Source organism: Salvia hispanica, chromosome 4 (assembly GCF_023119035.1).
Source record: "Salvia hispanica cultivar TCC Black 2014 chromosome 4, UniMelb_Shisp_WGS_1.0, whole genome shotgun sequence".
Taxonomy (NCBI): Eukaryota; Viridiplantae; Streptophyta; class Magnoliopsida; order Lamiales; family Lamiaceae; genus Salvia; species Salvia hispanica.
Window position 1 is genome coordinate 34,308,191 of NC_062968.1, and position 70,905 is coordinate 34,379,095.

General features: G+C 38.2%; 7 protein-coding genes, 2 long non-coding RNA genes, 1 other non-coding gene and 1 pseudogene across 12 annotated transcripts; 8 read left to right on the plus strand and 3 right to left on the minus strand.

Moving 5' to 3' along the window:
* The first annotated feature begins 5,857 nt into the window (after positions 1-5,857).
* On the plus strand, positions 5,858-7,993 carry LOC125219562 (aluminum-activated malate transporter 10). Its single transcript, XM_048121574.1, has 6 exons — positions 5,858-6,236; positions 6,315-6,455; positions 6,539-6,811; positions 6,909-7,009; positions 7,103-7,246; positions 7,346-7,993. The coding sequence occupies exons 1-6, from the start codon at positions 5,942-5,944 to the stop codon at positions 7,799-7,801; spliced, it is 1,410 nt and encodes a 469-aa protein (XP_047977531.1). The 5' UTR covers positions 5,858-5,941; the 3' UTR covers positions 7,802-7,993.
* An 89-nt stretch (positions 7,994-8,082) lies between these two features.
* Positions 8,083-10,330, minus strand: LOC125219563 (protein LEAD-SENSITIVE 1-like). The gene is made up of 2 exons (XM_048121575.1): positions 10,010-10,330; positions 8,083-8,896 (listed from the first exon to the last, which is right to left on the minus strand). The coding sequence occupies exons 1-2, from the start codon at positions 10,101-10,103 to the stop codon at positions 8,229-8,231; spliced, it is 762 nt and encodes a 253-aa protein (XP_047977532.1). The 5' UTR covers positions 10,104-10,330; the 3' UTR covers positions 8,083-8,228.
* A 3,951-nt stretch (positions 10,331-14,281) lies between these two features.
* LOC125222161 (calcium-binding protein KIC) lies at positions 14,282-14,932 on the plus strand. Its single transcript, XM_048124644.1, has one exon. The coding sequence runs from the start codon at positions 14,485-14,487 to the stop codon at positions 14,854-14,856; it is 372 nt and encodes a 123-aa protein (XP_047980601.1). The 5' UTR covers positions 14,282-14,484; the 3' UTR covers positions 14,857-14,932.
* A 229-nt stretch (positions 14,933-15,161) lies between these two features.
* LOC125222160 (serine/arginine-rich splicing factor RS31-like) lies at positions 15,162-17,638 on the minus strand. Of its 2 annotated transcripts, none has more exons than XM_048124641.1 (6): positions 17,509-17,638; positions 17,308-17,432; positions 16,186-16,298; positions 15,876-16,099; positions 15,537-15,788; positions 15,162-15,387 (listed from the first exon to the last, which is right to left on the minus strand). In XM_048124641.1, exons 2-6 carry the CDS (start codon positions 17,411-17,413, stop codon positions 15,357-15,359), a joined length of 726 nt encoding a protein of 241 aa, XP_047980598.1. In that variant the 5' UTR covers positions 17,414-17,432; positions 17,509-17,638; the 3' UTR covers positions 15,162-15,356. The 2 variants fall into 2 exon arrangements, with proteins under 2 accessions (XP_047980598.1, XP_047980599.1); XM_048124642.1 differs by lacking the exon at positions 17,509-17,638 and adding an exon at positions 16,429-16,862.
* Positions 17,639-28,274: 10,636 nt separating this feature from the next.
* Positions 28,275-32,953, plus strand: LOC125223217 (calcium-transporting ATPase, endoplasmic reticulum-type). Of its 2 annotated transcripts, none has more exons than XM_048126250.1 (8): positions 28,275-28,524; positions 28,956-30,475; positions 30,555-30,676; positions 30,879-31,157; positions 31,257-31,640; positions 31,769-31,878; positions 31,961-32,189; positions 32,264-32,953. In XM_048126250.1, exons 2-8 carry the CDS (start codon positions 28,996-28,998, stop codon positions 32,831-32,833), a joined length of 3,174 nt encoding a protein of 1,057 aa, XP_047982207.1. In that variant the 5' UTR covers positions 28,275-28,524; positions 28,956-28,995; the 3' UTR covers positions 32,834-32,953. The 2 variants fall into 2 exon arrangements, with proteins under 2 accessions (XP_047982207.1, XP_047982208.1); XM_048126251.1 differs by having other exon boundaries at positions 28,508-28,638.
* A 2,104-nt stretch (positions 32,954-35,057) lies between these two features.
* LOC125217676 (ras-related protein RABA3-like) lies at positions 35,058-35,633 on the plus strand. The gene has a single exon (XM_048119195.1). The coding sequence runs from the start codon at positions 35,188-35,190 to the stop codon at positions 35,548-35,550; it is 363 nt and encodes a 120-aa protein (XP_047975152.1). The 5' UTR covers positions 35,058-35,187; the 3' UTR covers positions 35,551-35,633.
* Positions 35,634-40,071: 4,438 nt separating this feature from the next.
* LOC125220958 (extensin-like) lies at positions 40,072-41,058 on the plus strand. Its single transcript, XM_048123084.1, has one exon. The coding sequence runs from the start codon at positions 40,072-40,074 to the stop codon at positions 41,056-41,058; it is 987 nt and encodes a 328-aa protein (XP_047979041.1).
* Positions 41,059-41,738: 680 nt separating this feature from the next.
* Positions 41,739-41,899, plus strand: LOC125185808. Its single transcript, XR_007170304.1, has one exon. It is a non-coding gene; the product is annotated as a U1 spliceosomal RNA (small nuclear RNA).
* Positions 41,900-42,837: 938 nt separating this feature from the next.
* Positions 42,838-49,552, minus strand: LOC125218715 (annotated as a pseudogene).
* Positions 43,126-45,546, plus strand: LOC125218716. Its single transcript, XR_007176008.1, has 5 exons — positions 43,126-43,545; positions 44,171-44,287; positions 44,530-44,605; positions 45,144-45,207; positions 45,339-45,546. It is a non-coding gene; the product is annotated as an uncharacterized LOC125218716 (long non-coding RNA).
* On the plus strand, positions 46,835-47,538 carry LOC125218717. Its single transcript, XR_007176009.1, has 2 exons — positions 46,835-46,872; positions 47,174-47,538. It is a non-coding gene; the product is annotated as an uncharacterized LOC125218717 (long non-coding RNA).
* Positions 49,553-70,905: the final 21,353 nt, after the last annotated feature.

Consider the following 70,905-nt stretch of genomic DNA (forward strand, 5'->3'; position numbering starts at 1 on the left):
AACATCCCTATATACCATGAAAGCAAACAATTATAAACACAAGGCATGTCCAAAAGTGACATGCTCAACTTCAAATATAGAGGATAGCTTGGGGTCAAAATCCCAACAGTGGACATGACACCATTCTACTCTCTTCCTATGTGCAAGGAATAAGGATAGACCAAATTATTTAACGTCTTGTGGGGCCGTGAGAGGAGAAATTCGGGAGGCCAAGTTGGTCCATACGAATCATTGCCTTGATCAATGCTGGTGTCGTGAGCTGATCAAAAGAGGTGTGTTGGGTTTCATTGCATCCCTGCTGGCTGCTGTGCTAGCGCGTTGGCAATCACCTTCCTTTTGGATATGAGAAACCTTGTAGCAGATCAAGTTTAGTTTATTTCACACTTCCGAGGTCGCAAGTTAGCTGCATCGTGCCTCTCCGCTGAGACCAAAGCAACGGCTTCAAGGTTCCCCATTTCAATCCAAATCCAAATCAAGCCCGAGAGACAGGGCTTGGAGCTCCGCATCCAGATGTTTGATTTGAATCCTCGCACTAAGTTTCCTTCTTCATCTCGGAGAATACCACCAACCCCTGACCCCGTCATACCCATCGGTGAGCCAGGATGGATCTGGCGGAACCCATCTAACAAGTCTAATTTGTTTGCGTTGTCTCACCCTCCACGCCAACGGGTTAATAACCTCCACTCCACTGTTCTTTCCCAAGCCGAGGTCGTAGTGAGGAGAGCTCGTCCATCTCAGCGTATCTTTGTTACTTGAGTTAATCTCAGCAATAGCATCCGTTGAGACTCCAAGAGGTTCAAGTTCGGTCTGGACCAACTCAACGTTCCAGCTCCCGTTTCTCCAAAAATCCTCATGGACTTATCCCTCCACCAGATGTCCTTCTCCGAGAGCCCAATGTATTTTTACTTCTTTTCTCTGTGGGCTTTTATTTGGTTTTACAATTGGATAGTATCCATTATAAATAAGAAAAGTCGAATGTGCGTACATGAAAGGGAACGCTATAATATTATTATACTCTTTACTTATTTTAATTCTCAGAATATACTTATTAATAGAAATTAAATCCTTTTAAATCTAAATTCTCAACTTTTGCGTGCTTTATGCGTACCTTTTAGATATTACTAATAAATGTGTACTACCACTTTAATTTCTCTTGAAAATAGAAGAAGGAAACATAAAGATAAAACAAAATTATTAAACAAGTCGACGATAAGGGAAACGTGAAATAGGATATAATTTGAAAATGGATGTAAAAGCATAATAAAACAAAACAATAGGAAAACAGTTGTACAACCACATACACATCATGAATTAGTCTCCATTCTTTTGGAAAATGGAAACCGATCAATTGTTACGTAGATTCGGTCTTCTTTCTAAATCAATATATACATTTTTTATTCCACAAGTCTCGAATTTATCCAATACTATGTCTATATTATTACATATACACATACTTTTTGCTCCGTCGTATTTACATTGTGTCTACCAAGTTTATTAGTTGAGTATCTTTTCAGATTCAAGTTTAATTGGCTTGATTTAAAATTGGTTTTAAATAGTTTAACTCGACTCAATATATCATTTTGTACATGATTACGACCAAGTAGGAAATCGACTTTTGATGGTAGAAGTAATTAATTTGTTTATACTTTAGGTAAGAATCGGCCAACACTAGCTAAGGTATGGTTTAGTCAAATTAATTTAAATTAATTAATTTCACAGGTTCAAGTGAAACATGAAATAAAATAAGAAAGCCATGCATGGAAGACTCACTTTTCATTCCAATGTGATGTTCAATGATCCTAATCCTGATAATATATCGTCACGTGGTGTGTCTAATCAATTATAATTGCATAAATCACTTTTCATCCTCTCCTTTTATCTCTCTTTCTGCAATCATGATTGATTGAACACACCACATAGTAATATGTTTGAACCACCGAATTTTTACTCAATGTTTTAATGAACAACTTGCCACACCACAAGACACATATATCAAACAATATTTCCCCGTAACCTACTTTCGATTTTTAATATCATTATCCTCGTTTCGTAAATGAATAAACACTTTTCGAACTTCAAACTAAGGATTTTACAAGAGGTGAACAATTGACATTTGGCAGAGAGTTAATGATGAAATTAGTCACTGTCATTTGTGGAGCAATGGTTATGTATATATTATTCGAGATTTTAATGAATTTGTTTAATAAACCTAGTCACAACTTAGTCGTGGATGCATGACTATGAAGTGCACGCATCATCATACAAATTGTTTACAAAAATTTCTACTTATTATTATGATTATCTTGATTTTATGTAACAAATTACGATACTCCGACCATCAGTAGTATAATTAAGTGGATTTGTGGCACAAAACATATGTTATCTTGAGATAAATCTATTCTTATATATATTGTCTTCATTAAGAAAAGCTTCAATTAAGTTTGGTTTGCATGCAAATTGGAATTCCATATCATCTTATACGACATTTAATTTGGTAGATCGTCAAGTCGACATCAATGTCCGGATATAATAACTACCAAATTCTAAGTTATAAATATTGAATTTAGTTAATCAACATTATATATGTTGGTGTTACGAAGTAGTATGGGATTAGGTTATAATATTCAAGTTAGGCCTAATTCATATTCCAATTAATCAATTCCGCCACAGATACGTTGGAAATGACGTAAGGAAAATTACCAACAGCAAATCCCTTGGTAATCCATTGGTAAATTCTGATGGAAATTGTGTTGTCAGGTAATCAGCATTTTTTTTTTAGTGTAACGCCTTATAAATTGTTTCAGATTTCATGATTTTATCGAAATTATATTCTTGCATGCATTTTGCTTTTTTCTGCCTGAGAACATACCAATATTACTATAATTTAATTTTTATTCACAATCATAATCACAACTCAATCAACATGTACTAGAAACTCAATCAACATATATTAAAAACTCAAAAACACAATCAACATTTGTTAAAAACTCAATCAGTATATGTTACAAACTCAATAATCCATTTTGCAAACTCAATCATTATATTTTACAAACTCACTCGGTATATAATATAAACTCAATTACCATATCTATATAATACAATTAGCAAAACAATTTTCTCCATGTGAAAGTATTCAATAAGGATTTCTATTAAAATTCTCATAAAAAATCATTTTTAATTTGATATAGTGTTTGAAAAAATAATTTAAATCAATAATTATATGATAGAGAAATTGGTTCCACAACTAATTTAGTTATGCTACATATTCACACCATAATTGTTACATAAATGACACAATTACATTTCTCTCTAGTTTATTTTATTAAAGTTCGTTGTTATATGTTCATCAATCAGCTGTTGGGTGTACAAATTAAATCTGTTATCCATATTTGGTAATTAACATATAAGTATAAGATAAATTTTGGATTTAAATACCATACCATGTACCCTATTAGACCAACTCCAACCGTACACCAAAACTCATTTATGGTGTAAAAATCATCTCCAACCATACACCAAACTCAAACCCATTTTTGGTGTATTCTACGGATTAACACCAAATATATGGTGTACAACACCAAATATGGTGTTACTGCAAAAATTTATGAGATATTGCAAATTAGTCCATTATTATTAATTATGTAAATTAAAACATGAAAAAAAATTACAATAACAAATGAAGATGCTCGATTTCAAAAGTATTTGACTTGATATGACGCAAAAAGAAATAAAATGCTCCTCTGGACTTGCATCAGTTGATTAGTTGTGGAAAAATACACAAATTTCGAGTTTTGAATTTTTTCAATTTTATATCCATATCGTGGTATTTTTTTTAATTGTAATATTTTTAAATATGTTTTGATTTATGCTTTAGTTTTATCATAGCAGGTGAAGTGTATATTAATTTTCAAGTTACAGTATTTTTTTAATATAAAGTATATTTAGTATAATAAGGAAATTTATTTTATTATGTAATTTAATTTAATTTTTTATTTAATACTGTGGAATTAATGTAATTTAAATAAGTATGTAGGTGTAATTGAAAAGGTATAAAAAGTAGATGGATATGGAATATATATTCTTCTGGATTTGAATTTAGTATAAATGATTGGAGTAAAATTACTTTTAGTGTTAATCTATACCCGTGTTAACCTATATCCAAAAATGAATTTGAATTTGGTGTAAATGGTTGGTGATAGGCCTTATATACATACCCTTACCCTTATATTATATAACACCTTAGCTAGTGACATCTACGTGTAAGGGGTGGTAACAACGTCATGTAGCACGATGATGTACTCTTATTATCAAAGTCACAACCACAATTAAAGTTACCTTGCCACTATGGGTATTAAAACGTAATCCAACTTAAATATATAGTAGGAGTAGCATACATATTTTGTGTATATATAGAATAGTACTCCTATATACTAGTATTATAGTGTTATTCTTTAATTCAATAGGTGTGGTCTGAATGGCACGTGATTTGTTCATTATTAATCAAATGGTAGACGATCGATGTCAATCTTATGGATTAGTCTTAAATCCTTGAGTCAGTTATCATACTCTTCAAAGTGTTTATAAATCAGCACAATAAATAGTCATTGCATCCATTGTTGGATACTATTTGTCCAATAAACGATTGTCTACTTGATTCACATTCATCATCAAATGTTTCAACCAAGAAAATCTAAAACCGAAGATTTGTCATAAGTTGGAGTAAGAAAATCGTAAAACTTTAGAAAATTGGATTGGAAATTCAACAAACTCTGAGTCACGTCGATTTTAGCGGGTCGAAAATTTTGACGGAGATTATTAAGTGAACAACGCAAATACAAATACAAAAACATATGCGCTAGTTTATAAAATTTTAAAATCTATTATACAAAATCACTACGGATCTTAAAGTTCATCTATATTTTTAAAATAATCCTAAATAAATATCCCGTTCTCAAGCTGGAACGTTGATGTTTAATGTGGTCCTGTTTTGTAAATATTATTGATTCATTTATCAAACACCGGTGAATTTTTTAAGGATATATGAAAGTTGAAGTATCATAAGCAAGACTAACATTCAATGATAGTTGAACTAGGAACGCCTTTAGCTTTTTATGCTTTTATTTTTTTAACTAGTCTTGGAAAATCACAGTAGAGCAATTAATATAAGCAACACCAATATTATGTTAATATTGGAAAGAACCTAAATGGGGAACATCAAGAAGATCATTGGATTAGAGTGTTTTGCATGACCTAAATTGCAAACATTGAAATCATAGTGCTAATCGTGTGATGCCTTTTCTGTTGATGGAGATAAGCGCTTATATTAATTAAATAAAACTAATGATTTGGTAACCAGCAAAAGTCATTTTCAGCTGTAATCAACTATAGCTTGCAGTGTAATAGAATTAGGTCATTTGTTTTCTTTATTTTTCCCTCTTTCAGAACCAACCTAAATTTAGGTCATTTCGTTCAATTAATTAACATCTGAATATCTCAATTCATAATTCACTACAGTTTACTGCAAATAATATCCACTTGACGTAATTACTGATAAAGAATTGAATATCAATCTCAAATAAAAGTTTCCTCATCCCTATCTACTCTTTATATGACTTATGACAGTATAATTTATTTATTGAAGAAATATATATTACATAATGTGATCTTCCAAAGATTATGCATAATGGTATATCCTGTTATTTATCCATGACATCAAGTCATTAAGCTAGCTAGAGACAAGGAAAATATTGAATATGAGCGTGTGGAGAGAGAAGATATTGATGATTTAGGCCATTTGCATACTCACGTTAAAGTTATTAGTGATTTAGGCCATTTCCATATAGTATATATATGGCAATAGCAATGGCAATGGCAATGCAGTGGACGAGCATCTAATCACAACACCCAACACAATCAAATAAAATCAAATCTTGATTGTAAAATGGCCGGAAGAGGAGTGGAATGGAGGATCAATGTGGCGGATGGGACGTCGAGAGAACTAGAAGCGGAGAGCAGGTTCGGGTTGCAGAGGTTCGTGTCCAAGGTGGGCGGTTTCTTTCAGAGAGCATGGAGGATAGGAGTAAACGAGCCAAAGAAATCGATACATTGTGTTAAGGTTGGTGTGGCGCTCTCTCTGGTTTCGCTATTCTATTACATGAGGCCCTTGTATGAGGGAGTTGGCGGAAATGCTATGTGGGCTGTCATGACAGTGGTCGTCGTCTTTGAGTACACCGTTGGTACGTTCTCTTCTTCATCATCATCGTATTTCATTTCAATCCCCATGCATTTATACGTATGTGTCGATATATATGCAGGGGCGACGCTTAGTAAATGTGTGAATAGAGCAACCGGGACTTTGTTGGCGGGAGCATTGGGAGTTGGTGTTCATTGGGTTGCTAGCCAAGCTGGAGAGAGGTTTGAGCCCATAATTCTTCAAACCTCAGTTTTTCTTCTAGGTAATTTTACCTCTCCAAAAACACAAGGAAATGAATAAATAAGATAGAAACATATAGTTTCTAATAGCATGAATGTGGTGCAGCTACTGCAGCGACGTTCTCGCGTTTCATTCCATCTATAAAAGCTCGATTCGACTACGGGGCCATGATCTTCATCCTGACCTTCAGCCTCATATCAGTTTCTGGCTACCGTGTGGAGAAGCTCTTTGAGATGGCTCATCACAGACTCTCCACCATTGCCATAGGCACCTCCATCTGCATCATCACAACCATTGTTTTCTTCCCTGTTTGGGCAGGAACTGAGCTGCATAACCTTATCACCAACAACATGGACAAGCTATCTGACTCCTTAGATGGTAATAATCAAATATAAAATGCAACAAATCCAAATTTGGTCAAATACTAAAAAACTAGAGGGAAGGAACTGATCAGTTTTTTCTGCTCTCAACTCAGGATGTGTGGCTGACTATTTCAGTAGTAACAGTCAAACTTCAGACAAAACATTGCAAGGCTACAAATGTGCCCTTAATTCCAAGGCTGCCGAAGAATCCTTGGTTCGAATCCTTCTCCTCCATCTCCGGTTAATAAGTTTCAAGAACAAAGAGATCAAGAGCACAATCTTACAAAATTTAGTTTTCCTTTTGCAGGCAAATTTTGCAAGATGGGAACCGGCACATGGCAAGTTCAATTTTGGACATCCATGGTTAGAGTATGTCAAGGTTGGAGCTTCACTCAGAAGCTGTGCTTACTGCATCGAGGCGCTTAATGGAAGCATGAATTCGAAGGCAAAGGTAAATCCTATTTGTGACAGCATGATTTAGTATTTGCTTGTTTCTTTAGTTTTGTCAGAACTGGAAGTTAATGTTTGGTGTTGTAACAAATCTAAACAGGTTCCTGATGTATTCAAGAAGCATTTCGGTAACTTTTGTGTGAGACTGAGCAATAAATCATCTGCTGTGTTGAAAGAACTTGCTGTTGTGATGAGCACCATGAAGAAACCAACAAAGATAGATTTCATGGTGGAGGAGATGAAGAGTGCAGTTCAAGAGCTCGAGAACGCCCTGAAATCCCTGTCGAAACAGCCCGTCCAGACGGCTGAGGCCAAGGTCGGAGAGGTTGTCACCCTGGTAGAAGTAGTTCCGTTAGTGACAGTTTCATCATTGCTGATAGAGATCGCAGCCAGAACAGAAAAACTTGCGGGGGCAGTGAATGTGGTGGCGGAGAAGGCTGAATTCGAGGCTGAAACTGCTGAGGAAGCGAAGAAAGGACAGAAGTCGAAAGGAGGGAACAAGATTGGTCAAGAAGATGAAGAAGACAAGGCGATGAAGACCCTTCAGAAGGTCTGAGTTTGTGAGAAAAGAACCAAATTATGCTTTTTCTTTAGTAAGTTGGTTTCTTATAGGAGATGACCATGTATAGCAAAGGAAAATTGCTGTGAATCACTGTGTTACACACTTTCTTCAACAAAACTTGGGTATATTTTTGTTCAGGACAGAGAGGAGAGCTAACTTTATTACTATAAAAATGTGATCTTTACATTCTGCAGTTCAAGAAAATTTATGTCAATATATTTCCCATTTCCATATTTGGCATGCGACTAAGAAACAGAGAGGGAGGGAGAGAGAGATGATCAAGACAGCCAACATAAACAACCAAATCATCAACATTCCACCACATCAAACATATTAATCAGACCAACTTCTGTTCAGTCACATTTTTCACTCATATCCGAACAACAGAACATAGGCATTAATGTTGGTATAGTTCATAGCATCACCTGATTTGTTGGTTGTTAGAGACCTCATTTTCTTGAGGTGTTTCTTCATTACTACCCCAACCAAGATTCATAGCTAGATCCTCGACAGAGACCTTGACAACGTCAGTTCTGACACCAATGTCAGTTGCATATCTACTAACGCAGTACATTCCTGCTGTCATTGTAGCCACCCCGATCGGACTTGGCATCAGCAGCTTGAGAGGGGAAGAGAGAAGAGCTGCCAATGGTGCACCAAGGACGGAAGAAGCCTGTCCGCTTCTCCCCACCCCTAGACGATCAACTATGAGGAGACCAGTCTTACAGTACAGGGCAAAATCCTCACAGTTGTTCTGGAACACGTCATAGTTCCCAAATCCATTCCTGAATAGATACATTGCTCGGTGAATGACTATCTCGGGTGGATCTGATCCTGCAGTCGTGCACGTGCCTCCACGTACTTTAGCAAGGAAAATTGATGGACTCACCCCATACTTGAAGGAATAGAGGGAGCCGTTGTTGAGGAAGCAGTCGATGCAGGAGAGGACAACCCCACTGTCTGGCTGCCTCAAACCACAGTCAGGAAAGGTCGGACATTGTGCAGTCACGCTGTATGCTTCGTCGGAGGATGTGGAAGAGGTAGAAACACGCGTGAAATGAACCACTTTGCTGCTTCCGACAAAGATACCTGCATAATAACATAGTCCATGGTAGGGAATAGATTTTTAACCGCAAAGCAAGAGAAAAATAATCACACAAGTTAATATGTTCATGTGAAAAAAACTAGAAAGGATTTAAGAAGAAACTGATCAAAACATATTTGCAGATTTACAGAGGACAATTGCTTCAACTTAAGACATGCTAGATGTTCTTAGCTTAGAAGTTAGACCACAAAGCTATTGGGATGACATACTTAAATACAAATTGAGAATGCAGTATCATAGACAGAGGAAAAAGTGTCATAGAACAGCTTATCAAGGAAATATGTGTGCTAATTCTTCTTGGTTTTTACCTTTTACCATGGATAGAGTGGTAGGTTCACTAAGACCAAGGGAATAAGTCAAGTTCACAGAGGAGATTGGTAATAGATCACCATTGAAAGACTCCATTTGGTTTATGACATACAATCCAGAGAAAGGCGTTCTTGGCCATAAAGCTGAGGAACTAAATACTGTGAATCCCAGAAAACATAATCTTCTGTTTTGCAACTCGCCTTACTTGGCCAATGTGGTTTGGACCAATATTATGCTCTCAAGGCATGCCTTTGGTTGGAATCTCATTACTACTCTTTGTAACGTGAGAAACTAGATTATCAATGAACACAAATCATATAAGTACCATTTAAATATCTCCCAAGTCCATCTTGCCTAACATGAGTTCTCTGTCACAAGATTGAGGGAACATGCCTAGTTTTCAACATCTGAAAGTTATTAAATGTGGTGCATCATCCCATCTAGAACCCAACATTGTCAATTCTTGAATGAACACACATGGAGGAACTGTATAGGAAAACACTCAACTCGATAAACTAAATAGTACAATTTCAATACGATTGACAAATATCAGATTTGTAATCCAAGATTAAAATTTCAACACTGATAATCTTCCAAATTCTTCAACTTTATAAAAATAAAGACTTGCAATGACAATGCCAAAGTAAAAAAAAGGGCAAAGCACATTCAAGAAGCCAATTATAAGGAGAAATTGAGTAAGAATCAATAACAATTGACCGCCAACATTGCTTTGCAGAATGATAATCGCACACACACAAAGAAAAAACAAAGGCATTCGATAAACTAACCATGATGAGAGTATGCAAAGACAGCTCGGTAAGTGTAGATATGATCCCCTGGTTTGATCTCATTTCGCTCCACTCTGTTTGAGAGCAAACCCATCTCTCTTTCACCTGTAAAATTTCCCCAATTTCTGCTAAACCCCTCACAATAATTGAATTATCTGCTAGGAAATGGATAAAAATCGGCGTTGCAGAAAAAAATTCTCAAATTTATGAACAATTGGGTTTTTTCATTTCTTTCGAGTAATGTAGATAGATGCTTGGAATGGGTATCCAAGGTAAGTTTCCTGTTCGCGCCATCGAAGAAATACATATGCTTTGCTTTTCACATACGTTTATTTTTCGAATGAAATTTCTCATGTTCAATTTGGCGCACAATGTTTATAGAATTCCGTATGATCTTACTTGTTGGAAGTTTTACCAACGTATAGTAAGATTTTAAATACTATTCATTAATTTATTTATTGCCAATTCAAGTCCTTGAATATATAAAATATTTTCAATCATAAAACTATTACTTCTCGTATTTCTACTAAGATATTCTAATATATATCAAAAAATGCATAATTAGCCATATATGCAACAATTTGTGGGTGTTAAGTAAATCAATCTCGACGTCCATCATTCATCTTGATAAAAAAGTCCATCCCGATTTTCTAAATAAATTCTTTCGCAATAGAATTGTTATTTATTTCCTACATTCATTCTAACTTTACAAAATGTGTTTCTTACTTTCCAATGGATCTTCCTACATTATACACAAACATTTGTTTATGAAGAATACAAAAGAAAATCATTTCAAATTGCTGATTGATTGTCAGAGATGGCTTAGAATTAATAGTTTATTGTCAAAAGGATTTTTCCATTCTATTACTCCTTCCGTCCCGGAAGGATTTTTCCATTCTATTACTCTCTCTATCCCGGATAATTCGGGCCACTTTGACCGGACACGGGTTTTAAAAATTATAATGAAAAGTGGGTTGAAAAAGTTAGTGTAATATTGGTCTACCTTTATATATTAGTTTTATAATAAAATGTTAGTTGGAATGAGTTAGTGGAATATGAGGTCTAGTACCAAAAATGGTAAAAGTAAAATGAGACAAATTATGTGGGACGGACCGAAATGGAAAACTGGGACGAATTATCATGGATGGAGTACTAAGTAATGGAACACTAGTGCCCAAATGACAAAGAATGACCTAGGTATCTATCTCATCACCCTTATTTCATTCTATCATACGAAGAATGACCTAGGTATTTCATTGTCACTGAGGCTCGTTACCATGAGTTCGATTTTGAGGATAAATGCAGGCAGAAGTCGATAAGCTCGGATAAATTTCTATTTAGAGCATCCACAATGGAGGCTAGCGGATAGGCTAGCCGATCGCGGGCGCTAGCCGACCGCTGGCCGATCCGCTAGCCTCCATTGCGGCAATTTAGGCTAGCCGATCGGCGGGCGCTGGCCGATCCCGCTAGCCGCCATAGTAGGCTCAATTTCGGCTAGTCGATTGCATAATTTTTAAAGTATTTTTTTATGCATTTTTTTTATTTATTGCATTTTTTTAATGTAATTTTTTTATGAATTTTTTTTAATTATGTAATTTTTTTTATTATGTACTTTTTTTTTATCTATGTATCTTTTTTTATTTAAATGAAATGAATGAATTTTCCCGTATATGTCTCGTAAATTTAATTCCGTAATTTATCGTAAATTTAATTTCGTAAATGTAGTTGTTTTTGAATTATTTTTATTGCGGCTAGCCTGTGACTAGCCCATTTGCTTAAAATGATGATGTAGCAGATGGAATTTTAGTACTGATGACGTGGCAGGGAGAGAGAGTGGCTAGCCTGTGGGTGACGTTAAAGCCATTGTGGAGGCTCTTAAACACGTGTGCATGAATCGTGACTGGACTATTGCGTGTGTTGGGGAGAAACGCGGCAAAAGTCCCTTTATATGTTATACACTCCAGTTTGCAGACTAGACTACATTGAATTGGTAACCATATATATGCAATCATGATCTCACCCACTTCTCCAATTCATATAATCGGTTAAGCTGTAGTTATAGTGAAAGTTGTTTTGTTTAGAGAGTAGTACACCAACACCAATCACAATGAAACTGTTTCTCCCATTTGTAAAAAGACGTGTTTGTTCCATTTGTAAAAGACGTGTATGTTGTTAGAATGTTTATGCTAATACATTAGTAAAGTTGTTTGGTCGTTTATGTGGCTTTCATTCGTATTTGTGCATTATGAATGGACAGTGCATTCAAACGGTGTGTGTAATAAAATTTCAATTTTATGTAAAACAAGACTTTGTAGTTAGATTGGAATGAAGTGTGAATTAAGAAACAGAAAGTGTATTGTTTTTTCTCTTATTCAGAAAATAAAGGAACCAAATTTACATGGATAATTTCTTCTTTTACTTTATTATGAAAAAAGTGATTGGGTGGTCTAAAATAGTAGTAGCACCTTTTTTACTTTTACTTTTCCTAACGTTAAATAAAACTAGATCTGAGCCCAATATAAATGAGTGGATATTATACTGAGGCCCATTTATGACGAGAAACTCTCTTCATATTGTGGAGGTATACGCCAAGGTCTCTTTCAATTAGCAATAGTGATAGTGTGATTAAGACGTTGATAATAATTTATTCAACCGTGAAAATCTGTGTCCATCCATACTCACGTGTCGAAAAATTATCCCATTTCATTTTTGATATTCTGATCAAGGCCGACATGTGTATAGTATATTTGCACCATATTGGAATTGGGAAATGCAAATAACTCATGCCTACTAAAAAGGTACCTTTCTTTATTATAGTAGTAGCAAATAAAATGGTTGTATCCTCGTTTTAATTTTATAACCTCGACTCGTCACCTCAAAATCCAACTTGCCATGCCAAATTTCTATTTAAGTAAAATTGGCTACAAGGTCAAAGTTTATGAATTTTAACACCTTTTAAATTGAATTCACTTCATAATTCATGATTTTGATAATAAATAATACTCCATCTGTCCTACAAGAATACGCACTTTCAAATTTTAGAACTATTTTCTCGCTAATAAACTGAGACTCATTATCCACCAACAATACTTTATTTACTTCTTCTCTCTAACTCTGTATTACTTTATCAATTTTGTATTAAAACTCGTGTCGAACCCGAAGTGCATATTCTTTGGAGACACGGAGGGAGTATCTATTTTTACGATGAAGTTTCTTTATTAAAGTTTGTATAGTTGTATTCTATATCGAGGGGTATTCACGTCAAATCAAGCCAACCTAGTTTGCCTTATTGATTGTATTATTTATTTAATTTCAATTGTATTTAGGTTTTACTCATTCAAATAATTCGACATGACATAAGAGTTGTGATGTGATGCAGTTCAATAAACCAGGCGGCTGGTAAATAATGATTTTAAATTAATAAATGATCAAGACTAATAGCTCACATATTACGCCCCATTAGAAAACCATAAACGTACATGACCCAACATTCAAAGTGTCACAATCTTAATGAAAATATCGACAGTCATTGTATTTCAGTAATGAGACTGTATAACTTATGTCTTATAGGACGTGATTGACTCAATAATTTATTACTCCGTATTTTATTACTCGGATTTACTTATCTTGGTCTATCGTCGAATACAGCCACCCAACTTTAAATAATGTTAGTTTTAAATGGAAATTGTTGTCTATTTGTGTAAGTGGAATCTTGCTTGCAACCAAGTCGAAATTCCTGGAAACTAAAAAGAATGGGAGAACACATATTGTTATTTCTCAGCCGGAAACTAATAAAGAACTGGTTTTTCAACATTCCAGAAGTCGGTGATTAGGAAAGTGTTTGAAAAACGATACATATATCCAAACATAGACATTAGTTAAATGTTCACCATTATATTCACACATTCATAAAAAAAGAAATATTTATGCACTTTGATTACTACATTCATATATAAAATAAAACATAAGAGTCGGACAATTATATAGTAGTGTATGTGACAGTGCTTAAAACTAATGAGGTAAAAACAGAAGATATAGAATTGGTCCCAAAAATAGGGAGAGGGAGGAAGCTTCTTGGAAGATACGCATACAATAGAACAAGCAAGCAATTCCCCACGAGTCACGTATCATGACACAAACAGCAACCCCACTCCAAAACGAATAAGCAGCTTCCTCGAAAAATCGCTCATTTTGGAATTGGAACTATGCTCTTATTTTTATTCAATTTAATTCAATGCCCACTCCAAAATTGTGGCATATACAGTTAGGCAGCCATCAAAACCCGAGTATAATACTAACCAAGAAATAAAATCCAAGCGTCCATTATTGAACAAGCGGTTGAGATCATTTAATGCCTACTATACAACATCACCACAACCTGCCGTTATAATTTACAACCCTTTCTCCTTATATAGAGCCATCACATATTTCTCTCCTTTCATACTTGGAAAAAGTTGACTATTTTGATATTCTCGATGGCTGCTTCCAAGGAACAAAATTCGGAGATGAAAGAGTACCAAGACTTGCTGCCGGTGATGGTGGACAAGCTGGACGGCGACACCTTTGTGGCGGAGCTCTGCGGTGGATTCCGGCTGCTTGCGGATCCGAGCAAGGGGCTGATCACGGCGGCGAGCCTGCAGAAGAATTGTGCGCTCCTGGGGTTGGAAGGGATGAGCAGAGACGACGCGGATGCGATGGTGCAGGAGGGTGATCTCGACGGAGACGGAGCGCTCAATCAGATGGAATTCTGCATTCTCATGGTCAGACTCAGCCCTGGAATGATGGAGGATGCTGAGACTTGGCTTGATAAGGCCATTCGAGGAGAGTTGCTCACATCCTCTTCTTGATTATTCTTATGAGTATATCTATATCTTTGTATTCTCCTAATTATTCATGAAATCATTTTATGGTTTGTTTCTTGAATAGTTTTTGTTTGTCTCGTTATCAAGCCAATTGGTAATGGAGAATATCATTGTACTACATCAGAAGACGGAGGAAAGTCATAATCGCACAAATCACAATAAAGAAGCAATTGTTTAAATACTTGGAATGGCAATCTCAGGATAAATGTAGAACCTTTGTACTAGTAGCACTATTTTAGGTGATAGATTAAATTCTAAAAAAGTACTATAACTGCAAAATCACAATAAAGTTCTAAAAAAGATAAACAGAAGCTTCATAGATAAAACCAAGCAAAATTACAAAAGATGCACATAAATAAGGTAAAATCCAGAGCAAGAGAACCATTCAATTCAAGATACAAAACCAGTAGCGTAGCTCCTACACTAGTGTATAAGCTTATATCCTTCATTGCCTAAAACACTGAGCTCATTTACACACTCAGCCATCAAGTTCTTGATCTTCGAACAGGCGACCTACTAAAAATAGTAAAAGAGATGAATGTGAGTATATATTCTGCAATGTACATTTACCACAGGCAGTAGATAAAAGTGAGACAATATTTTATGTGTATTTTGGTTATACATTCAAAACACATAATAGTAGTCAGACATGCATATATATCTACCTTCGGTGTCTGCCATAATCAGGGCTCCTGCGCCGGTCATGTGATGGGCCAGTGTACCTATCATAAACAGGGCTTCTGTCACGCCCATAATCAGGACTTGGACGGCTCCTTCGAATTCCTGGACTAGGTGACCTTCTGTAAGGACTGTCTCCACGTCTACCATAATTTCTTCTGGGGCTTTCGTGCATTCCACCCCTCTCGTCATCATCCCTCAGTGCATACTCAACAGAAACAACCCTATCCAGTACCTTGCTGCAAGATTGGAATAAATATACTTATTCAGCACAGAAACAAAATGGAGGAAAATTGTCTTTTATGTTATATACTGAGGCTCCTGACCTCATGTGGGTGCATTCCAAAGCTTTTGTTGCATCCTCCTGAGTCTCAAATTGCACAAATGCAAAGTTCCTTCGAATGCGGACATTGAGAAGCTTCCCATAAGGCTCGAAGTGTCTTTCTATGTCATGGACTTTGGTACGCACAGGATCAAAGTTTATCACAAAAAGGGTCTTAGTTGGCTTTTGATTTGCAGCTCTCCCATCACGATGCCTACCACGTTCACCCTGTCATGATGAACAACACAAAAGGCTGCCTTAGTAAACCAAAAGCATAACATATTATATCAAGGCTACAAACAACGTAAACATACCTTGGCCCATTCAACTGACAACCTGCGCCTGTCATGCCCAAATGTAATATTATCAAGATTGCGAATGGCGTCTTCAGCATCACGTTCATCCTCAAAGTAAACAAAAGCAAACCCTGAAGGTGAAACAACTTATATGAGAAGCATAGACAACAGATATCATTCAGGAGTACAACTGTTGCACAGAGCTGCATCACTAAGCCAGTATATTATTTCTCCTGTGGAGATTTGAAATAAGTAAAACACCTGCAAACATGCGAAGGTTCTGATGAAAGCAAAGATGAATAGTGGAGGCAAACTAAGATCATGGAGATAGTTGAGTAGTCATTGCTAAGCATGCTTCAGCAATATCACAGCATGAGATCAGTAAATGGAAGACATGGCATGATAGGACTCATTGATCGCCTTAACATTAGTGAAGGTGGGTATGGCAGGATGAACTGGTCTGACACCTAGATCCCTTAACATTATTGAAGCAAGCATGGCATGCCAAAATCATCCCCACCCTTTCCATTTGGGTGGGATAGCAATGCTAGCATTGAAGAAATGAATGAGATGATATGGAGAATGAGATGTGGAACTGTTCCCATCTGCAACTAGGAGAGCAGGTAGGAAAGTAGGCAGCCTTTGCATTAGAGGTTTTTATTGCATAGAAGAAGATGGTTCCTTTGTAGATGTTCCTGCGTCAAAACAAGGCGCTTAAATATCGAAAACTTCTCGTATATATAACTATATTTCCTGATTTTTCCATAATTCCTTTTTTCCAGAATACAACCTGCAATATTTACAAAATGGATATGCACGCCTACATGCGTAGTAAGTGAAGAGCAGAGAGGTGCTACATGTGTATAATTAATATCATCTTTGAGCACTTTGAACATACATATGGTTACTCACTGAGACCTCCATACACAAAGGCAGATGCACTCATACTCACTTCCCAAAAACATTTACAAAGAGTAAATGAATATTTAACACAAATCACAGTAAAATAAGCATACATAAATAAATTAATTACTATCAATGAATACAGAATAAGTCCAGCTTCGCTAACAAAATCCGAGAAAAAGGAAAACAAACGAAGTAGATGTTCACTAAATGAAACCGCCATGTAAAATATAGTACCAGATTTCATGTCGACGCGGTCGACTCTTCCATACTTGGAGAACAAGCGCTCCAAGTCTGATTGCCGAGTTTCGTACTCAAAGTTTCCGCAAAAAATCGGCCTCATCTTGGTCGCTTACGAGATTCTGAGTTGCAGAAGAAAACATTAAATTAATGCATCAATGAAAGCGCAACACAAAATTAAAACAAATAAAAGCTCACCTTGCAAATTCAAAGGGGAGGTAGGTTCGAGAAGCGACGTTGATTAAAGTATGAAGAAAAGGAGTGACGGAGAGTTGGAGACGAGCATCTATCATAATCATACCATACCATACATTTATTTATGTGTGGGAGTAAGAACCCTAGATTTTCAAATTGAGTTGGGTGGGGACCACTCAACTAAGGCTAGGTCCATGGGCCAGATTTATTAATGGGCTGCCTCCAAATTAGTCATATCATTGGGCCAGCAAAAACTAATTTTACGCGGTTGCTTTTTAGTCTTGAGGTAATAGGAGGGATACGGAAAATACGAAAAACTCAAATTCTATACAATAAATATAGCTTATATCAAAGTCATGGTATAGTGGAATTTTCGGTATAATATGGTAAACGTATAATTTTTTATATACTGCAAGTCTGCAATAGATCTAAAATTTCTATACGTATATATGATTTACGGAATTATGGTATATGGTACACTCTGAATATCGAATACATGTACAATACTATCATATAATGTATAACAGTATTGCGATATACTATATCCAAATTGGAGTACCAATTTTTGGTATAGCAATACCAAAAATGTGGCACGTTATTGATACGTATTAAAATTGGTCATACGGTAAATTCAATATACCAAAAATTTCAGTAACAATCAAGAGATCACAATAATTGATTGGTGTATCAACTGCTATAATTACTTATTACTTGTAGGATTGATAAACTTTGATCCGACACAAACACGCACAGAGTAATGGATTTGGGTCAAGTCTTATTAGGTTTTGGTCGAGTCGACCCAATAAGAACCCGATGATTTGTAGTTGGTTCGGATTATCTGTTAAGAAATAAAATTATTATTTTAATTATTTTTTATAAATTAAAAAATATTAGTATTAATTTAATTTTATGATTACATTTAAATTGTGACAAAGTTTTAAACATGATATAACATGTTTTAATTGTATAATATCATAGTTGGTCGCAATAATATCAGTTTAATAATGTAATATGATGATTTGGTCATTATCACGTTGTGTTAAGCTAAATTGTAGTTACTTTGTAATAATAATATTAGGGCTAACAATTTTTGACATGACGCGAATATTCAACATAAACATACACGAAATTAATGGATTAAGACCCAACAAAAATATAATGATTTTGTTGGATTAAGATTTGACCTTACTGTTATTGAGATTGGTTGATATCAGATTGATAATGACCCATCTGCATAATTTGCCGAATTACTTTTAACTAATTAAATTCAACTATCATGCCGTATTCTTTCTGGCCATTTGGTATTACAATTCTAAGATTGATATTTGATAGTATATAGTTTTTGTTCTAAAAGAAATTTTTTGTACATTTGACTACGACTGGTCATATTATAAAAAGTAACTTATCAAGCTTAGAAAAGTTTAAAAGTTTATTGAAATGGCTAATGCATAAATACCTACTCTTAGACAGGAGTGGGGGAAATAATCCCAAGAAACTTTCCTCGAACATTCGTTTTGTAATATTCCTACTAACAAAGCATATTCTATTCGTAATTTATAATACTAAAATAGTTAGTGACTTTGACATAGCAATTCAGAAAGACTCAAATCTTTTATTTATTGAAATGAAGTTTCACATTTTTCAGATAACGAAAAAGGGAGTAGTACTATATCTCTCTCTGTCTTAAAAGGAGTAAAATAGCAATGCCGCTTTCAAAAACCCTTTTAGTTAAATATCGTACTTGAACAGATTTCAGCAATTGAACAACATCAACATTTATGTATAGCAAATTGGTGTCAATTTTAAGATAAAGCCGAAAACCAAAAAGTAGTTCAAACATTTGATTTTAGATATAATCTTAGTCAATTGAAAGCTGTGAATAATGACATTATGTTTATATGACATAGCCACTAGAGCGGATTCCTCTCCAATTATTTCCTTTGTTCACAAATATTTACCAAGAGTTGACTTATGGTATACAAGTGTGTGAAAAAATAATAGTAGTCGTAAGTATATACTTCTTCATTGCATTATTTTTTTTATCACAATGATGGACAGGACGAGTTTTAACAAAATGATCGATGGAAAAATTGCTAAATAATAAAAAAAATATTGTCAAATTATGAAAATTAAATCATGAAAAATGAAGATTTCACAATTATTTCATTTGTCATTTTTTTAGCGAAATATGGGATGATATGTCAGCCGATTTTAAACACGCTACACAACATATAAACATGTATCACCCTAAATGAGTGAGTTAACAATTAACATAGCCATAGTACTTCCATGCTTTATTATTTTGTCTAAAATATTATATTTAATTTTTTATTACCACATGAATTTATTTAGAATATTAATTTAATTATAATATCAATTTAGTTTTTTTTACCATTGTGTAGTCTAATTGAACTTGATTAAAGGAGGGTGAATTGTGTATGTATGCTCTTACTGATCTCACTTATTATTACTTCGGTCCACGTTAGTTAAATCGTTTCTCTTAGAGCGTTTCCGGTGGCGCCCTTTCCACTAGGACTTCCACTAGAACTTCCCATAAAAACTTCATGCCACGTCATCACTAGCCCTTCCCATTTTACTAGGACTTCTCATTGCACTAGGACTTCCCGCAATAAAATTAAATTCACAATTAAAATTAAAATTTACAGAATTAAAATTCGACACGAATACGAACGGGGAAAAGCGAATATTTCATTAATAAAAAAAAACATACATCATTCGGAAAAAAAAATTACATAGTAGATAAAAAAAAGCAACCACATCAACGTCCACCCCTCTGCGTCCAAACCTCTTCGATGATATCCTCCTGAAGTCGAATATGGGCATCTCTTTGCCGCATGTCGGCAAATGCGCGCAACCGCTCAACCTCTCCATGAGGTACCCCCATGTTCACATTCGCGCTGGCCACGCCGTGGCTTGGACCGGCACCCGTATCATCTTCATTGGTCCACTGAGTCAGTTCGTCCCCTTCACTTTCGACAATCATGTTGTGCAAAATGATACATGCGTACATGATGTCCCCGATGTTGGGAATATACCACTGACGTGCCGGACCCTTCACCATCCCCCATCGACTCTGGAGCACACCAAATGCCCGCTCAACATCCTTGCGCGCGCTGCCTCCTGACGGTTCGCAAAGTAGGACTTTTTTGGTCTGATCGCATGCTTGGTCGTCTTCACAAAGACGAGCCAGTTTGGGTATATCCAATCCGCCAAATAATATCTCATATTGTGTTGGTTGCCGTTGGCGACGAAACTGATGGCAGGACCCACGCCATTGCACTAATCGTTGAACAGGGGCGACGACTGGAGGACGTTGAAGTCGTTGTTCGACCCGACGATTCCAAAATAAGCATGTCATATCCACAGCCGGTAGTCAGCTACAGCTTCAAGGATCATCGTGGGATGCTTGGCTTTGAAGCCGGAAGTGTGTATCCCCTTCCAGGCGACGGGGCACTTCCTCCACTCCCAATGCATACAATCTATGCTGCCCAAGCCCAACATCCCAGGAACCTGTGACATCCATGACCCAAAACATGCATCATATTTGCATATTTGTGCATTTTATTATGTTTTGCACATTTTATTATCCTTCGAATTATAGAGACATTAAATGGACATCATTTAGGGTAGCATTTTTTCTATTTTTAGTTACTGAAAAATTAATATATCTATAAATAATGGTACCTAAATTATAGGTTGTTCATATGAAATATATATATATATATATATATATGGGCATGTTAGGTGCCACCACCCCTTAAAATAACACCATACCACCATTTCTAGCCAATCATTTGTACACGTGGACGAATAATAAGCTGCCACGTGGTAAAAAAAAAAAATTCTGGAAAAGACGGGCAGCAATCTGCTGTTCTTTAAACAACAATTTTTCTTGAACAACAATATCCGACACACTATACAGCAATCTATAGATTGCTGTCTACCGTATTGAATATTGCTGTGTAGCGTTAATAATATTGTTGTATAAGCGTTGTCACGTTGTCATTTTAAGAGGAGTTGTCATTTTAACACAAACCTAAAATGATCTTAACATGACATAAACCCAAATCTTATAATATGACCTAAAACTACTTAATTATGACCTTTCGTGTTTTGGGTTAATTATTGACCATTAGATCATCTAATCCTAGGGCCAAGATTTAGGCTGCATTTCTGGATTTAAATGCATTTTTATTTTGATTATATCGCTATATATATGTATATAGGGTTTTGATCTATGAAGACAAGATTTAAATACAGAAACGCAGAACACGGTCATACGTAGAGCATTTTTAGGTCATAGTTAGTTTATTATTAGGTCATGCTAACAAAGCATGACCTAAAATGATCTTAACATGACATAAACTCAAATATTATAATATGATCTAAAACTACTTAATTATGACCTTCCGTGTTTTGGGTTAATTATTGACCCTTAGATCATCTAATCCTAGGGCCAAGATTTGGGCTGCATTTCTGGATTTAAATGCATTCTTATTTTGATCATCTACCTATATATTATGCTCATAGTAACATAAATTGAACTAATCATAAAAGTGTACGTATATGGGTGCATGTGAGCCATGTAAAAATTTACTAGTATATATATATGTGCATATAAATATGTAACGTGTGTACATGTGAGATGATAGTGTGAAAATATGATAAATGTAGGAAATAGTTAAAAGTAAAAGAAGATGAATAATGCATGGATTGAAGTTTATATTTATGTTAGGATACGCTCAATTATTTAATGAGAATTGGGTTTTATCAATTTGTACAACACTTAAAAAGATATCATATTGTACCATTTCCGATCAATTAGATAATGCAAATCTTTTGAGAAGTGGTAATAGCGTGGCACTCTATTAAGTCCCTTGTGATGACACCTCATATATAAAATTAGGCTATAAAAATTAGCCGACTTGAACTTCCAGAAAAGATATATTAATATGTATTAGTGTTAACACTTGTGCTATGCACAGGACAAAAGATTTTTCAATAATGAAAATATATTAACTTAGAATAAAGAATATAGAGTAAAAAAGTATAAAATATATTTATAGATAAGAACTAATTAAAATAGGTATTTGCAATATTATAAATAACAACAAAAAAATATTTGTACGATTGTACTTCTTTCAATCCACTCTCAATGAAACATTTCATATTTTAGCAGATGATTGTATATTATTTTAATATTTGATATGAGTGTAGCATAAAATAAAAGAAATAACAAAGGAGGACATGTGTGGATGAAATGAAATAAGACATAGTACGAATAAAGAAAAATGTTAACAAATAGTTCACCAATTTCAATTAACAAAATCAACTCAATTATAATTACGTGTACTTCTAGTAATTTAAATATAAATATATTTATAAATTATATATATTGAATATAAATATATATTTATAATTATTTTTAACATATTTAATTAAACTAATATATTATATATAAAATTGTATATTACTATACACAACAACAATTAATGTTATGCAATATTGTTCTTTGTTTTATAATGATATTAATTTAGTTTCACTTTATATCGTTATTTATTGGTGTATCATAATTACTTGGTTTAGCCACATTGAATTCAATATAAACATATTTTAAAATTTTGAGAAGTAAAAAGAATAGAAATATGAGTAAATAAAAAATAATTCAATTTATACAACACTTAAATATAATTACTTAATTCAAAAAAATAATTCAAAAAATGTAAAGTCCAATAAATTAAAATTTCAAATTAAAACTTAGCATGAATATAATAATATAGTACACCACTTAAATTAAAACTATAATCTATTAGTAATAAAAATGTACCCCTACTATAAATTGCATAATTTTGTACCATTATTTGAAATAAAAAATACTATACAATAAAATCTTATTACATATAAATATATAAAAAATGTTTCAATAATTTCAAAATAAAGATCATAGTACCTTATTATAGTACCTTATTATATGGACTTTAAAGATCATAAATGTACTACTCCATAATAATAACACTTTACAAAATAAGATGCAAAAAAACTATTATAATCAAAATATGTATTTATGTTATTTAGTTTTAAGTTATTTAATTTTATATTTGTAGATTTTACTTTTTTTTAATCTTACCTATATATTTATTAAATTAAACATAAATCCAATTTATCAATAATTTTCAAACATAATTAAATAATTTAATACAATTATTCATATTGATATATTAATATATATTAAAATATTATACATTCAATAATATATATAATAAATATATTATACAAAATAAATAATTATAATAATAATTTATTAAGATAAAATGAATCTTATATAAAATGTGTTGCTAAATAATTAATAATAACTTATAAATAAAAATTAATATGTTAAAATTAAAAAATTGAAACCATCTTCAATCTAAAGTAAAATATATCGTGTGTCCAAGATAACATTTTTTTGGGAAATTAAGATTTAAAAACATATTTAATTTAAATTTAAATTTAAATATGCCCATTTAAATTAAAATTTATTTTAAAATTAATTAATCTTTAAACGTTAACTATATACATACTCTGTACTTTTTAATTATATAGTCCAAAAGCCCAACTTTTAAGACCACTTAAATTAAGTTTATTTAAAACCTAATGAGAAATGAGTCGTCGTCTTCTTCGTCTTATTCTTCTTCCCCATTTTTCCGTTTCTGCATATCTCTCATCTCTCCGTTTTCTTCGAACAGTCTCGTCGCTCAATCGCCCTGCTTCGCTGCCCGCCTGCACATGCCGTCCGCCGGCCTCCCTTCTGAATCACCGACACTTCTTATGCACAGCCTCGCCGATCAACGCCGCTCCACCGCTCTGCCTCGCCAATTCCTCCGTCCTGCTTCGCCGCCCGCAAGAACCTGGCCTGCCGGCATCGCTGTAGTGTGCTCCAGCATTCAAGAATTGGTATTTTGTGCTCCGGAGGATTTTGGTGGGTCTGCACAGCCGCCTAACCGGCGGCGCCACCGGCAGTTGCATTTCTCTCATTCTCCTTCCTCTTTTCTTTTTTTTTTTGTTCTCACCTTTCTCGTCTCTCATTAGCTTTGGTTTGATAGCAGACTCAATAATAGTGGAGAAGCTATAATTTTAGTGGACCATTTTTTCCCCACCAATATTAGGTCCAATAATATTGCCTCTTTTTTGTCCAATGGTTACCATTTCACTAAATGACTAAAAGGATAAACAAAATAGCTTCACATTTTCCCTCTAAAAAGGGTAAAAATGTCTTTTCAATAAACTGTCCCTTTAGATTAGTATAGATTACGAAGAATAAAAAAATTTTTAAAAAAAAAAGAGAAGGGAGGGGGGTTTCTACCCAAATGAGAAGAAAAATATTCGAAAGGAGTGGAACCATGAGCTTGGCTAAATTTTCTCCATCGGATTAAGGTGTGTATAAATCACACTTTTAATTTTACATATTTTACGTGATCGATTGCTATGTGTTAAATTGAAGTGACTATATGAATTGTATGACGTGAGCTTGAAATGATTATGTGTTATTCGATATTGATGGTTTACTATGATGCATTTGGCATATGGAATGCTAACGACTAATGATAGTGTACTATGATGTGAATATGTGATTTGTGCAATGAATATGTTTATCTATAGCAATGGAGTTAATTGATGGAATATGTGGATATGAAATTGGTGCAATGGGTATGTTTGATGTATGGTATTGGAATTATTCGAATCATGAGATTAAAGAGGATATGTGACTGTCTTGCTCTGGATTTGATATACAATGGCAATGGACCTACGGGTCATATACAATGGAAAAAGACCTACGGGTCATATACAATGATAATAGACCTACGGGTCAATACAAAGAGCAAAGAAGGACCTTCGTGGAAAGGTCAAATCAAAGAGGGGCCTTCGTGGAAAGGTCAAATCAAAGAGGGGCCTTCGTGGAAAAGTCAAATCAAAGAGGGGCCTTCGTGAAAAAGTCAAATAATTAAAAGGGACCTGCAGGTCGTATACAATGGAAATCCCGGGCAGATACCAGGCTTGATTAGTCACATAGTATTAAAAAGGATCATAAAGGCATATGCATATGGACGTGAAATCGTTTATGATATTTGTTGTTTCTAGTTAAATATATATATTATAGTTAAAGAATATGCTTGACATTTTTGTGACGTGAAATTAAAGGTGAAATTTGTATACACTGAGTTGTGGCTCATATAAACCACTAATATTTTTCAGGCAAAGATATCGGTGATGTTTTGGTTGATATGAGTTTTAGAAACTCCACGTGTTATCATAGTTGGCGGCTGACGCATTATATCAATCTTCTCTTCCTCGTCATTTTGCACGTAGACCAATGTATAACATATAGAGTGGTGAGAGAGTCTCAATACAGTTCAAAATCTTTTGAAATATGTAACAGATAAATGTTGATTTCTGAGCTTATCTTATATTGGTGTTTTATGAATTTTACATATAGGTTTTTTTTGCTAAAAAAAATTTCATATTTATATAATTATAAGAATATACGACAAAAGGGTTAGTCGGGTTGTGACAGAACCTGTGCACCGACCCGTGCATATTTATCAGCCGCTGGCAGTCTTGGGGGTTCGGACGCCGAAGATAATGATCCCCGAATATCGATCTAACGCCCGCGCAAAAATCCAGCAGACACTCGACGGCTGAAGACTCGCCAATGTGGAGGTACTCATCGAACATGTCGGCCGGGCCTCCGTACGCCAGTTGCCTGATTGCGGCATTGCACTTCTGTAAGGGCGTGTGTCCGGGTTTGCCAGCCGCATCATCCTTGATCTGAAAAACTCGTATCTTTTCTCTAAAGCACCCACGATATGCATAAACAGCGGACAATGCATCCTAAAACGTCGCCGGAATAAGGCATCCCCAAAATGCAGCTGCGGAGCAAAGTAGTCCTCATACAACCGAATATGTGCAGCAATGTGGTCCCGGGGTACATGACGTCGGTAATGGATCGGCCGAGATACCGCCGCCGCCGCTGCTGCCTCTGTCGGAGCAATCGATCAATCGCCTCTTGCACAGCGAGATCCAATTCATTATCACTATCACCATCACTATCACTAGCGCATCCGCCACTACCACCCGCACGACTACTCGCCATTCTAGATATACTTGAAAATAGAGTTTAGAGAGAGAAACTTGTCAACACAAGTGGTGTGAATGAAATGAAGTTCAACGAGCCCTATTTATAGAGTTTTAAAAAATAAAAAATAAAAAATATTTAAAACTTGGACGTCCGAGTGGGACGTCCGACCGTCGCCACTACGGCAGACGTCCGCCCGCCCGTGGGGGTGACGGGCGAGCCCATCCGACGGGCGTTGGGGACGGGCGTGGGCGCCCTTCGTCGCCACTACGGCGGACGTCCGGTCGGACGTCGGCGACGTCCTACCGCGACGTCCACCATTGGAGACGCTCTTAGATATGAGATTTAGAAAAGACGTTTAATAATAAAGTGACCGATGAAATAAGTCATAAGAAGAGAAATGTAGAAGAAATAAGCATGGCGGAACCCAAGTGAAGCCAACAAGGGCTCAAATTAAAAATAATTTTTATTATAGCATTTTTCTTCTATGAAATTTCTACGTTTATCTAAATTTAAGTTTAAATTACTATGCAAAGCCTCTATAAATCATCTACATCAACCAAAACTACACTTTTAAATAAAAACTTTAAAAACCTAATCCTTATCAATATTATTTTCTCAGTCCATCCTTTGGAAATAAAAGATACTCCCTCCGTCCCAGATAATTTGATCCAATATTCCATTTCGGTCCGTCTCAGATAATGACCCTTTTCATTTTTTACCATTTTTGGTAGTGGACTCCATATTCCACTAACTCATTCTTACTTACATTTTATTATAAAACTAATATATAAAAGTATGACCCACATTCCCACTAACTTTTTCAACTCAGTTTTTATTATATTTTTTAAAACCCGTGCCCGGTCAAAGTGGGACGAATTATCGAAGACGGAGGGAGTATTAAATGTGTTATTTTATTACAAATAAAAATGATCCAACTTAAGAAAATAATTCGATATGAAATAAACTGGAGTAGTACAAGTTAAACAATTTTTTATACTCTGGAGCCTGACAAGACAACCATCTTGATAATGTGAATATAGTGTTTGTATTTGCTATCTTTATATCCCAGTGAGGGTGCGTACAAAAAATGACATGAATGACCATTGGTTATTTCGTCTAGTTAAGAATGTGAGATTGTACAAATTTCGAAATACCACTATGAGTTATGTATACCATTTTTCTCCACATGTTTAATCCTTAAAAAATTCAAATTTTTAATCTGCAAGAAGAAGGAAACTTAATGATATTTAAAACTCGAAGCTAGTACTAATATTTAAGGCAGCCCACTCTTGAATTGTTAATTAGACAACATTTCCTCCCTATTTCCCATTCTTTAAGATTTATTGACATTTACCAAGTCCAAATAGTTTAAGAGAACATTCTACTTGATTAAAAAAAATATTCGTAGCTTGAAAGCTTACTTAATTTATTTATATGGTGCAGGCCTTCTTGTTTTGCCAACTTTTCTATCTTAATTATTGTACATTAAACAAAGGAAAAAGAGAGAATCCAGTCTGTTTTGTTTGTTGGAACAGATTTGAGATTTCAATATTTCACGTCTTCATAGGCACAAAGTCAACTCAATGCAAAAACAGTGAAACTTCATTTTCTTTCCTCCCAATTAAAGAAAAAACCAGTATTCATTTATCCCGCTTTTAAATTCGAAAATATGCAAACTGAAGAAAGCAGTTTCAAAAGAAGATTAGTGCTACCACTTTTATCCCCACGCAAATCCAACCCCACTCTTTCAAAGATTTTCTCCACTTTCTCAAACAAAAGCATTTATTGACTGAAAATTCGTCCACTACTTTTCAATTGTATATTTGGGAGAAGCGATTCCTTGTTGCTTGGAGTTAAAGCCATGGACTTTTCTTCGTTTTGAGGTATTTGTGGACTTCTCTCAACTGGGGTCTTCTTGTCTCTCTCATTTCACCCTCTATTTATACTGTGATTTGAAACATCTAAGCTTTTACGTGAATTTGGATCATATTCTTGAGGTCAGGAGTGTTGAGAATTACTGTGATTTTTCATATCCTTATGTTGTTTTGGAGATTGTTGTAGTTGTGTTGATTAAGTTGGTAGGGGAATTTATTGCTTTAGTTGGTGGAAATTTAAATCGGTTAACCAAGATGAATTATTGTCTCCCTTCACATATGCGGGCCAAGTTTTGGTATAGCTGAATTAATGGCTTTTGATATTATCAAAGTGTCTCTTTCTCTTCCAAATTAAGATTACATTTTATTTGCCATTTATACCTCTACTTACTTGCTTATTTTCTGAAGCAGCTAATTGTAATTGTGTTATTCTTGTGTAGGAGTTTTGAGTGAGATATCTTCTCCATATCTTGTTTGCAAATGGAAGAAAGAATTGATGAGAAGCCATTTAAGGCATGGTCATGGTCTGTGGAGCAGTGTTTGAAGGAGTACAGAGTGAAGCTAGACAAAGGGTTGAGTACGTATGAGGCAGAGAAAAGGAGGGAGAGATCTGGATGGAATGAACTCCAGAAAGAGAAGGGGAAGCCCCTATGGAGACTTGTTTTGGAGCAATTTGATGATATGCTTGTTAAAATCCTTCTATTAGCTGCTTTCATCTCATTTGTTCTGGCTTTCTTGCAAGGAAGTGATGAGGAGGAGTCGGGGTTCGAGGCATATGTTGAGCCTTTTGTCATAGTCTTGATACTAGTCCTTAATGCAATAGTTGGTGTTTGGCAAGAAGGTAATGCAGAGAAGGCCCTTGAAGCGTTGAAGGAGATGCAATGTGAATCTGGCAAGGTGTTGAGAGATGGATATTTGGTGCCTGATTTGCCTGCACGCGAGCTAGTTCCCGGTGATATTGTGGAACTGCGTGTAGGGGATAAAGTGCCGGCTGACATGAGGGTGGCAGTGCTAAAAACCTCTACCTTAAGAGTCGAGCAGAGCTCTCTGACCGGGGAGGCAATGCCAGTGTTGAAAGGCACCAATCCTGTATTCTTGGATGATTGTGAACTGCAGTTGAAAGAGAACATGGTTTTTGCTGGAACCACCGTTGTTAATGGCAGCTGCACTTGCATAGTTGTCAGCACTGGGATGCAGACTGAGATCGGACAGATACAAGCTCAAATCCACGAGGCTTCATTGGAAGAGAGTGACACTCCTTTGAAGAAGAAGCTTGATGAGTTTGGTAATAGGCTCACTTCTGCAATTGGCATCATCTGCCTCGTTGTATGGCTTATCAACTACAAATACTTTCTGTCATGGGAGGTTGTGGATGGATGGCCTTCGAATTTCAAGTTCTCTTTCGATAAATGCACTTACTATTTCAAGATAGCCATTGCCCTCGCAGTTGCTGCAATCCCTGAAGGCCTCCCTGCTGTGATCACAACGTGCTTAGCCTTAGGCACCCGGAAAATGGCTCAAAAGAATGCTATAGTACGTAAGCTTCCTAGCGTGGAGACATTAGGATGCACATCTGTTATTTGTTCGGATAAAACGGGGACATTGACCACAAATCAGATGGCAGTAACAGAGTTCTTCACTCTGGGAGGTAAGACTACAGCTTCTAGAATTCTCCATGTCGAAGGCACAACTTATGACCCCAAGGATGGAGGGATAGTGGATTGGAACTGTTATAATATGGATGCCAATTTGCAAGCAGTGGCTGAGATTTGTGCAGTTTGTAATGATGCTGGAATATATTGTGATGGTCGTTTGTTTAGAGCAACGGGATTGCCCACAGAAGCTGCTCTTAAGGTTTTGGTTGAGAAGATGGGAGTTCCTGATAGTGAGGTAAAGGATAAGATTCGTTATTCAAAGCTCTTGTCCAATCTTTTGATTGATCGCAATGCAGTTAAATTAGGTGAGCAGATCATTTATCTTCATTACTGCTGCCCTTTTGCTCTGTATATGCCATTTCTAACATTTTCATTTCACTTCAGCATGTTGCGAGTGGTGGGCTAAAAGATCAAAAAGAGTTGCAACACTAGAGTTTGATCGCGTCCGTAAATCTATGAGCGTTGTTGTCCGCAAAACAAATGGTAGCAATCGACTTCTTGTCAAGGTAACTTCCATTCGTCTCACAGCAGCCATTTTTCAGGATGCTCGCTCACTGAGAAATAGATTACCCTCTCTGATTTTGGTTTACATATTAAATAATTCATGGCTAAGTAGATCTGTCACAATTGAAATGTTCCAAGACTATTTCCTACTGGTCTCGATGTGCACTGATTCGTTCTTTTCTTCGATGTGTACTTCTCATGTAGGGTGCCGTTGAGAGTTTGCTGGAGCGTACTTCCTATGTGCAACTTGCTGACGGTTCAACTTTCCCCATGGATGAAACCTGTAGGCAAATGTTGTTAGCAAGGCTCTTGGACATGACTTCAAAGGGTTTGAGATGCTTAGGCTTGGCATATAAAGATGATCTTGGAGAGTTCTCAGACTACTATACTGAGACTCATCCAGCACACAAGAAGTTGCTCGACCCCTCGTGCTACTCCTCCATAGAAAGTAGCCTAATTTTTGTAGGAGTAGTTGGTATAAGGGTGAGTTTTCATATCTTATCTCATCATAATATGTAATCTATTTATCAGACACGAAAGGGACTTGCATTTGTATCTTATGACAATCTATTCAAAATACAGGACCCTCCTCGAGAGGAAGTTGGTAGAGCAATCGAGGATTGCAGAGGAGCTGGAATCAAGGTCATGGTGATAACTGGAGACAACAAGTCCACAGCCGAGGCCATTTGTAAGGAAATACGGCTGTTTCCTGAAGGCGAGGATCTCCAAGGAAGAAGTTTCACCGGTAAAGAGTTCATGGCCCTTTCTTCTCAACAACAAATTGATATATTGTCAAAACCTGGGGGCAAGGTCTTTTCTCGAGCCGAACCTAGGCACAAGCAAGATATTGTGAGGTTGCTCAAAGAAATGGGAGAAATTGTTGCAATGACTGGTGATGGAGTGAATGATGCACCTGCCTTAAAACTTGCTGATATTGGAATAGCGATGGGAATCACTGGTACTGAGGTAACAGAGCTATATGTTATGCATTTCCCATTACTTCATCTAAAAACATGGTGCTTATTGTACAAAGCAACTATATAGTTGGAAATGTGATCATAGAAGTTAATCCAAGAAACGTTGCCAATTGCTAGGTAGCGAAAGAAGCATCAGATATGGTGTTAGCCGATGACAATTTCAGCACAATTGTATCAGCAGTTGCAGAAGGCCGTTCAATCTACAATAACATGAAAGCCTTCATCAGGTATGCTTTGTTTCATTGCATTACAAGACAAGGTTCAGATACGCTTCATATCTAGTACTAATGGAGTTGTGTTGATTATCAGGTATATGATCTCGTCTAATGTAGGGGAGGTTATATCCATATTCCTGGCTGCTGCTCTCGGCCTACCGGAATGTATGATACCAGTGCAGCTTCTGTGGGTGAATCTGGTCACGGATGGTCCGCCTGCAACAGCCCTCGGATTCAACCCTGCTGATGTCGATATCATGCAGAAACCACCTCGGAAGAGCAGTGAAGCTCTCATTGACTCGTGGATCCTCTTCCGCTACATGGTCTGCTTGCTCTTTTTGTGCCGCCCTTTCATTTTAGGACAAGAACTACTTTCTTACACGGTTGTCCTTGGCAGGTGATAGGGTCCTATGTCGGCATTGCAACAGTTGGAGTGTTCGTCATGTGGTACACACAGGCATCGTTTCTAGGCATAAACCTGGTCGCGGACGGGCATACTCTGGTTGAGTTATCTCAGCTGCGCAGCTGGGGGGAGTGCTCAACATGGTCAAACTTCACCGCGTCTCCCTTCACAGTGAGTGGTGGCGGGGCCATCTCATTCTCAGACCCCTGTGACTACTTCTCGGTGGGTAAGGTGAAGGCGATGACTCTGTCGCTGTCTGTGCTGGTTGCTATTGAGATGTTGAACTCTCTGAACGCACTGTCGGAAGACAATAGCCTTGTGAGAATGCCGCCGTGGACGAATCCTTGGCTGCTGGTGGCCATGTCCGCCTCTCTCGCTCTCCACTGTTTCGTTCTGTACGTCCCTTTCATGGCGAATGTGTTTGGTGTGGTTCCGTTAGGCTTGAATGAATGGCTCCTTGTCTTGCTGCTCTCGGCACCAGTCATTTTTATAGATGAACTTCTTAAGTATGTGGGAAGGAGGAGGAGGAGGAGAAGATTCACACCAAAACAAAAGCTGTTATGATCTTTATTTTATAGAAAACGGTGATCATGGTTTTATTTTTTTTGTGGATATAGAAGCCTGTTCTGTAATGCTATTGCATATGTTACTTTATTTTATTTTATTTTTTACAATTTTAGAGAATGTAATCTTTGCTTTTATATTTGTAATTTGGCATATTTCTAATTGCTCAAAGTTGACAGATAAAAACAAAATTGATTGCTGAATAATTATCATTCTTCTGAGCAAGTTTTAACTGCAATGGATAATAGTTATTTAAATGATTTCTTGATGCTACATGGATATTTCTAACTATATGAGCGGCCTCATATAGGATCATGACATTGTGGTGAATGCAGTTTCTACATATGGGGCTGATATCACCACATTCTTACTCTTGAATGCTTGTGTTGTTGCGGCAGTAAAAGAATACTACTCACTGAAAATATGAAAAACAAGAAATTGAACAACATTTGTGATAGGACAAGGGAGCTGTGCAATGGGACTCTTGACGGGGTCCACAAATAGCATTTAAATTGTCCTCTATAAAAGAATACAGCCATACAGGACTGATGTGTGTATATGTCGTTTTAATGTTTATATAGTATTGTGCTTTACACCAAATTTTGTTTAAGGTTTATGTTTTCTGTGAATATTACATTTACAAAATATTCAAGGAATTTAGGTTCTTGCTTTCAATCAAGGGCCAATATGGATACCATCATTTATACTGATTGATGATATCTTACTGCAATATAATCTGTAAGACAATAAAATGAAGAATGTGAGTATATTGTCAATCACAAATTGTGGCAGAATCATTTTAATTTTTAACCGTAAATCTTGACAGAGAATTCTGAGAAAATTCCATGATTCGGTAATTAAATTGTGAAATTGATTTGATTTATTTTGATTGTTCTTTGATATTACTAGTGAAACAGAACATATAACCTTGTCAGTTTTTTATTGACTTTTTAACATAAGAATTGTTGGCTTTTAAAATTTGAATATTCAAAATAAAGTAAAGTTGATTTGGATTGGAATCTGAATCTGAGAATTTGTAGGATGAGAGTAATGGATTTTATCCTGAATTTCGACTTGGAATAAGGCCTTTTTACTCCAATAAAACGTAACGGTAAACAACTAAATTTTGGTGATTAAATTGGTTAAAGAAATGGTTCAGCTAAATCTTAAGAGATATGGATTTATGTCATCGCACTTTGAACTGCATCACTTAATAGCTGTCAATATATCCTGCTAAGAGTGCCCCCAATATTTAAGTACTACTCCCTCCCTCCCCCTGTATTTGACACAATTTGCCATTTTGGTCCGTCCCTCATTACTTGATACACTTCACTTTTTCCATTTTTGGTAGTTGATCTCATATTCCACTAACTCATTCATACTCACATTTATTATAAAACTAATACTTTAAAAGTAGGCCCACATCCCACCAATTTTTTCAACACACTTTCCATTACATTTCTTAAAATCCGTGCCGAGTCAAACCGTGTCAAGTAAAGGGGACGGAGGGAGTAACTTTCATAACAGTTGAGTTTGCTATTAAGTCAAAATGAGTTGGACTATAACATGGTTAGAGCATCTCCAATAGCGGCTAGCCGATTCGCATCGCTAGCCGGTCGGCTAGCCGAACTATTGGAACTAGCCAGCGGCATTTCGGCGAAGAAACCGGCGAGCGCACGCCGATTTCCAGGCGCTAGCCGCCATTGTGGCGTGCCGATTGGCGAGCGATCGGGCAACGCCCATTTTTTGTTTTTTTTTTTTGAAACTTTTTGATGGGGGCTCAGACGCGGGCTCAGATACCCCCACCGATGTGGAAGTCCCGGGTGGCGACGGCGATGGCGGCGGCGACGATGAGGAGTAGAGAGCGGCGGAGCTCGTGTGTGGAAGCCCGTTCTTTTTCTTAAAAATCATGTATTTTTTTATTTTTTTTTATCTATGTACCTCTTTTTTTAAATGAAATGAATGAATTTTTCCGTATATGTCTCGTAAATTTAATTCCGTAAATGTAGTTGTTTTTAAATTATTTTTATTGCGACTAGCCTATTTGAATAAAATGATGACGTGGCAGGTAGAATTTTAGTGCTGATGACGTGGCAGAGAGAGAGAGTGGGTGGCTAGCTTAAAGTCATTGGAGATGGTCTTAGTTAGAAATAATGCAAAATTGATTAATTGAAGAGATTGAAGATTATGTGGTGAGTCTGGTGAGTGAATATAGTGAAAGTGAAAACAGTTGATTGAGCAGGCACTTACAAATTACAGCCATCAATATCACTTCATCTTCCGCCTTATTTATTCAACTTAACCGCTTTACTCCAATCGTGTGTCTCTCTCTCTATCAATTCTGAACAGGAAAAATGAATCAAGAGATGAGCGAGGAGGAGAAGATCGCGTACGTGTTCAAAGTGGTGGTGATCGGCGACTCCGCGGTGGGGAAAACGCAGCTACTGTCGAGGTTCGCGAAGAACGAGTTCTGTCTTGACTCCAAGTCCACCATCGGCGTTGAATTTCAGACTAGAACAGTCACCATCAGCTCCAAACTCATCAAGGCTCAGATCTGGGACACCGCCGGTCAGGCTTCAAGATTGAAGCCGCTCACTCTGAAGTTAGTGAACTCAAGAACCCGCCCACCTGTTCTTGCTGACCTTTTTTGGATCAACAATTTCTTCCTATTTTCATTGATGCTTGTGTTTTTTGCGGTTTTAGATGAGCTCAAATAGTTTAAAAAGTCATGTGTTTTTATGTATTTATGAATGAGGCTAAATCCATCGCTGTCCGATTGAAATTGTCATCTTAATGGCTTCATGTGGTTGTTGAACTTGAGCACGACTAAAATCAAATTTTGGGTTTAGTTTGACAAAATTTGAATACTTGGTTTGAACACAATCATGGAGTTGAACAGTTTGGCCTCTGCTGAGACAACTTGCATGTATCCTCAAATATACTGCTGTCTAATTTGTGATGTTGGTTGGATGGCCACTGCTTCCAACTAATTAATAAGATCTAAGGAATGAGACAGCTCAATAATTTATGAGACCTACAATCACCACCATTCACCAATAATAACTCACCTAATTGTAGGACCTCTCCCTCTCACAAAACACTTTTCACGACAAAATATGTGTTTTTCTGTGTAGTGTATTGGAAATAACGTTCAAACCTACTATTCCTTAACGTCGAAACCACCGTCTTCAGGCTCACTAACATCAACTCGCCCATCTCATTGTTCGCCTGCTCTCCAATATTTTGTCGACTTGCGTGAATAATAATTGCTCTCTAGATATTTGAACGAATTGAAATCGCAGAATGGAAAATAAATGTGCACGTCGCGGAGCATTCCTTTGTGTTGACGGTGAAGATCATGATCCTCTCATCCTGGAAATTGGACAATCCGTCCATAGAATTCAGCAGAGCCGATGTGGAAACGCGCCGCCTCGGATCCTCCGGTCGGCGAGCTCTGCACCAATAGGTAGATATCGTAATTGAGGAAATTGGATGAAGCTTGATTTGCCGGTGCTGGAGTTGATGCGGTTGGCGGGGGAGAAAACGACTTAGTTGTGGTGGCGGGCGGAGAGGAGATTGATGTAGTCAGAGTCGTGGAGGAGCGCGACTTCTCCACCTGAGTCGTTGAGTTGGGGGAGGTGGAGGCTATCGTAGAGATGGGCGGGGCGGAGTAATAATATGATTGAGGAGGAGGAATAGGAATAAGATGGGAGTTTCGAGGAGTACGACGCATTGTTGCAAGAAAATAAAATTTGAGGCTGCATTTTTGGGCGCTATCAGAAAAAATAAAACAATGCGATGTGATGTGATGTGTGATCAGCGATGATACTCAAAATCAGTCATAAATGTGGCGTGATTATGGATCACTGCTTATTGTATTTCATTCTAAATTAAATGACGTTTATGTTTCATCATGTTTTAATTGAACTAAATGCACATGCATTCTAATATTCACGCCACGACCAGGTCTCATGTGGGAACCACACTCGACATTTAATCAAACATTAGATAACTCATTTAGAGATGTAATTTTATCAACAAAAATGACATTTTTATTCATAGAATTTCATTTGTAGAGTTATCAACCCTACCCAAACATGGCCTTATTAATATCTTAACACGCTTAAATATGATTAATACCAATTCTAGGCTAATAACCATTTTCCTTTTGCCTAATTCAATTAGCTAAAGCCTAAAATATTTTTACAAACAGTAGCTTTGTAGCATATTAAACTCAATTTAATACCCTAGTTTTAATCAATCAATATAAGGGAAATGTGACAAAAAGCAATGATAGGCTAATAAGCAGTAGGACTAAGACCATGACCGCACAGTAAAACCACCTTCTCAAATGGCAAAATTTATTAATTTTGTTCTCTGTTCTTGAATTTGTTAGATAGTACTACTATTCCTCAAAACCGACTGCTTATCTATATGCGAGAAGGGGTATGTAATGTATCGGTAGTGTACGTGACAATAAATAAGGCTTAATAAGAATGGGAAGCAGGTAAATTGATGGAGTGCACCGCAATTTTAATCTAATTAAGTACTCCTATTTACTAGTAATTTCTTACTCACATAAAACTTATCCATTAATTGAGCTTTGCGCCCCAGCAGGTACGCTGTACGCACATAAGCATGATAGAAATTGCATAAGCATTAACAGCGACTTCTGGAAATTCTATATTGCCGAGTTGTTTATGTAGTCAAATTTTGTAAGTTGAATTGCATAATTTGTTTGATTTAAAAATGTGTGATTGATAATTTCTAACTCTACATAGCTTAATCGAAATCTGACAGATTGGATGTACAACTAATATCTATGCTATCAAACATATCCATAAGTCAGATTGTGAAAATACTACTCCATGATTGGCCCATACTATAAATGGGCTTGATTGCTTGAACGAATAACTATAACCTTCCATTTCTACTGTATACTCCCTCGCTTTTTTAAAATAGCAACTATTTTTTATTTTAGTTCATTCTTTAAAAATAGTAATTTTCAAACTTTCTATTTTAGGAAATTTTTACACCCTTATACATTAATTTATTTACCACTTATACCATTAATAAAATAGACCTCATAATCCACTAACATTAATTCCATTATTTTTTCCTCTCACTCTCTCTTGCTTTATCAATTTTTCTCTTTCTCTCTTACTTTACCAATTTTTTTTCTCTTCTATCTTACTTTACCAAATTGTGCATTAAAATCCGTATAATTTCAAATGTTTCTATTTTAAAAAACGGAGGAAATATTTCAAACAAAAATAAAGGATAGACAAAAGATCCAATTATGTGTAATTCTATATGAAGGCATCTGGTGCGTATTGAAGAGTGGCTATATCGCCGTTAACAAGTAGACGTTTAAACATATGCAAATCCCAATTTGTCAAATAAAAAAAGTTTCAACCACCAAAAAATGCAATTATCTATTTGTTTTATTCTACAACTCAAGTTGTCTGCCAAAAACATTGTTCCTAGATAAAGTTACGAAACGCTCATATATACTATAGTACTAGTATGTTTCAGAAGGAACGTAGGCAGGGAACTTTTAACTAAAATATTATTATTTTGTTCTCTTTAAGAATAAATTCTATCATATACTTTAGTCATTTACACATTTTAATCTAAAGATTGTTTATTATAGTCATCGTTAGAAAACATTTCCTGTGGGAGGGAATATATTTTTTTTTATCGAATTGAGTTGAGCAGGATTGCTAATTCTGACCATCTACTAATTAAGGTCAAGGTGGGGACATGGGATGTCTTTGACGTATGTTGAGCATCATATTTTTTTTTCTTATCATAATCAATTAGTATCAAAAATAAGAAAATCAGAATCACGGCCAGATACATGGAAAGAACAAAAATACAAAAGAGTTAAATACAAGTAACAAAAGAAAGAAATTCACGACTAGAATTTTGATCCTAGACATTAAGTTTAGAATTGCAATAATTATATAAAAATTAAGTGGTCCGAACATATTGCATGAATGTTAATCGGTAAATTCATCAGGTTTCGGGTCAACCATATTTCGTTTGCGAGCTAATTGATTTAAAATTTTATTGGATTAAAAATCTCCTGACCTAATTCTAAACTTTCAAATTTCATGTCTAATCTGGCCAAAAACTAAATACTATTAAAATTCATTTATACTATATTTTGTATTCCTAAATACTACTCCTAGTATATAAAGTATAAACATTCACAAAAATTAAGATATCAATCACATGAAAAGTATAACTGCAAAAACAATTGATTACTACTTACATAAAAATTAAAAGAATATTAATACTATTGAGTACGATTGATAAATCTTGAGTTACTTGAATGAATTTAACATAAAAAAAAGTTATGGTGAATATAAATAATAGGATTATATAATTACTCAAACAAATCTTGAGTTACTTGAATGAATATAACATAAAAAGAAGGTTATGGTGAATATAAATAATAGGAGTATATAATTATCAGAAATTTTACTTTATTTCTCTTTAGTACTCAAGTAATTGTTGAGTCAAAATTTTTCTGCCAAATGAATAATAGAAGCCGATTTGGCATTGAATTGAACTATTGAAGTATTAAATGTGAATGACACGTGTATTATTTGAAAAAATGACATTACTGCCTTAAAAATACTCGTGTGAAACTAAAAAATCACGAAGTGGTAGAATTTGAGAATAAGCCCAATGAAATCACGTGGCATTCTCCCATGTAGCTACCTGATTCCATGTAATGAATTTGGGCTGTATTAAAGAGAAGAAAGAAAGCCATAACATAAGTGGCCTACAAATATTTAAAGCAGAAACTAAAGCGCACCGAATCAACGTCTCCACAAGCAACCTCTTGCAATCAATTTGTGTGTTTCATACACTTAGATTGTGTTAATACAATCACAACTTAACATATGAACAAGATGATACCCAAAATCTGAATCCGACAAACAAAAAGAATTGCTGAATTTTGAACAGTATTTTTTGTATGCAGAGCAAGATGCATTGTGTTACAATGAAATCAACCACCCATCATCATCATATACCATCCTTAAACCTTTTCTCGCAGCTGAATCCGATTCCTTTCTTCTTTTCCAAATCGCTTCTCCATTTTACAATACCATCTTTCATTCCTCTATATATTTCTCATTTACATAACTCAAACTCATAACTACATACTACTACTCTTTTAACTTCAGATGGCCACTCAACGTCCGCCATGGTTCAGATTGCCCACTATGCGTCCACCAGCACCAGCACCAGCACCAGCAACACCAACGCCCCGCCCACCAGCCATAGTGCGGCCAGCAATCCCAATCAGGCCTCCTCCGCCGCCCCAAGAGCCAGCCCCTGCATCTCAGCCTCCCACTGCCCCGCCATCGCCCCCCGCTCCACCCATACCAGCTTCCCCTGTCCCAACCACCACCCCTTCAACCCCACCTAGGTCACCAGTTGCACCCCGGCCCTCTCCACCGAGGGCCCAAGTTGCAACATCACCACCACCACCATCCTCCCCGGTCACAAAACCAGCAACTGTCCCTACCTCGTCCCCTCAAATCAAGACTCAAACCACATCCCCACCCTCCTCCAAACCTACACCACCTCTCCCAACTGCCGAAACAGCCATTCCCAAGAAAGACACGCCCCTATCATCTCCCAAACCACTCAAACCATCACAAGAAATCAAGGCTTCATCTCACCCCCCTTCCCCCCTCCAACTGCCCCCCGCCCAGCTCAGGCCATCGCAGGAGGACCGCGAGCCCAAGATCGAGCAGAAAAGCGTCCTCGTCCAAGAAAGCTTCGAAAAGCCCACCAAACCCAACAATGCTCATACCCTCCATTCCCTCCCATCCAAAGGCAAAAGGGAGCCTCCAACCAAAGACAAGGGCGCGATCAAGAAACTCTCTGACTCCGAAGATTTGGGAATGAGAGTGATCACCATTACCGGTGAAAACAGGGGAGCCCTCATGGAGATAACCTCTTCCAACAAGAAGAAACACCCTCACGGCACCGCCTACACCCTCGCAAACGACACCACCAGTGACCACAAGGATAAGAATTCGGTGGGGCAGTCGCAGCCGCCCATGACGACGTTCTTGAACAGCAACGTTCAAGGAGTGAACAACTCCATTGTGTTCAACAGCAGCTGCCACCACAACGATCCCGGGATCCATCTAACTCTCGTTAGGAAGCTCAATGGCAGCAGAGGAAACCACAATGGTTGAACATTTTTATCATATTTTCTAGTGTTTTAATTGTGTTTGTCATGCAATGTTACAATAAGTTTGAGGAGTATCTTGTTCTTGCAAAAACAGAAAAATAAAATAAAATATGTGGGTTCTGATTATTAAGCCAGTTTATATAAAGTGGGGGGCAGCTGATATATGCTCTTCTTGTTGTGTGATTCAATAAAATGTGTCACTTTTTTTGGTATAAAACTACTATTATGATTCAGCACTTGCAATCATTTGACTAACATTCTCAATGTAGTAGTAGTTGACATTTGTGGAACAAGAGATCCACTGAAAGAGTAACTCAATAATTGGAATAAAATGAAAGTTAAATTGCCCCACTCAATATTCGTTTCTTGTCATTCAACCATGGGAATCGGTTCCATCCTGTTTGACGTATCAATTATGTTCAAATATTTCATACTACTTTTGTAAGAAGATATTACTCCACCTTTTTGATGAGTAACAACTTAGCAATAATCATTATGTTTTCTTTATTTTTGATTTTTGATTTTTGATGCTGAAATAAGTAAGGGCAATTGAGTAAGGCTGTTGGCGAAGCTCAGTTGTGTTTGCAGAAGGAAATTGTGATTCTCCGTATCCCACATCGGTTGAGAGAAGAAGAATGGAGAGAAAGTTGGGTTATAAAAGAGGGGCCATTGGGTCCAAGAAACATACTTACCTGGACGGGGTCGATGGGTGATCCATAAGGCCCATGGCCTAGGTTGGCGACCTCCATTGCACTTTGGAGGGGCGCCCGCCTAAGGTCGGCCCAAGTGGTCGAGCCTACGTCATAATTTGTGTTAGAGGGGGCCTGCGTTCGCGCGGCCCCTGCTTGTATTACTCAAATCGTTGTTTTATTTTATTGTTTGGGAGTTTATATTGTCAGCCCATAAACTACTCAATGCATTTCAACACCCACAATTGCTCTGTGCAACCCTTTTTAGGCTAACTCTTCAAACCTAATAATGCGAAGATGGGTAAATTAAAGTTTAAACCAAAGTTTTTCAAAAAATTTCTAGTCGGGTTGGAAAAGTTGTAAATTGTCATAAGTTTGTGGTTTTTTAAGATGTCCGTTCTGTACGTGAAATTGAAATTAGAATACGAAATTGAATCATACAAGAGTAACTCAATTCTAAATCCTTTTCGATGAAAATGATATACGGAATTAGGTGTACCAAGAAAGCCTAATAGTCCTAATAACAATTGGAAGAAAGCATCGAAGAGCCTACCGAAGCCAACAGAGCTCATACCCTCCGTTCCATCTCATCCAAAGGCACAATCAAGAAACTCTTTGGAATGAGAGTGATCACCAGAGGAGCTCAACCTTTTCAAACAAGAAGAAACATGGAAGATCGCTATTAATCAGTTTTAGTTCATTTTATAAAATCTGGATTTGATGTCATTATTAGATAATTTTAATTTTTAGGTCATCCTTTATTAAAATGACCTAAAGATAAACTAACAGTGACCTAAATATGCCGTTCGTATGATTTTATTTTGCATTTTTGTATTTAGATCTAGTTTTCCATAGATCAATACCCTATATACCTATTTACAAAAAAATCAATATGGCAATAACAAGTAAAATAGACTTGTTCATTTATTGTAAAAGATAGTATGAAATCGAGTCATTTGCTATGGCCGTAAATGCTTTAAACTTGAAGGAAAAGAAAAAAACAAGTACTCAATAAATTCAAGACATTCACATAGATGAAGCATGGCCACAACCCATGCATATACATGAAGATATGAAATTCAATATTTTTCTTATTTTTATAAAAGTAACAAAACGCATGGCTACATATTTATATTTTTTCAAGCTAATAGAGGGAAGTCGTAAGACAGTGCCTGGGTTGGAGTATGACCACGAGAGGTTTAGCCATTTCACAAGACAGTCTTAGCGCACTACAAAAAAAGCTTCCGTTTGCGACCAAATTTTTGGGAGCACACCACCGGTGCTTGCTAACTTTCGAGAATAGTATCGTCTGCTCACAAAATTGCGAGCATAATACCGAGCAAAAACGCAAACAAATAAAATGAGGAGTTTAGCGAGCACACATAGTGCTCGCAAATTTGTGAGCAAACGATGTACGCAATCGTGACAAACTGTGCATCTTACATATGCATGTGCTCGCAATTTAGCGAGCAAAGTCCCTGTGGTCGCAAATTTGCGAGCAGAAATAGGTGCTCTGTAAATACTTAATTCTTCTCATTCGCTTAATTCCCACACGCCCAATTGCTCTCATTTGTATTGAAAATGAATTCAGACTTAAATTCCTTCTTAAATTCCTTGAAGCTGTCGAATTCCTCCCCTGATTCAATTCTCACTGCCTCTCCCAATCTCACCGTCTCCCCCAATTCTCGTCCGCAATAGGTGTGATCCATCTCTGCTCGAGGACGCTTCATTTCCAGCTCAAGACAAAATTTCCACCGGTTTTTCCTCTCACTGACTTCGTTTTCCTCTCAATTGAGATCGAGGTGAATATCTTCATTCCTTTGTTCAATTACTCTTTCGATTATGCTAATTGATTAGAGATTTAGAGCTATTCTCCCCTCAATTTTTTGCAATGGCTTTTGAGTGTTTGATTTTGATTAGGAAATGAATATTTTTAGGAATGAAATCAGATTCAGGTGATTACTTGTATAGAATGTTGATTATAGCGTTGATTGAAGTAGTAATAAGAGAAAATGAGAGTTTTGCAGATTCAATTTTGCCCTATTTCGATTAAAAATTATGAACAGATGTATGTAGAACACATTCGTGCCATCTTCCATGTGTTTGTTAAAATGTTCAAACAGATCTTCTATGATTAGGATTCAATAATGGCCACACTTAATTAGCAGTGTTTGATTACCAGAATGTTATCTATAGAGCTTAATCAAACAATTTCTGGACAAATGCACTTATCTAAAATGTTGTTGTGTCTTGCTTCGTGATCTTGTTCTTATAAGGTTTTCGATGCTTGAAAAGATGAAAGATGGTCAATTTGTTGCTTTTTTTCTTTCTTCTCACCGATATTAGTAATTTTCCTAAATATTCTAAATCTATCTCTCCTTCTCTGCGCAAATAGATGCTAATTTGTGCCTTTTATTTCATGAACAGAGGCAGCCTTAGCAAAGTTAAATACATGTTGTTCTGGACAGTGATGAAGCTCTATTGAGCTCCTGAGGTGGCTCTAGGCTACGGAATTGAGTAATGTGTGCCTCTAAGATCCAAAAGGTACAGGGGCAAATATAGTGTTAATGATTATCTTCCGATAGGATTCGAAAGGTGGTTGTGAGTATGGTTGCTTTGAATTTTGCATAGTAAAATGGAAAAGTGACATGGGAAGAGGCACAAAAGTGACTAGGTGGTTTCTGAATTCTGATGGATTGCGTATATGCTATCTAGTTAATAATATCTAGTAGAGTGGATTCATTCTTGTTGTTTAATTTCAGGTCATTCAATGTATTATTTTGCAGGTTCAAGTCATAAAAAGAGCATTTACCAAGAGTCTCGAAGATCTATACTTAATCTATCTACTGTCACCTAAACACGGTATCTCTCATTTCTGGAATCTTATTGATTATAATGAGCATTATTCGGCATCATCTATTTGCAATGTTTGAAGCTTCTTATCTGATGATCATAGCATTGCAATACCAGTTTTGTGATGTAATTGTTTCTTGTTTGTACTACCTCCCCGTTGATATTCTGTAAACTTTCTTGCCTAAAGCACCATTTGAGATGTTCAAATGAGCACATTTTTCAGTTGTGACACTTAGGATTATTATTGTTTGATGGATTCTCTTTCAAGGAATTCTTTGATATCTCATCTATGAATGACTATGACAACATGATATTCTTTGATGTTGCTACTAAATCAGCATTCACTTGAAGGAGAATGCAAACTCTTAAGGTTGCTAATTTGTTGGAATATGAACTGTGTGTTTGGGTTAGCAAGTTATTGCCTTGTACATAACTGCATGCATATGCATTTAAAATGGATGAGTAAATATTCCTAAAGGAAAAAATGAAGAATATAGAATATATGATCGGTCTTGTAACCTAAGTTTTGTATACCTTTTTGTTATAGGGGTTGCTTTTTCATCCGCAAAGTTGCACAAACTGGCACTAATTTATTGAGAATCAAATTCAGAGTAAGTGTTAAACCAGAATCAGTATACCACCTTTCAATAAGATGATAATCTAATAAAAAATCATTACCATGAAATAGTATGACACATACGATTATTTTGAGTGTGATTATGTTTTACATTCTTGTTTTTAGGGTGAAGTGCTCAGAAAGCAAATTGGAGCAGAGTTATGACTCGACTTATTTTAACACAAGTGATACCCGCAAGTGTACGGGGCTAATGTAGCAATTAGCAAGCAAGAGTATCATATCCCACAGAGACAAATTTGTATCAACTTAACTACCACGAACAAATGTTGACTACTATCTAGAGAATCATGAAAGGTTTGGTTGTTTTCTAACACTACGAAAAACATATAATGAGCAAATAAACAAATAAAAGCAAGTAAACACGGAATGAAAAGATAATATAGAGAAAATTATAGAACTCAAGGATCCGATGCACATTTCCAAGCTCTTATCCAATCAAATTGTCTTACCTTTTGGTGTCTCTAGAATTACTAAGTCGACCACAATTATAGATTAAACCCCCTCCCGAGGTGAGAAACCTGCAGATTAGGTGCTAGGATTGAAGTCCCCTTCTAATCGTAAAACCCCTAACTCCCCAAAGCTCGATTAGGTCAAAGACCTCACTCAAAACCTCAACTCTCCCGAGTTTTATTGCATTAAGGTGTGAATTATTCTTATTTCCAGATTAATTATTTCATCTCCCGATTAATCTAATTAATCCTACACAATCAAGTGGTGATCAAGCAATTGAAAGGAATAAACCCAAGAATAATCAAATAACTACAAGAGCAAGGTAAGAACAAAATCAATTGGATAAAAACTATGAAACTAATGCATCATCACTAAGAATTCTACAAGAAATGTTTAGCTACTCATGTTCTTCACAAAAACCATATTTGAAACAAAAGATTCTATGAAATACATGGAGAAAAGATTAAGATACTCCTGTGATAATGAATGTATGGAATGACAACTTCAATCTTCCGATTGGAAGTCTTCAATCTTCTTTCTCTCTCTCCAAGTGTTCTTGGGGGGGTGTGTGAGTGTTGGAGGCGGTAGATGTTGAATCGATGTGAACCCTATGCGTTTTCCTTTTAATCTTCCATAAAAAATCGCGTTTTTGCCAAAAGAATACGCCAAAATAGCATACCCGGTCGGGTGGAATTATAAAGAGCAAAATTCACCCGGCCGGGTGGTCATTTTCGACCCCTTTCTGGCCATTTCCCGCAGAATACAGTACCCGGCCGGGTGAATTTACAGTGTAATAATTCACCTGGCCGCGTGTAAGTTTCTGGATAGCGCAGTGTTCTTGTAACGACCATAACTTCTTTTACCGAACTCCGATTGAGGCGTGCAAGATACCCACGCGAAGCTCTTTCGAAGACAAAGAGATTGATATGCATTATGGGCTGATTGGACTTCAAAATCTCCAGTAAATATTGTCTCAAAGCAAGGCTGCTGCACATCCACATATTTTGTACCTTTTTCTACACATTCTTAACAAAATGGTCAACATACCAATATAATAGAGAAGTATATATAAACATGTCCAATAATAGACAAAATATGACCAAATTTATACATAACCACCCTCTAAAACCATGTAAAATCCAAGTATATCAAGTTACCTTATATCTAGTGCAGTGCCAACACGCAACAGGTTTGCTATCTTTGTATACTTCTTGAAATGCTTGAGCACTACCACATGATTGTAGATCACTTGATTTAACCCAGTGGTTGGTCATAAAGAAATAAGGTCTTCATTGTTTGTGTCTCTACTTGATTAGAAATGGCCTTTGAATAGATTTGAAATTGGAATGTTTTGCTTGTTTGGACATGCTATTGCAAAAACAATTATATTTCTCCATTATGACAGAATTTGATGGATAAAATTACATTTACTTTCTACATTGATTTGTGTTTAAATTTAGAATACTTACTATGTTTTTGTTTGTTTAAAGGAGCAAGTTATGACAAAGGCAAATGCATTATGGGCTAACGAGGTAGAAGACCAAGATTATGATGCCATTTACGTTGAGCTTCTTAGGAAGATGAAGAAGAGAAAGCAAATTCCCGGAGCCGGTTAGGCACTGAGCATTTACTTCCCATATACTACTAGTTCGTCGTGTGTGGAGTTGGAGAAGCAAAATGCAGCAGAGTGAGATAAGCAAAATGCAGACTTGCGCGTGGAGCTAGAGAAGAAATATGCGGAGTTGCTAGACTAGTTCAAGAATCTTAGTTAACAAGTTTACGAAATGAGAAGTCAAAATATATATGGTCCTATAAAAATGTAAAACATTATTATTAATTTGATGTAAATTTTGAATTTTGTTACTTTTAAAGGTCATTTTATTATAATTTTTAATAAAAATTGTCCAGATATTGTAAAAAAAATTAATAATTAAAATAGAAAATAATAGAATTTGTTCGAAAATAATCCAAAATTTGCGAGCAACGCATAGGTGCTCGTAAATTTGCGAGCAAATTTGTGCTAGCGATGAGTCCAAAATATCAACTGAACCACACGTGCTCGCTGATTAGCGAGCAGAACTGAGTGAATTGAAGGTGCTAGCAGAAGTGCTCGCAAATGGTTTTGTGCTCGCAAAATGTAGTAGCAAATTTGCTACAAGCCTCATAGCTAGCACACATAGTGCTCGCAAAACGCCTTCTTTTTTGTAGTGGCAGTTCCGACAAGTCAACGCTTTCACCAGAAGACTCAAATCGAAATTGATGCAAAAGGGTAGCTATTCGGAGGTCTGACCCGAAGACGGAGAAGTCGGTAGTGGAATTGGGGTCGAGGAAACGGTTCCAAATTTGAGGATCAATCATGATGGCCCACATATTGACGATGGATGTGGTCCCAGCCGGAACGTGATAACCGTCAACAAAGGAGTCCCTGATGGAGAGAAGGGACCACCGCCGTTAAGTAGACTAGCTCGGTTAGATCCGATTCCTTAACCGCACCTGATCTCCCAACAACTCTATCTAGCTCATCAAAATCCATTCCATCATAACTGCTTCTGCCACTGTGTCTGACTGTTCCCCTAAATATCATTTCCTCTCATCAAATTAACCCAAACTTTACTTTATAAATAGTTTTCAAACATGAGAATCATTGCTTGCATAGAAAGCTCGTTATAAAAGTTACTTTCACTCTTTTTCTTCTTTATTCTTATAAGTAACAAATTTTCCATTAATAATTAGCAACGGGAAATGCTATAAATAATGCTAGTTTTGGCATGATAAGAAGATGGATGGGGTCTCCATCCAGGATAATAAAACGGAAGGGGCGTAATAAATTTTTTCTGAAGCTAACAAAGTGGGGAGGGGCGACGTCGGAAGCTATCGGAAGGGGCGACAATGGAAAAATCATGTCCGGGTCCATGGTAGCGGATTGCCGGAGAGGGTCGGTTGCCCCCTCCGCCACTGTCTCCATCTTACCAAGTAGGAGTAGTATAAGTTAGGTGATAAAAATTGTGTTTTCTGGATGTATCATAACAGCGAAAAAAAAGAAAGAAAAAGAAATAAGGGATGCTATAACTCTTCATTTGCTAGTAATTTAATTTGTAAATATTTACTTCACTTAAAATCATTATTTTTCTTATGACTAATAGTATTACACTCCACTTTAGTAAAAGAAAATTATCATCAATAAAATAAATATAGTTATATAAAAAGGTTTGAATGTTACATAAAACAAATATTAATTTTATTTACTTATAAAATATTCTTACGGTATTAATAAGAAATAAGGTTTGATTAATAAGTGAAAGAGACTTATGCTAAATGACATAAAAAATATTTAAAATAAAAGTGTCGGGATATTCTTACCCAAAGAACGGCGATCATGTCTGAATCCGACAGCGACAGCAAAACATCAAGGAAATCAGCGGCCGCGCCACCACCACCGTCCGCCATCCGCTGGACAAAGCGGTTCACCCTTGGCACGAGGCGGATTTGCTGCAAGTCGAGATCAGCCAAGAAAGGAAGGTGGTCGGACCAGTTGAGGAGGCCGAGAAGACTGTATCCCTCCTCTACCAAATCATACAGCTCCGCCGCCAGCCAAGAAAGGAAGGTGGTCGTATTCCCTGCCGAACACGGAACACCTAGCACATCATGTTGTTCAGGGAGGCCAGCTTCAGCACGTCCCTCACTCGACCGCCTCGGTTGGCTAGTTCTCCGATGCGCAGCGGTTGAACATGAGGTGGTAGGATCACTTTGGCCACGTCGGGATTGCAGGTGACGATGGCGCGCGTCTGCCCGAGGGAGAAGGCCATCAGGCGTTTGGCGTTTGTGGAAGCGGCGGCGATGGGCCAGGCCTGGAATTGGGGGCGATTTTTAATTTGAAATGTATGATAATAGAGCGACATATGCGAGAGGCATGATGTTAATGAGAGATAGAGATTGCCATTTCCAAGATAAAGCAAAGATGTAACATCCCGAATTTCCTAACCCTAATTTTAGAGCCCTAAAATTTATTATTGATGACGTGGAGTCGTGAATGCATTTATTGCATTAGATGTTATGGCCGAGTCGAGTCTAGGGTTCTCGTTGGAAGTTTGAAAAGTCAAACTTATTGATTTTATGATGTGGCATGTGACTTATTAAATTGTGTGATTTATGTGGTAAATTAATTGTTTAAGGGTGAGTGAGAATACTAGAGAAAATTTCCATAAATACTTGTCACCCAAATTCTTGAGATTTTCGACCCCTTGACTTTTGAAGAAGAAATTCTATTTTTCCAGATTTAATTTAATTCTTGGGATATTTATTCAAATTAAATCCAAGACCCAATTATTCCTTATTTTAATGGGAAAATCGACACCCCCTTATTTAATAGTGATTTTCGAAAATCACCATGTTGGGAAGGAAATAATATTTTGCTTATTTTGTTGATTCTTTATTTGATTTCCTTCCATACCTAGAATTTAATTATCCTACAAAATCTTTCCATACCTCAAGAGCTCTTGTCATATCCTATTTTAGTTAATATTAAAAAACTCACTTCCTTATTTAATAGGCTAAAACACGCCTAGTTCCATTCTCCAAATTGGAGGATTTTTATTTGTTATTTAATTTGCCCCGTGATATTTTATTCTACTCCATGAAAAAAATACCAAAACAAAATCTTGGCTAATTATGTAGCCTAATTTTCAAAAACTACATGCCTTGGTACCCTAGTCTATTTTTGTTAATTCTTCCTCCCTACTCCATAATATTTATTTATTTAATTGTGGAGAATAAAATCTTACCAAATATTCTAAAGATCTTTTTGGACTCTATAAATAAGGAGCCAAGACCCTAACCCTAGCTCATAATTTTCGCCCCCTCCTTATTTTCGCCCCCTCCCCCTCTCAACCCCCTCTCTCAATTTTCTTCTACTTTACTCCATTAATCTTGAATCCTTTGAGAAGAAATTGAAGTTTGATCCAAGAATTCTTGAAACCAAGTCTTTACTTACTTTCTACCGATCGTCTTTCTCAAAAAGGTATTCTTATGACTATCTTCTTCATTCTACTTGAATCCTCTTCTTTCTAACCGATTAATCGGCCTTCTTGAACCTTCATGCATCTTGGTTGAGCGAAAGTGGGATAAAAGGGATATAGAAAATATGTATGCATGAGGTGTGTGTGATGTGCGTGTGTGTCGAGTGTGTGTGTGTTGCGTGTTGGCAAAATACTCATGTGCGAGATATGTTGATGTTAGATCTAGAGTTGATATGCGAGTAAATTATATATATAGTGAACATGTTTATGTTTGGTCATATTAAGTATAGTCGTTGGGAAAAGAGAAAAAAAAACGCCGAGACATGCATGAATTAGGTTTTGAATTGTGAATTTGATTTGTATGTACCTATGTGATTTAAAAGGTGAAACCTCGGTTGCAAAGTCAGATAAAGGAAAAGAGAAACTTACTTGAAATCTAAGCAGTCGAGGTGGGCTTTATTCTTAAACTCTTTTACTTCTTGCAAAAATATTGATTGGTGTTATAAGGGTGGTTTAACTGTTATGCCATGCCTATATTTGTTTTATTGTGATATTGTGCCTGAAGACTAGTTTGTGAGTTCGCTCCATTGGGCCAAGGTTTTGGATATGTTATACGAATTCGGGTCTGAGTACGGGCCGCAAACCCTACCAGGCTGTGTACACGAGGGGATCGTGAGCCGTCCTTGCTAGTCGGCCGGTCTCGTGGGCGAAAAGTGTGGCCACACTTTCATCGCACCATGGAATGTTATGATTGTTATTTTGATGAGAAAATGGGGAGTTGTTTGATTGGCCAATCTATCTTAAATATTTTTGTGATACTCGTGAAATTCTCTTTAAACTGCTTAAAACTCGAGTTCACTTGGTAAGGGTGGCATAACTTATAAAATGTTTTGGCAACAAGCTCACTGAGTATTTCAAAATACTCAGCCCTGCATGTGTTTTCCTTATGTGCAGGTTGAATGGCGACGAGCGGTGGCGGGTGTTGACCTCATTAATTAATTAAGACGGTTGTTCTGAACACTGAGTGTAGTCGTGTCTCCATACATGGCTCCACTACTCTTGGTCTTTTCCGCTGAATTCTTGACACATTCTAGTACTCTTTGACTACTTTGAGTTTGCCCCATTTGAGTTAGAAGTTTGAGACTTGTTGTGGTTCTGTTGAGATATGTTGAACCCTTCGGCCTTTGATCTCGTTTTTATGATATTTATCCTCCATTTATTCCTCTTGATTAAGTCGTTGACGTAGGGCTTGATACTTCATTAAATGCTTACGACAGAACTCTTTTATTTAAAACCCTAGGTCTTATTCTTGGGTGCTTTTAATCCGGCATTGATAGCAGCCCCGTATTTATTGTACTCTAGAATTCTGGGCCGTTACAAAAGATCCATAGGCTATGCACGTCTGTGCTCATCATTTTTAATCAAGAGATAGTGGTAGTAATGCTTTTGATAGGCTGAACGAGGAGACATACACGCTCGTTTATATAGTGAGAACACTCAGCACACCACTAAATACTCCTTCCATTCTACTCCACTAAATATGAAACGTTTGCCATTTATTGTAGGGTTGTATGTAGTGTTATTTTATGACTATAACAAAGAAACCATTAAGTGGAGTGGAGTACATTTTTTAATACAATATAATGAAGTAAGCTAATTTGTGTTTCTCAATATATCATCAACACTTCAAAAAATGTCATTCTTCTTAATGTCACAACTAAAATTAGAAGACACAAATAGAAATGTCCTAAAAAAAACAAAAGATTAAATTATTATGTCATTATTAATTTAGAAAACACTCTCTTTTACATCGTATATTATTGTTATTTTCAAAATTTTCAACGCAAGTAATTGCATCTCTATCATTAAAATACACTACAAAAATCTCGCTATTTAGCAGCGGATTTTACTAGCGGACAAAAGTTTGATACTAACGATAGCTTAATATTCCATTCGCCCCACTATATGTGATTGAGTTCTTTTCATCACAAAAGATTTAATAAAATGATACCGAGTAAGTGGAGAGAATAAAATATAAAAGAGAATCAAGTAATAGAGATAAAGAAAGAGTAATGTATAATAAAAAGTAAAATATAAATAATTCAATATTTTATTTTTATTAAAAATAAAAATCATTCGCTTGTAGTGATACAACCAAAAGTCTTGCATAAGTGTTACTATATTTATGAGAGAAAAATAAGATATCCAATTTTATAATTACAAGAATGATGATTGCATCATAAATAAATAATTGGATAGAACAAACTCATCTATACATTTTTCAAGGCCTCAACGGCTAAATAGTAATCAAATGCACTTTATATATTCCCTTACTTTATAAATTTATATGCACTTTTTATTTTCATTCGTTTTATAAAAATATGGGCATTTTTACTTTTAGAAAGTTATCCCAAACTCATTATTCATATACACCAATTTATTTACAATTTATATCACTATAGTCCATCATTATAACTCATTAAACACTAATAAATAAATTGAAATATAGCTGAGTACAAAATCTATTCAAAAGAATGTCATTCAAATTTTAAATAATATTTAAATATTTTTCATATTATAAAATAATTAAATATAGAATAAATCAAATTACTTTCTTCATAATTGACTTTTAGAGTGGTATGTTATTAATGCGTTAATGGGTTGAATAGGAAAAAATGGCATGTGATACATTTCAAATTTTATGTAACTAAAAAGTGCAAACCAATTTTCTAGGGACTAAATGACAATGTAGTCTATTATCAAATTATTGAAGGGGTGTTAAATATTTCTTGACTTAGTCATTGAAGTTATTTTCGTTTTTAGGGCCGTGCCGCCACTGTTTTCTTTTCGAATTTATTTTATAGTGGTTGGACAGAAAAAAGCATAAAATTGTTTCTGCTACAGTATATATTGACTCTTCTTTATAAAGGAAACGATCTGTTAATCATACCTTTAAAGGTTAAAATTAGGAGAACAATCCCATTGACTGTTTGTTAATTACCAAAGTGAAAAGAATTAATTATGAGAACAAGCCCATTAACTTATTTTTATAAGATGCTATATAACAATTTGATGAATCAATCAATTCTTCGAAAACAAAAAAATAATTAAAAATTCAAGTTGAATATACGTAAATGTTAGTTTGGTGGCCACATAAGCTGACACACACACTTTAGCTCGGGTGCATTGGTGCACAGGATACTCTGCTGCAGCTGATTCAAGCCAGGGGAGTTTTAGTTGTAACTAATTGGCTATTGAGAGAGACATAAATATCAACTCAAAAGTGTTGAAGTCAGAGAGTCTTCATTCGATTTCAAAGAGAGAAAGAGGGGAAATCAAAACAGAGAGCTAGACATCTTGTGATTAGATTGTAGCTGGGTTTAGTTTTGATTCTTGTAATTCAGCTTTGTAATCGGTGTGTGAGTGTGTGTGAAATACAATCCAGATCCAAATCTTTCCCGTGGACGTAGGTTTATACCGAACCACGTAAAATCCCTGTGTGTGCTGTTTGTTCTTGAATTCGTCGGAGCATCAACTCGCGGTGGTATCCCAACAACTGGCGCCGTCTGTGGGAATGGCGATGGCGCGATTTGACGCTGAAAAGTTCGATGGCAAATCGGATTTTGGTCTGTGGCGAATTAAGATGGAATCCTTGTTGATTCATCAAGGATTGGATGAGGCACTTGAGGCGCAGGAGGGCGATGACAAGGCGACGGGGAAGCATCAAGAAATTCTGAGAAAGGCACGCAGCGCCATATTCCTGAGCCTCGACGATAAAGTCTTGAGAGAAGTGGCGCACGAGAAGACTGCGAGTGCAGTTTGGAAGAAACTTGAGGATCTTTATATGGTAAAATCCTTAGCTAACCGATTGTATCTGAAACAACAGCTCTACAGCTATAGATTTGTTGAAAGCAAGTCCCTCACCGATCAACTTGATCAGTTTGCAAAATTTGTGGATGATCTTGAGAATGTGGAAGTCAAACTCGAAGACGAAGACAAAGCGATCGTGCTATTGAATGCTCTTCCTTCATCTTACGAGCAGTTGAAGGATGCTCTCCTATACGGGAGAGATAAGCCTATCACCCTGCTTGAAGTGCAAACTGTCCTCAAAACCAAGGAATTCCAGAGGCAATGCACATCTCAATCCAGCAGCACAACAGAGGTCTTGAATGTCAAAAAGTATAAAGGAAAGGGAAAGAACAAGCCAGGTTTCTACAAAGAGCAGCAAGAAAGTGAAAAGGGCCAAAAGAAGGAGACAAGGAGCTGCCACTACTGCAAGAAGCCTGGGCATATCAAGAAGAATTGCTTTTCTTGGAAAAGGAAGCAAGCTGCTGAAGGAGCTAGCACAGGCACCAATGTTTTGGTCCAAGATGAAGGTAATATGCATATTCTCAACATTCTTGAAGGATCTATTAGTGAAAGTTGGATTGTAGACTCTGGCTGTAGTTTCCATATATGCTCACACTATGAATGGTTCGAGGAGTTTAAAGCATCATCTGGCTCAGTAGTTCTCGGGAATAATCAGGGTTGTGCAATAAGAGGGATAGGAAGCATAAGGCTAAAGTTAGCATCTGGTTCTGTCATTTTACTTACTGATGTAAGGTTTATCCCTGAGATAAAGAGAAATTTGGTGTCTCTGGGAGTATTGCAGAAGAAAGGATTAAGTTTCAGAGGTGAAAGTGATCACATGGAGATTCTTCAAGGCGCAAAAATAGTCATGACTGCAGTTAGAAAGGGGACTCTATATTATTTGGATGCAGATGTAATCACTGGGAAAAATTGCAGTGTTTCAAAAGCAGATGGAGATTTTGAGTTGTGGCATTCGAGGTTGGGGCATCTGGGACAGAAAGCTATGAAACATTTGGTCAAGGAAGGAGTGATCAAAGCTGATGAGTCAGTAGATTTGAAGAGCTGTAAAAAATGTATCATGGGAAAAAGTAAGAAGTTACCATTTCCAAAAGGCAGACACACTTCAAGGAAGGTACTGGAATATGCGCATAGTGATATCTGGGGACTAGCTCAGCCAGCTACACTCAATGGTGGTAGGTATTTCATCACTATCATTGATGACTGGTCTAGAAAGCTGTGGGTGAAAATCTTGAAAGAGAAGTCAGAAGCCTTTGCATACTTTAAGGATTGGCACCTCATGGTGGAAAGAGAAAAGGGGACAACATTGAAGTGCCTAAGAACAGACAATGGTCTGGAATACCTCTCATCAGAGTTTGATAACTACTGCAAAAACAAAGGGATTCAGAGGCACAAGACAGCACCAAGAAACCCTCAACAAAATGGAACAGCAGAAAGAATGAACAGAACCATAATGGAGAGGGTTAGATGTATGCTGATAGCTTCGGGAGTGGATAAGGAATTCTGGGGCGAAGCTGTGACTACTGCTGCATATCTCATTAACAGAAGCCCATCTTCTGCAATTGATTTCAATATTCCAGAAGTCAGGTGGAGTGGTGTCGTTCCTGATTATGGGCGCTTGAAACCTTTTGGGTGCATAGCATATGCCCACATCAAACAAGGGAAGCTTGAACCAAGAGCAAAGAGGTGTATTTTGCTGGGCTATCAAGATGGTTCCAAAGCCTATAGATTGTGGTGTACTGATCAGGGGAGTGAGAAGCTTTTGATCAGTAGAGATGTTGTTTTTGATGAGAAATTGATGCCTTATATCAAAGCTAATGCTACATATGTTGAGGTGGAGTCACCAAGAGATGATCAGGATCCACAAGTCAGAAAAGGAACTGGACCAGACACACATGAAGAGGCTTCCCCACAGCCTGCTGTCACAACATCAACACCTGTTGTTGAAGCTACTGGAAAACCGAAGAGGGTGAGAAAATTGCCTCAGAAGTTCAGTGATTATGAGATGGCTTACTTTGCATTTTGTGTTGCTGAGAATATTGAGTTTGATGAGCCTGCAAGTTATGAAGAAGCAATGAAGAGCAGCCAATGGGAAAAGTGGTTGGATGCAATGAGGGAAGAGATTGATTCTTTATTGAAAAATGGGACATGGATACTTGTGGATAGGCCAAGTTCTCAAAAAGCTGTTGGATGTAAGTGGATATTCAAAAAGAAAGTGGAAGTATCAGAGGAAAACAGAATAAGGTTTAAGGCTAGACTTGTTGCAAAGGGCTATTCACAAAAGGAAGGAGTTGATTTCAATGAGGTATTTTCTCCCGTGGTTAAACACACCTCAATAAGAATCTTGCTATCTGTTATTACTCAGAGAAACTGGGAACTACATCAACTAGGTGTCAAGACGGCTTTTCTCCATGGAGATTTAGAAGAAACAATCTACATGGAGCAGCCTGCTGGTTTTAAAATCCCTGGCCAAGAAGATAAGGTCTGCTTGTTAAGAAAGAGTTTGTATGGATTAAAACAGAGCAGCCGTCAGTGGTATAAGACTTTTGATGCGCACTTGTTAAATATTGGTTTTCAAAAGTCTGCATACGACAGTTGTGTTTACATCAAGGCAGAAGATGGCAAGGCTGTCGCATACTTGGTCTTGTATGTAGATGATATGCTAGTGGGAGCCAAGAATCTTGCACAAATCAATCTGATAAAGAGGGAGCTACAAAAGCAGTTTGAAATGAAGGATTTAGGAGAGGCTCGAAGGATACTAGGAATGGACATGAAGGATACTAGGAATGGACATTCACAGAGACAGAGGGAAAGGTGAACTATGGTTGATGCAAACTGATTATTTGTCAAAGTTGGTCCAGAAGTTTTATATGCAGCATTCTAAGAGTGTCTCAATTCCTTTGGGACAACATTTCAAGCTATCAACTGAGCAAGCACCCAAAACAGATGAAGAAAGATCTGAGATGCAAGATATCCCTTATGCTAACATAATAGGGAGTATTATGTATTGCATGATATGCACCAGACCAGACTTGGCGCATGGGATGAGTGTAACCAGCAGATATATGAAGGATTTCGGTAGAGAACATTGGTCAGCACTCAAATGGCTTTTGAGATACATCAGTGGTAGCAAGGAGATTGGGATACTGTTCAGACAGCAAAAGGAGGAGTCAGAAAATCCTTTGCTTGGATATTGTGATTCGGATTATGCCACAAATTTGGTTACGAGGAAATCTCAATCAGGTTATATTTTTAAGTTGAATGGCAGTGCTATAAGCTGGAAATCTACTCTTCAATCGGTTGTTGCTCTTTCCACTACGGAAGCAGAATACATAGCGCTCACCGAAGCAATAAAGGAAGGGAAATGGCTAAAAGGAATACTTGGCGATTTTGGGATCAAGCATGACAAAGTAAGAGTAATGTGTGACAGCAGCAGCGCCATCAGCTTGGCAAGACATCAATATTTCCATGAAAGGAGTAAGCATATCGATGTTCGACTGCATTTTATCCGAGATGAGATAGCAAGTGGTGAAGTTGAGGTATTGAAAGTCGGGACGGAAGATAATGCAGCTGATGCGCTTACTAAAACACTTTCAGTTTCAAAGCTGAAGCATTGCTTAGAGCTGGTTAGTGTCTTACCTCAGTAAGGTGGAGTTTTGAAGAAGGAAAGAGAGGATCTAGATTGTGATTTTGGTGGCCAAGGTGGAGATTGTTAGTTTGGTGGCCACATAAGCTGACACACACACACTTTAGCTCGGGTGCATTGGTGCACATGATACTCTGCTGCAGCTGATTCAAGCCAGGGGAGTTTTAGTTGTAACTAATTGGCTATTGAGAGAGACATAAATATCAACTCAAAAGTGTTGAAGTCAGAGAGTCTTCATTCGATTTCAAAGAGAGAAAGAGGGGAAATCAAAACAGAGAGCTAGACATCTTGTGATTAGATTGTAGCTGGGTTTAGTTTTGATTCTTGTAATTCAGCTTTGTAATTGGTGTGTGAGTGTTTGTGAAATACAATCCAGATCCAAATCTTTCCCGTGGACGTAGGTTTATACCGAACCACGTAAAATCCCTGTGTGTGCTGTTTGTTCTTGAATTCGTCGGAGCATCAACTCGCGGTGGTATCCCAACAGTAAATGACATATAATTAACGTGGCATCTTATACATTGTCACGGATGACGTAACTTATCAAGTTAATTAATTGTGAAATACTCTTAACTGTATTTTGTGAAGTGTTTAGAGAACTTGCGTGGATGGAAGTCAATGGAAGAAATATATATTGACGAAGAATAATCCATTTGGTAATGTATAATCTATAAACTTGTTCTTAGTTTATTATCCGAAGTTTTAGAGTAAATTTTTGTTGGGTTACAAATTCATGGACGAATGAAGGAAGTTGGTAAGTGTATATAATTCATGTTTAATCTCAATTAGTTTGAGGCCTTTCGGGAGTGACCCAAAAACAAATCCATGTGGGCTTGACCCAAAGCGGACAATGGTGCATGACTGTATGAGTATGCTTTTTAAATATTTATGGAGTATTGTTGAGTTTTGGGAGGTGTTCTATCCCAAGGCTCTCATCTTGCCATTTCCGCCCGACACTGACTCGGCTCAAGTTTCCCTGGACATTATCCCGGCGATGAGTGAGGAAGCGATAGCCAATATGGCGGTTGGAAGGTGTTTTATCCCAAGGCTCCCTAGGCTCTATGTTGGCTGGAGGTCTCTCTACTGAGACTCCAACAACGGTGCTGGCTGAGCGACGTGACCGCCCAGATGATTTCTCATCATCAATTTAGAAGCCATTCCCCCGACACTGACTCGGCTCAAGTTTCCAACAACATTGCTGGCTGAGCAACGTGACCGCCCAAACGATTTCTTATCGTCGGATCCGGAGCCATTTCCGCCCGACACTAACTAGATTCAAGTTTCCTTGGACATTATCCCGGCACTGAGTAAGGAAGCGATAGCCAGTATGACAGTGTCCTTTGTTACATCTGTTGAAGGGATTGAAGGTCATATTAGGATTTTCTGGGTGTATGACTGTATGAGTGTGTTTTTTAATATTTCTGGAGTATTGTTGAGTTTTGGAAGGTGTTCTATCCCAAGGCTCCTGAAGACACGGTTTGTGGTGCTGTGTGCATAGAAAAGAATAACAAGTTTCCTAGGTCCAGCAAATCCGCTAGATCACGAGGTCTAGGAACTCACTGGTCGTTGGAAAATCTCGGTCGTCGGACACACAAAGCACTTCTTCAAAAACCCTTAACCACTTATACTAGAACTTAGCACAGGGAAGTAGGGATCGATCCCACAGAGATGGATGCGTAATGAACATGCTCAAGGATTTGGAAATTATTTTTGAGGTTGGCTGCTGCCACGCATTTTTTTTTGGGTTGAGGAAAAAATAACTAGACTTGGTATTGAAATCTGCTACGCTAACAGCTAGATCTAGGCGAAATAGAAAACATGCACGCAAACTAGAACCGAGACAATCGCTAGATCTAAGAAACTATTCTAAATTACCTAGATCTGGGAAATAAACTGACGGTGGAGACCATGACTGAAAAAGCAAGTACGGACGAAAAGCTGAGAAAACAACTAACTAAAGTACAAACTAACAGCGACATCATCTTCTTCAAATCAAATTTCACAAAAACTCAGAAGAAACATGTATGAAACGTAATCGAAAACAGAGCAGATTGGATTTTCACGATTAAACAAAAAAAAACAATTAAAAACTAAACAGATCTACGGCTGCTAGACGAAGCAAAACAGAAAGTAAACAGAAAACTCAGAATCCATGCACAACTCGACTTCCCCTGTTCAGATCCAACCTCGGATGCTAAATCCACTCCGGATCCAAGCATCCGACACACAACTCCAGCCAAAAAAAACATTCCATAATTTCAGATTCAACAAGCAACCTCCGATCAACAACAACACCGCAGATCTACAGCCAAATTCCCTAGATCAAGCACCAAAGTGACAAAAAAAATAGAGATCAACATGCAACTTGCCGAAATAAAAACTTCAAACAACAGGATTAACGTAGATCAACACGAGATAACACAAATATAACAAAAACTTAGAAATGCATAGATAATCAGTAGCATCAATAACCAAATCGACTTCCAAAAGTGAAGTTCGAACGAAAAAAAGCGCAAAAGAACCGAAAGTAAATTGATTGTCTCTTCGCCCTCACGCGGACGGTATTACGACGGACTTCCTCTGAAGATTGGACCCCTTAAAACCTAAACTACCTCAGAACTCCCATTACCCAAGTGTGTGTGTTGTGTGTGAGCTAAGAGCGAAAAGATTGTATATGTTGTGTGTTGCATGCTCCTCTATTTATAGGTGTTGAAGTGGGCCCAGCGAGGTATAAATAGACTTTGTTGCCCTCAGCCATTGACTCCCTTCTTCTAGCCTTCTTTCCCTTAAATTCTGCTCACTTCTCCTTCATTCCTTCGGACTCTTTAGACTCGATAAGTCGTATTCTAAGCCTTGGTTACTGGTCAGTATGTCGTGAAATGCATGTATTATCTGCAAAACAGTTGCTCAAGTGTGCAGGATTAAAGGATCCAAGTCAGTAGGAGACGATTCAGGTGACGCAAGTGAAAAGGGCGCTAGAAGGGTGCAATACTGACCAGGATGCATGCCAGAGAAAAGGCTCGAGATGGAGAAGAAGGATAGCTGGGATGATCATTAACAAGGGCATAAAAGTCAAAACTTGAAGGAAGTCTACCCTAAAAGCAAGGGCAAGCCTCCCTATAAAAGAAGCCACTTGGAGAGAGAGAAGGAGTTCGCCTTTAGAGTTGGTTCCTTAGAGTTCGAGAAAATCCAACCACCACACTTAGTTAGAATTCTCTCTAGAAGATCAGTTCCTTCAGCATTGTCCAACCTCTCGTTCCTCGCCACAGCTATGGTCACTTGACGTCCAAAGAATCTGCCGGAGAAGTCATCGATCCACCGTTCCAGCCAGTTGCCGTAGTAGTATAGCAGTATCATCGCCCGAAGTGGCCAAACAATCGTTATTTTGCTTTCTAGTTTAATCTTTACTTGTTTTCGTCGTTGGTTTTATTGCAAACACTCATCGTTGTTGCCTTTTGAAGTACTTTGTGAAGTTCCAACGCTTAAATTATGAAGTTTCTATTTCGTATGTCGCTTTGGTTCGAGTTTGCTTCATTCTGCCTAGGAAAATTAGATCTAGTTGTTGCTTTTAATTTCTAAGTGTTTTCTTACCTGGAGTTGTCGATCTGAAGTTGTAGTTATGTTTTAGTCAAATTTTCGTGCATGAGTTTCTGTTCTGCGCTGTGATCACCGCCTTGCATGTTAGTCAGTAGAAGTAAAATTGCAGTTTCACCGTTTATTTTAAGTTTGAGCATTTTAATCAATGGATCTTGAGTTTGAGGTTATGAATCTGAAGTTTAGTTATGGTGTTTGTGTTCATCTGATTTTTGTTAATGCTTGGTGAAGAAGAAAACGTCAAAATCAACTTTAGTTTGGACCACTTTACTTTTAAGTTACTTTTGCTTTTGTTCCCTACTTTTCAGTTGTACTGTCCAGACCTGTCAGAGAGCCACCCAGCCACCAGATATGCCTTGTAGTCTAATTTTCCTCTTTTAGTAACTGTCTACTTTTCATATGCCTCTGAGACACCTTGTCCCCTATTTCCACGAACACCACCACATGCCTGTTATTTTCACACCCACTAGTCAGTAGAGTACCTCCTTTATTTCTTGCCTAGGTAAAATCTCAACCCAAGCGTGGTAGCTAACCAAAAACACCCAGGAAAGTCACCGCAGTTATCCAAACGTGTCCATCCTTGTGGGATTCGACCCTTACCTCCACTATACTAATCAGTAGAAGTGGGTTGAGGAAAATTGTTTGAAGCCAGGTCCCGGTTGTCGTACCAACGACTCAGCTGGGTCGGGAATCTCTTCCTGATCAGTTGGATACACTCCAAATTACATACGAAAACCGACTCATAGACCACAAGAGACCCTTCAAAATGGCGCCGTTGCCGGGGATGGATGGCGTTCATACCTGTTATTGTGTGTGATCTTTTTGGTGTACATACTGTTTATAATTTTCCTTTTCTTTTTGTTTTCAGTTTATGAGAAGTGGCTCGGCTCCTGGCCAGTGGAGACCAAGGATACTTCCCCGAGGAACAATACTCGTTACCACTCGTTCTGGCCTGTCGACAGCACTGTCCGACCTAGGCACGAGCAGCGACGAGGAGAAAGAAGATCTAGAGTACCAACTCCCGGAGCTCCCACCCCAACCAGTAAGAACACTAGTGAGAATGGCTGACCAAGGTGAGGACGATCCCGAGCTCGCAACACTTACCGCACACGCCGACGGAGATCCCCCACAAGCCATAGTGGTCACCCCAGGCCAGACCGCCTGTGATGTGAAACCCCACGTGATTGCAATCCTACCGACGTACTGTGGGAAGAGTTACGAGGGACCATACGAATTCTTAAATGAGTTCTGCAAAATCTGTAAGGCGCAGAGGCGGCCAGCAGGAGCAAGCGAGGACGACTACAGACTGAAGGCCCTACCTTTTGTCCTAAAGGGAGAGGCCAACACTTGGTTCATGCGCCTGCCAGCCGACTCTATCAATACATGGGCCGATTTCAAGTCAGTTTTCCTAGCCGAGTTTTTCCCGTCTTCAAAGACAAGTGCATTGAAGAGGAAAATATCGTGCATAAGGCAAGAATATGATGAAACCCTGAGCGAGTACTGGGAGAAGTACATGAGTCTTCTGGAGTCATGCCCCAACCATCGCATGAAGGAGATAGAGGTGCACCACACTTTCTATGAGGGGATGAACAAGGAAACCAAGGATCTGGCGAATTCATCATCTGGAGGCGATTTCACCCAGTTGAGAGTCAGTGAAGCCAAAAAGGTGTTACGCAAGCTGTTAAATGCGAAGAAGACGTACGACAACGCAAGGGATGGGTACAGCAGAGAAAGGGTAGCAAGTGCTTCGGCTACTGACCAGGAGGAGCGGATGGATTTGAAGATGGAGGAATTAAAGAAGGAATTGCTGACTGCAATCAAGCAGAACACTCCACCACCTTCTCCGACTGGAGGCAAAGAGGCCCCAGAACTACCATATGATCAGCCGGACAACTCGCTGGATGTGGAGCAAGCAAATGCCGCAGGATACTACAATTCCAACGGCAATTGGATTCCGGGAAGGCAGAGGGATGCACCGTGGAGGGACCACCAAAATTTCCGATGGGGAGATGGAAATCAGAATCAGAACCAAAATCAGGCTCCAAATCAACCCAACCCCCACCCGAACCAAAATTCCAACCGTGGCCCAACAAACCCTGACTACCAGTCTAACTGGGTAGGAAGAAATCAGCATCCTCAGAACCAAAACCCTCAAAACCAGAACCCGAACCCTGCCTATGTGCCACCCCATCAGCGAAACAACCAGAACCAAAACCAGAACCAATTTAACCCAGGGCCTCAACATAACACCCACAACCAAAACCAAAATCAGTACCAGCACAACCACGACCAGTACAACCCTCCTGCCCAGTATAACCAGTACCCACAGAACCAAAACCAACAAAATTTCTCGGGCTACCAGTCAAACCCACCACCCCAGTATAACCAGCACCAGGGCTCGAACCAATTCCATCACCCAAACAGGTCGAGGAGGTCTATGGAGGACATGATGGGAGAGATGCTTGCCTCGCAGCAAAGCATTAAAAGCGACTTGCAGTCCAGTAATGAAACAATGCAAGGAATGCAAAGTGCCCAGAAGGAGCATAGGGCAAATATGGATATGATGAACAGGCAGTTGGCCCAGCTCGCTAACTCGGTGGGCGAAATGAAAGGGAACTCAGGGAAACTCCCATCTACAGTCCATGTACCTGAAAAGGCAAATGTGAGTAAGATTACACTGCGGTCCGGAACAGCCTATAATGGACCTCAACTCAAGAACCCTATTGGGGAATCTAGTAAGGAAAGGGTGCTGAGCGACACCATCTCAGCGGAAGAACTCAAGAGGCCTCTGCCTCAGATGGAGGATCCGTTTTTTCTAAACGAGAAGCCTACTGCGGAAGGAAAGGAGGGAGAAACACAACCTGGAAATGAGCAACCGGAAGGAGCAATGCCCACATCGGAACCTCAAACCCAGGAGGAACCAAGGGAAAGTCCACAAGGACTAACTGGAGAGGCTAAAGGAGAAAAACCGTTTCCATATCGGTTTGTGACGAAGAGGAAGAAGGAAAACCCTGTGGATTTCATGTCGATCTTTGGAAAGCTGGATGTCACCATACCATTCCTCCAAGCCGTGAGACTGCCCCCTCTGGGGAAGTTTATAAAGGAGTTTATAGCCGGAAAGGCCCAGGAGGATGGAAAAATCATGGTGGAAGGAATAGCGTCAGCCATTGTACAGGAGAAACTACCACCCAAGAGAGCCGACCCAGGTATGTTTACTTTACCCATAACAATTGGAGATGTGAAAATCGAGCATGCAATGTGTGATTTAGGAGCATCTATCAATGTTATGCCGTTATCCATTTATAATCGGTTAAAGGGGGTAAAATTGTCAAATACTAGGGTGTTGATCCAACTGGCTGATAGGTCATGTATAAATCCTGAGGGTGTGTTAGAAAATGTGTTGGTCAGGATACAAAACTTTACTTATCCCGCTGATTTTTATGTCATAAAAATGAGTGAACCAGAAGCTAGGGAGTCTAGCGGGATATTGTTAGGAAGACCATTTTTAAGAACGGCTAAGACAATTGTGGATATGGCTGAGGGGACAATCTGCATTGACTTTAATGGTGAGAAATTTGTCTTTGACATCAATGAAGCCATGAAAAAACCAATAGATTCTGAAAATCTATGTTATGTTGATGTAATTGACCCCTTAGTCCAAGAATTTCTTGAGACCGAATTATTGCAGGAAAAGCTCCAAGCCTTGGATGTGTATGCCCAGGCTGATGTGGAAGCAGCTGCATGGTGTGATCTGATCAGTAGCCGAGGGTTGACTGACGAGGAGATCGAAGAAGCAATTACGGAATTTTGTCAGAAGTCGGAACTAGCGGGATCCGTAGGGGCCGTGCTACCGGCCAGTATGGAGGAAAAATCAGATGCTGAACAAGAGCAAGAGGAGGATTCAAAGAAGAACCCTCTACCTATAGACACACTACCCCCGCAAGTGGAGTTGAAAAAGTTGCCAGCGAACCTTAAGTATGCCTACCTCGGGGAGGAAGACTCGTTCCCTGTAATCATCAATAGCGGGCTGACTGAAGAGCAAGAGGCAAGACTACTAACTGTGCTGAGCAAAAACAAGAAGGCTATTGGATGGAGCCTTACGGACCTGGTAGGTATAAGCCCGGACGTCTGCATGCACCACATTAGGCTGGAGGATGGAGCCAAGGCACATAGAGATTCTCAAAGAAAGGTGAACCCAAACATGCGGGAAGAGATACTGAAGGAAATCTTGAAGTTACTCTCACTGGGCATTATATACTCGGTACCAGATAGTGAATGGGTCAGCCCAATCCATATGGTCCCCAAGAAATCAGGGATCCAGGTGGTTAAGAATGAGAGGAATGAGCTAGTGCCCACCAGACTAGTTACTGGGTGGCGAATGTGTATAGATTACCGAAAGCTGAACACTGCAACCAGGAAGGACCATTTCCCCCTGCCATTCATCGATCAAATGCTGGAGCGACTGGCTGGGAGGAAGTACTTCTGCTTTTTGGATGGCTACAGTGGATACTTTCAAATCTACGTGAACCCGGAGGACCAGGATAAGACCACGTTCACCTGCCCGTTTGGAACCTATGCGTATAGGCGTATGCCATTTGGCCTATGCAACGCCCCCGGTACTTTCCAACGGTGCATGATGAGCATATTCTCGGATTTGATTGAAGATTGTATAGAGATCTTTATGGATGATTTCACTGTCTATGGAGACTCTTTCGACTCGTGCTTGCAACATTTGGATGTGGTACTAGAAAGGTGCCAAGCAAAGAGTCTGGTTTTAAATTTTGAGAAATGCCACTTTATGGTTACAGAAGGAATTGTCTTAGGACACGTGGTGTCAGAAAAGGGGATCCAGGTGGATCAAGCTAAAGTGGATGTCATATCCAAACTACCCTTCCCTACTGATCAGAAAGGAATAAGAGGTTTTCTTGGCCATGCTGGATTTTATCGAAGATTTATCAAGGATTTCGCCAAGATTGCCCAACCCCTTACCAGACTTCTCCAGAACGAGGTGGAGTTCGTTTTCGACGAGCATTGCAAGGCTGCTTTCAACCTCCTTAAGGAAAAATTGATTTCTGCACCGATTATTCAGGCTCCTAACTGGGATCACCCCTTCGAGGTGATGTGCGATGCTAGTGACTATGCAGTGGGGGCCGTACTGGGTCAGAAGATCGATGGGAAAAGGTACGTGATATTCTATGCATCTAAGACCTTGAATCAAGCCCAACGGAATTATGACACCACCGAAAAGGAGATGTTGGCGGTTGTCTATTCATTCGAAAAGTTCAGGCAGTACCTACTGGGATCCAGAGTCATCGTCTATACTGATCATGCGGCGATTAAGTATCTCATTGCGAAGAAGGAGTCAAAACCCCGACTGATCAGATGGGTGCTGCTTTTACAAGAATTCGATTGGGAGGTAGAAGACAAAAAGGGGGTTGAAAACAAAGTAGCGGACCACTTGAGCAGAATAATACAAGAAGGGAACAGTGAGGATGTGAGAGATCGATTCCCGGAAGAACATTTGTGTGAAGTGATTTTCTCCGCAAGGAAGATCGATTGGGAAGAAGTGATGAGACTTACTGGGCAGGACGTAACAACCAAGGGCAAGGAGAAAGTAGGACAGGAACCCTGGTATGCGGACTTGGCCAACTACCTAGTGACGGGAGAGCTACCAATGGTGCCAAACGTGACAAAGGCTCAGAGGATGAAGATCAAGAGCGAAGCAAAGTATTATTTCTGGGACGACCCATACTTGTGGAAGGCAGGAACCGACCAGGTCATTAGGAGATGTGTTCCTGACTGGGAGCAACGGGATGTACTAACGCACTGCCACTCCTTGGCATGTGGAGGACATTTCGGGCCAAGGAAGACTGCCAGAAAGGTGCTAGATAGCGGATTCTACTGGCCAACCCTGAATAGAGATGCATACGAGTTCTGCAAAGGCTGTGACCGTTGCCAACTGACCGGTGGGATCTCCGCGAGGGATGAAATGCCGCAAGTTCCAGTAATTGTTTGTGAGGTGTTCGACATCTGGGGTATGGACTTCATGGGTCCTTTTCCCTCATCTTATGGGAACTCCTACATCCTGGTGGCAGTTGACTATGTATCAAAGTGGATAGAAGCCAAGGCCACAAGCACTTGTGAATCTAAGGAAGTCACCAAGTTCCTCAAGAGTCATATATTCAGCCGATTTGGGATACCAAGGGCAATCATCTCCGATCAAGGGACTCACTTCTGCAACCGAACGGTCGAAGCATTGATGAAGAAGTACGGAGTTCATCACCGCCTATCCAGTCCTTACCACCCTCAAGCCAACGGGCAAGCAGAGATCTCAAACAGGGAAATAAAGAGCATTTTAGAGAAGACAGTCAACCCCTCCAGAAAAGATTGGAGCACAAGGTTGGAAGATGCCCTGTGGGCATATCGCACAGCCTACAAAACTCCTATCGGGATGTCCCCCTATCGCATCGTCTTTGGGAAGATGTGTCACTTGCCAGTAGGAATTGAACACCGAGCATACTGGGCAGTTCAGCAGGTTAACGTGGATGCTAAGACCTGTGAAGAGGAAAGGAAGCTACAACTACAAGAGCTGGAAGAACTCAGATTGGAGTCATTCGACTCAGCCATGTGGTACAAGGAGAAAACAAAAATGTGGCACGACAAAAATCTGAGAACCAAGGATCTCCAAGTTGGTCAGAAAGTACTACTCTTCCAGTCAAGATTGAAGCTAATGCCTGGGAAACTCAAGTCAAAATGGGCAGGACCTTACATTATCACTGCACTACGTGCTAATGGAGCGGTCGAGATTTCAGGGAGTATCCCTAACTCCGAACCTTTTGTCGTTAATGGACATAGATTAAAAATATATAGGGAAAATGAAGAGGTGTGTGTAGTGGAAGAAATTCCACTACACTTTAATAGCGTCTAAATGACCAGTAGAAAAGGGGTTTAGAGTTCCACCTGGTCAACGTAATATGATTTGTGCTTATTGACCAGGTAAAACTTTAAATACCCTTAGTAATGATGTAAATATTGTGAATAATTAGTAATTTAACTTAAGTTAAAAAAAGAAAAGCCCCAAAAAGATTTTTCGGATCTTAAATATTAATTTGGAGTTCGTACTGACCACGAGGATACCACTTGGGTGAAACTCTGAATTATATTAAAGAGCCATTTATTTGCTTTATTTCTATTTCTAGCTAATTGAGAAGGGGGAGATGAGTAAAATTTGAATTTTGGTGCGTGTTGCAGCTTTGCAGGCGAGTGCAGAGACTGGGAGGGCGCGTGGAGCAGGGACGTGACAGGAGACGTCCAATCAGCTGCGAGAACTCCCAACCGCCTTCCACACGAAGCGTCGCAACCTGGCAACCGCCTACCACCGGTCAAAACCCTCAACTACCCACCCCTCTATAAAACACCCAACCGCCTACTCCCCTTCACTTTACAAACCCTTACCTGCATTCTCTCACCCACAACCGCCATCCCACTCCGAAAACTACCACCCACTACGAAAACCACCGTGAATCACTACCGGAAAAAGAGAACCACCACCGGTACAGCCATGGCAAAGAGAAAGGCAACCAACAACCCAACATCTACCACCGGCGAAGTCCCGTCAGAAGTCCGAACGGCAGCCGAATCGCAGCCGCCAAGTCCACAACGATCACAGCCAACGCCGACGACACAAATCCCGGCAATGGTTCCTTTAGACGCACTGGCAGCGTATCTAAGGCAACAAGACCCCAACAAAGATTGGACAGCGACCCTGGCCGGATTTAGCCTGACCGGAGGAATGCCGGCGATACCAAACCCTACCCCAACAGCAACCACAGTAACCCCACCCACCACCACCCCAAAAACCTCACATCCGACATCCGAAAAGACCTCCCCAACAGTAACTGCACAAGCAGAACCGCTCGACGTTAGCCCTCTTTCCGCCTATCAAGATCCCAACTGGGGAGAAACAGAGGAAAAGGAGAGTGGAGGGAGAGCAAGCGAGAGCGAGAAAGGATGAAGCAGAGCGGGAGGAGATAGACCTGAACGAAATGGCCAGAAAGTAAGGGTTAATGACGGATGATGAATTCCAAGCGGTTTTGGGCAAGGGAGATAGGATCGTGGTAAACCATGAAGGGGTGGCTGAGGTACTGGACCTCGCATCCCAGGCAGTAGGGAGGGGGGAAACAACCACGGAAGCAGAAAAGTCGGAAGGCGTAGTCCACCAATCAGTGGAGGAGAGGACAGACGAACAACCGGAAAAAGCTGAACAACTTGAGGAGGAGAGGCAAGAGCCAGACACACATCAAGAGGAAGCCTCAGTGGTAACTAAACCCAAGCCAGTAAAGAGGAGGCTAGTGTTGAAAAACGACCCCAAGGCAGAGAGGCAGAAACCCCAAAGAGTGTCACAGAGATGCTTAGGAAAGTGGAAGTCCAACAAGGCAGGAGCAAACAGAGGAGCCCTCGAAAGCTAGCCAGGAGGACACCCAAATGGCAACAGGAATAGTATCATCAACGCCAACCGACCAGAAGGAGAATACGACAAGGTGGCTGAGGGTCTGGACCTCGCATCAGAGTCAGTAGGTCGGGAGGAGGCGACGAGAAGTGATAATAGTACTCGTGCGGTGACCGAACCTACCACCCAGGAGGACGTTTCAAAAGCCGACGAAAAAGCAGAGGCAATGGAAATCGAAGAAGCTAAGTACATCCAGGAAAGGAAGAGAAAGGGGAAAGCCCCTGTCAAGAAGAAACAAGCCGTGAAGAAACAGCGCACTGCCAATGCCAGCATAGTGATCAGAGAGCCGGAAGAGAGAGGGAGATCAAGCGACAGCGACTACACTTCCAGCGAGGAGTCTGATTCAGAGAGTGGTATCTCTCTAGAAGGGGAAGAATACCATGAGCAGCAGCTCCCCGACAACCACCACGAACTAGTCCACCCTCCGATAGAGAGGATCGTGTACCGACGATGGAGGGTAGAGCTCACTGATGAGCTCATGGAGGACATGAAGCACTACGACACCAAAAAGCTTCAAGATGCATTTGACGACAAGGACGATAGCAGCAAGCAGGTTAAATGCGGAAAGGTACTCCACATACCCTTCTTTGG

Bases quoted from the DNA above. Each gene is read 5' to 3' on its own strand.
- LOC125222161 (XM_048124644.1), top strand. From the start codon at position 14,485: ATGGCTGCTTCCAAGGAACAAAATTCGGAGATGAAAGAGTACCAAGAC.
- LOC125223217 (XM_048126250.1), top strand. From the start codon at position 28,996: ATGGAAGAAAGAATTGATGAGAAGCCATTTAAGGCATGGTCATGGTCT. The intron at 31,641-31,768 runs GTAACAGAGCTA...GCCAATTGCTAG, and splicing joins TGGGAATCACTGGTACTGAG to GTAGCGAAAGAAGCATCAGA. The intron at 31,879-31,960 runs GTATGCTTTGTT...GTTGATTATCAG, and splicing joins AACATGAAAGCCTTCATCAG to GTATATGATCTCGTCTAATG.
- LOC125217676 (XM_048119195.1), top strand. From the start codon at position 35,188: ATGAATCAAGAGATGAGCGAGGAGGAGAAGATCGCGTACGTGTTCAAA.
- LOC125222160 (XM_048124641.1), bottom strand. From the start codon at position 17,413: ATGAGGCCGATTTTTTGCGGAAACTTTGAGTACGAAACTCGGCAATCA. The intron at 16,299-17,307 runs GTACTATATTTT...TTTCACCTTCAG, and splicing joins CCGCGTCGACATGAAATCTG to GGTTTGCTTTTGTTTACTTT. The intron at 16,100-16,185 runs GTATGTTTACGT...TCATCATGACAG, and splicing joins TGTCAGTTGAATGGGCCAAG to GGTGAACGTGGTAGGCATCG.
- LOC125220958 (XM_048123084.1), top strand. From the start codon at position 40,072: ATGCGTCCACCAGCACCAGCACCAGCACCAGCAACACCAACGCCCCGC.
- LOC125219562 (XM_048121574.1), top strand. From the start codon at position 5,942: ATGGCCGGAAGAGGAGTGGAATGGAGGATCAATGTGGCGGATGGGACG. The intron at 6,237-6,314 runs GTACGTTCTCTT...ATATATATGCAG, and splicing joins CGTCTTTGAGTACACCGTTG to GGGCGACGCTTAGTAAATGT. The intron at 7,247-7,345 runs GTAAATCCTATT...AAATCTAAACAG, and splicing joins GCATGAATTCGAAGGCAAAG to GTTCCTGATGTATTCAAGAA.
- LOC125219563 (XM_048121575.1), bottom strand. From the start codon at position 10,103: ATGGGTTTGCTCTCAAACAGAGTGGAGCGAAATGAGATCAAACCAGGG. The intron at 8,897-10,009 runs GTTAGTTTATCG...GTTATTATGCAG, and splicing joins CTTTGCATACTCTCATCATG to GTATCTTTGTCGGAAGCAGC.